At 30.7% G+C, this 72,089-nt stretch overlaps 4 protein-coding genes and 1 long non-coding RNA gene across 6 annotated transcripts; 1 reads left to right on the top strand and 4 right to left on the bottom strand.

Moving 5' to 3' along the window:
• Nucleotides 1-19,632: 19,632 nt before the first annotated feature.
• On the top strand, nucleotides 19,633-24,380 carry LOC114423188. Of its 2 annotated transcripts, XM_028389841.1 has the most exons (8): nucleotides 19,633-20,161; nucleotides 20,430-20,516; nucleotides 20,619-20,840; nucleotides 21,550-21,714; nucleotides 22,107-22,160; nucleotides 22,309-22,455; nucleotides 23,658-24,061; nucleotides 24,218-24,380. In XM_028389841.1, the coding sequence occupies exons 1-7, from the start codon at nucleotides 19,817-19,819 to the stop codon at nucleotides 24,033-24,035; spliced, it is 1,398 nt and encodes a 465-aa protein (XP_028245642.1). In that variant the 5' UTR covers nucleotides 19,633-19,816; the 3' UTR covers nucleotides 24,036-24,061; nucleotides 24,218-24,380. The 2 variants fall into 2 exon arrangements, with proteins under 2 accessions (XP_028245642.1, XP_028245641.1); XM_028389840.1 differs by having other exon boundaries at nucleotides 23,658-24,380.
• A 6,855-nt stretch (nucleotides 24,381-31,235) lies between these two features.
• LOC114423119 (pentatricopeptide repeat-containing protein At1g60770-like) lies at nucleotides 31,236-34,328 on the bottom strand. Its single transcript, XM_028389742.1, has 2 exons — nucleotides 33,947-34,328; nucleotides 31,236-32,849 (listed from the first exon to the last, which is right to left on the bottom strand). Exons 1-2 carry the CDS (start codon nucleotides 34,172-34,174, stop codon nucleotides 31,605-31,607), a joined length of 1,473 nt encoding a protein of 490 aa, XP_028245543.1. The 5' UTR covers nucleotides 34,175-34,328; the 3' UTR covers nucleotides 31,236-31,604.
• A 1,171-nt stretch (nucleotides 34,329-35,499) lies between these two features.
• On the bottom strand, nucleotides 35,500-46,478 carry LOC114423118 (AP-1 complex subunit mu-2). The gene is made up of 11 exons (XM_028389741.1): nucleotides 46,078-46,478; nucleotides 45,722-45,868; nucleotides 45,570-45,632; nucleotides 45,303-45,479; nucleotides 45,115-45,218; nucleotides 38,046-38,153; nucleotides 37,811-37,907; nucleotides 37,593-37,690; nucleotides 37,299-37,440; nucleotides 37,084-37,206; nucleotides 35,500-36,059 (listed from the first exon to the last, which is right to left on the bottom strand). The coding sequence occupies exons 1-11, from the start codon at nucleotides 46,204-46,206 to the stop codon at nucleotides 35,961-35,963; spliced, it is 1,287 nt and encodes a 428-aa protein (XP_028245542.1). The 5' UTR covers nucleotides 46,207-46,478; the 3' UTR covers nucleotides 35,500-35,960.
• Nucleotides 46,479-57,490: 11,012 nt separating this feature from the next.
• On the bottom strand, nucleotides 57,491-63,566 carry LOC114424685 (lysM domain receptor-like kinase 3). The gene is made up of 10 exons (XM_028391542.1): nucleotides 62,776-63,566; nucleotides 62,165-62,371; nucleotides 61,898-62,037; nucleotides 61,710-61,799; nucleotides 60,746-60,851; nucleotides 59,686-59,837; nucleotides 59,263-59,360; nucleotides 58,526-58,664; nucleotides 58,342-58,440; nucleotides 57,491-57,759 (listed from the first exon to the last, which is right to left on the bottom strand). The coding sequence occupies exons 1-10, from the start codon at nucleotides 63,488-63,490 to the stop codon at nucleotides 57,595-57,597; spliced, it is 1,911 nt and encodes a 636-aa protein (XP_028247343.1). The 5' UTR covers nucleotides 63,491-63,566; the 3' UTR covers nucleotides 57,491-57,594.
• Nucleotides 63,567-65,587: 2,021 nt separating this feature from the next.
• LOC114422028 lies at nucleotides 65,588-67,288 on the bottom strand. The gene is made up of 3 exons (XR_003668607.1): nucleotides 67,200-67,288; nucleotides 66,303-67,083; nucleotides 65,588-65,963 (listed from the first exon to the last, which is right to left on the bottom strand). It is a non-coding gene; the product is annotated as an uncharacterized LOC114422028 (long non-coding RNA).
• Nucleotides 67,289-72,089: the final 4,801 nt, after the last annotated feature.

Raw genomic sequence — 72,089 nt, 5'->3', positions numbered from 1 at the left:
TACTAAAATCATCAATGATGTGCTTTATGTACCTAAAATTAATCAAAATTTGTTGAATGTTGGAAAATTAATTGAAAAGGGATACAAATTATTGTTTGAAGACAAAATATGTCTAATTCAAGATGAAAAAGGACAAGATCTATTTAAGGTCAAAATGAAGGGGACAAGCTTCTCTTTGGATCTTATGGAAAAGGTGTAGGCTACTATTTCAAGTACAATTAATGTCACCGAGCTTTGGCACAAGGGATTGGGTCATTTCAACCATGCTTCACTGTTGTACATGAAAAACAGAATATGATGGAAGGCTTTCCATCATTAGAAGATCATGTGAGCAGTTGTAGCGCGTGCCAGAATGGGAAGCAATCTAGGCAACCATTTCCATAGTCAAAATGGAAAGCATCACAGAAGTTGTAGTTGATTCATACAGACCTTGGAGGACCGCAACTTGAATTATCTTTAAAGGGAAATCGATATCACATTGCCTTTATTGATGATTATACAAGAATGTTCTGGATTTATTTCTTGAGATTCAAATATGAAGTTTCAGGAGTTTTGTGGAGGTTTAAAGCTTGGATTGAAAATCAATCTAATTGTAAAACCCAGGTTTTAAGGTCTGATAATGGGAAAGAATATGTCTCAGATCAATTTAATTCTTTATGTGAAAAGGCTAGGATTGAGCACCAACTTACTACCCCTTACACTCCACAATAAAATGGAGTGAGTGATCAGAAGAATAGAACAATAATGGAGAAGGCTAGATGTATGATGCATGAGAAAGAACTTCCAAAGAAATTTTAGGCTGAAGCTGCTAATACAATTGTGTTTCTGTTAAACAGACTTCCTACAAAGGTAGTACAAGTGAAAATTCCTTTTGAAGCAAGGTATGGCCATAAATCTTTTGTTCAAAACTTCAAAGTTTTTGGCTGTATTTGTTTTACTTATGTGCCTAAGGTGAAAAGGGACAAGTTAGATAAAAAAAGGCAGAGGTTAGAATCTTCATTAGCTATAACACAACATCAAAGGCTTATAGAGTCTTCCAACCACAATTTAGTAAGATTCTAATAAGCAGATATGTTCATTTTGCTGAAGATAAACAATGGAATTGGGAGAAAGATGAATGGAAGAAAGTTTCTAATTTTTCTTTAATGAAAGATAAAAATGTTGATGATTCTCCTGTTAGAGGAACTAGATTGCTTTTTGATATTTATGAAAGATGTAATGTTGTTGTGTTAGAGACTGAAAATTTTACAGAAGCAAAGAAGGATCCAAAGTGGATAGATGCAATGAAGGAGGAATTAAATATGATCAAGAAGAACCAAACTTGGGAATTAGTTTCTAAAACCCAATACAAAAATGTTGTTAGTGTTAAATGGGTGTTTAGAACCAAACTCAATGCAGATGGTTCCATTAATAAACACAAGGCAAAACTTGTAGTGAAGGGGTATGCCTAAGTACTTGGAGTTGATTTTTCTGAAACATTTTCTCTGATGGCTCATCTTGATACAATTAGATTGGTCCTTGCATTAGCAACACAAAAAGATTGGAAGGTGGTTTAGCTAGATGTGAAGTTTACTTTTCTCAATGGTTATTTGTAGGAGGAGATATATGTTGAACAACCTCAGGGTTTTGCAATTAAAGGGAAAAAGGAGAAGGTTTATTTGCTGAAAAAAGCCTTGTATTGTTTGAAGCAAGCTCCAAGGGCTTGGTACAACATAATTGATGAGCACTTGTTGAGTATTGGCTTCATAAAGAGTCTCAGCGAGTCAACTCTTTATGTGAAATGCTTGAATTATGATATTTTATTTGTTTCTATGTATGTGGATGATACATTGGTAACAAGAAGCAATATTGTGTTTGTTGAGAAGTTCAAGATATGATGAAGGTCTTTGAAATGACAAATTATGGAGAAATGGATTTCTTTCTTAGAGTGGAAGTCAAACATAATGAAAAAGGAATTTTTATTAGCCAAAAAAATATGCAAAAGAGATTTTGAAGAAGTTCTTGATGGAGAATTGTAAAATTGTAAGTACTCCAATGCTTCACAAGTTGAAGCTATGCAAGGATGATGGCATAGAAAAGGTGGATGAGACTAATTTCAGAAGTCTTGTTGGTTTTGTCATGTATCTTACACCAAGATTTGATATTTTGCATGTTGTAAGTGTTATCTTAAGGTTCTTACATTGTGCAAGTGAAGTGCATCTTCAAGTAGCTAAAAATGTGCTTAAATATATAAAAGAAACTCTTGATTATGATGTCCTATTTTATTTTAATCAAGAATTTAATTTCCATGGGTTCTTTGACTGTGATTGGGGAGGATCATTAGATGATATGAAAAACACTTCAAGCTATTGTTTTGCATTTGGTTTTGGAGTTTTTTCTTGGACTTCAAAGAAATAAGATAATGTGGCACAATGAACTACAAAAGCAGAGTTCATTGTTGCTATTGCAGCTGTCAATCAAGCTTTGTGGGTGAGGAAAATTCTTGCTGATATGCAAATAATTCAAACAGATTCAACTAAGTGTTTGTAGATAATCAAGTTGCAATTAAAATGTCAAATAATTTTGTTTTTTTTTATGGTAAGACAGAGCACTTTAATATTTCCTTAGAGAAGTGCAAAAGGAAGGGCAGGTTCTCTTACATTATTGTAAGACAGAAAAACAATTGATAGATATCTTTACAAAGCCTCTTTTGAAAGGAAGGTTCGAGAACCTAAGAGAGAAACTTGGAGTTAATAGCTACTGATGCAAAGAGGAGTATTGAGAATGTGAATCAATGCCTATTTTATTATAATTTATTAGAGTTTATGGTAGAATTTCTATTATGTCTATTACAGTTTCCTATTTTTATGTGAGTTTATGGGTTGTTACAAATTGATAGGTAGCTTTATTTGCCATTATTTTTTGTTATGAATCTTTTGTATTTAAAGATCGAAAAGTATGAAGTAAAGTATGAGTTTCAGCCTTTACTTTACTATGTCTTTGTTGAAATTTCTTTCTTATTTCCAACAATTATGTTCTTGAAAACCAAACAATTAGTCATAGTGTGGCTGCATGCATTGTGCCATTTAATTTGCACTACCTCTTATTTTTCACTTCCTTAGGTGGAAGACTCTTTTTTTCATCATGTTGTCTGATTTGTTGGTCTTTGACTAGACAGTCAAATAACTTACCAACCTTCGAAATGTCAAAATAAAGCTCTTATCCTTAGACTTTCTTCCTTAGATCAAGGCCTTAAGGCTGGACAAGAGTATTGTTTGCCTTTGAGTAATTTGGATTTCATATGCCCGACTCTCTTTTGTCGGCTACTATTAAAATTGCTAAAGTCTCGTCTTCACATGAGAATGTTGCAAAAGTCTTCAACCCTTGTGGCAATAGTGTTGCCTTATCAATACACTCAGGGCAAGGTTTCTTGTAAATATGTTTGTCTTTGAGTAATTTGGACAAGAGTATTGTTTGCCTTTGAGTAATTTGGACAAGAGTATTGTTTGCCTTTGTTCATTGTCAATTTCTCGTCTTCACATGAGAATGTTGCAAAAGTCTTCAACCCTTGTGGCAATAGTGTTGCCTTATAAATACACTCAGGGCAAGGTTTCTTGTAAATATGTTTGTCAATTGGTTTTATTTGTACCTCAAAGTGTTTACGTGATGGCCATCTAGGCGACAGTCTGGATTAGGATTCCTTGGGATAGTACGGTTGTTTGTTGGTCATCTAGGCGACAGTTTGGATGCCTTGTGACTTATAGGAAGGTGGGTTGCCAGAATGCCCCCCAACTAGTGGATGATAACTAGCTTGGTCGTATTGATCCATTTTCCCCATTATGTTACCCATTACTCCTGTCACCTGGTGAACAAACATAGGGGTTAAAGAATTGGGGTAAATACAAAGCAATCCTATTGTCCCTATTGCATTGGGTGACCGCCTAGCCATTTGCACTATTCCAAATTAGAATGAAGATGATCCAATTGTAATAAAAAAAAAAGGTGTTCAAAAAACACACATTGTGAAATAAAAGGATCTATTTTGTATTTAAATTATATTATAAATAGATGACATATTAAAAAGTGTACCTGTTGATGAGCTCTTGAAGCATAAAAATTCTTCAATAGTGTGAAGACTCTACGTGTATCCACACCGAGACTGACCTTTATTCGTCAACAACATTGACAAGTGGAAAAATAAGAATAGAGAAGTGATATTGGAATGGTTTCAACATGCAGCCTAAGGCTCTATTTATAGCACGTTAAGGATACCAAATTTTTTATCAAATCAAAATCATTATTGATAGTATCCTTTTTTAAGCTATATTATTTCTTGTTACCTTTTATTGCTAACCATTTAACAATTAAAATTGAAATAATAATTGACCAAATCAAACTTGTATCTAGCCGCCTTTTCAACCCAAATTTCAAATACAAAATCATACATGTTTGTTTCTTTTCTTTCACCAAATCTTTTATATTATTTATATTTTCAGTACTAGCAAAAATATAATAATATTCCACCTTTTTGAAATCAATTAATCATTTGATCATATTAAATTCTCTAATTTAATTAATCAAATATTAAAATAATTTCTTTAACAGAGATTAGAACACTCGTTTGTGTGTGACCCCAAAGATTCAATACTAAGCCGGTAATATATTAATCAAATTAATATACTAATCAAGGTAGGTGTCTAGCAACACTCCTTAACGTCCGAATAATATGAAATAGCATTTTACTTTCAAGAATCATTAGAAGAGTAGTATAATAGTTTCTTCCATCTTTACAGCTCTGAGTTAACTCTAGAGTATGGTATTATTGTCAAACTCTTTTGAGTTAACTCATAATGACTTAAGAAACTTATTTCTTCTTTCATTTAATTTTCCTAGTCAGGATATAATTTTATTCATAGAGCTCAAACTCATTACCAAGAGTTGATGAATTTCCTCTTGATTAATCATTAATTCTATAAGTATTTAATCATATTCAATATTCATTCAACAAGTGCTCTAAAGCATTAAGTGTCTAGAATCAAAATACAACAAATAACCTGTTAATTACTATGATAATCTCAGGTCAAAGAAAGCTATTATACCTCTTCTTGAGAATTTTCTATTGACAGTTTATAGTAAATTTTAACCATTAGAAAATTTCAATTGAGTCAGTTCAATGATCACATCAACATGTGACTCATCTATATATGCAAATTAATAAATGAGATCTATTAATATTTATTCAATAAATACTATCACATATATATTAATCTATCTGGATTATTGATATGTTATTTACAATAATCCTATGATCAAGAACCATTTAAATTAAAATTAGAACAAACTTGTTTCTCATTATTATAATCTCTATTATAATAACAAGTCTTTCATTTTAATCAAAGACATTATCAAATGGATCATTTAATTAAATAGTGAAATATGATAATGAAAATAAAATAATACTTTATTATTAAAATTAGAATTGATTACATGATGACTTGGATCGTGGGTATATAAATTTATTCTCAACACCAATAACATCTATAGCTTGCACATGATAAATGCTGAGATGTTGGGTTGATCGATTTCTCTAGATAAAGGTAGCCAAGCCCTCTTGCTGGTCATACTGGCGTCGTTCTTCTTCCTTAGCCTTCTGAAATTCAAGACTATTGGTTTGACAATATCATCCAACTGCTTAGAAATCTGGAGCATGATGTCATTGACACCATTTCAATCTGTTGTCGAATGACTAAAGGAATGGGTTGTGCCATTTCTAAAACTGGGGTAAAAAGTTGATCAATTGTTGTGATGGGTAACACTAGTTGATTCCCAAATGCACAATTGACTCTAGGACGGAAATTTTTTCCTTGTCGGAGCTCCTAATCAATTCCCAAATACACAACGGGCACCATGGCAAACATTTTTTGTAATATGCACTGAGTTTGTGAGAGAGAATTTAGATTTGATTATTATAGAATATACTCTTGAAAAGGGTGAAGAACTTTAAGTGTAACTAAGTATTAAATTAAGGATTAGTCTTATAATCACTCCAAATGATCGAAACTTGTAAGGATACAACAAAATCTTGTTAGAGAGCAAAAAATCTTAACTACGATGGTTTAAAAAAAATGTCAATTGTATTACCTAATTTGGATTAATATATATATATATATATATATATATATATATATATATATATTAATAAAATGAATGCTACTTTTACCGCTTTCCTTTTGAGGAAGCGTAGCAAATAATAACTAGGAAGAAGATATGAAAATTAGCTTATTTTGGCTCGGTATACAAAAATATGCCTTCTACCATGATGCTAGCATCAAATGTTGAAGTTGGTATAGGTTTTGAATTTAGCTAACTTTTGGTCATCTGCTCAAACGGTTAAACAGAGTTTGGGTTAGGACTATTAGATTTAAAAAAATATTATTCGATTAAAAGTTAAAATACATAATAATTGTCAAAGTTATATATATATATATATATATATATATATATATATATATATTCCTTTACAGTATGATTTTTTTGTCTCCCACTTCTTTAAAGTGACACTTTATAATGTTGTTGTGTTGATCATCTTAGCTCCATTAGCATTAATTGTACCAACAAAAACATCATGTGGGGGCAATACCTCTGATTTATGGGCACTGGTCGATGTCACTGGCTAAAGTCCAATAACAAATCTTCATTGATATTTATAAATAATATAATTTTATTTTAGTGATAAAATATGTTTTGAGGTAATTATAACTTTAATTTTTTATTGATTTTAAAATGTTGTAATTTTTATGTGTAGATTAATTATTTTAATTATATTTTTTTAGTTTTAATTTTTTTATATTATGCATTTTACTATAAATATTATATTATGTTTTAAAATATTGGCAACCAAGTTTTAAAACAAATAAATTAACAAACACTTAAATATATGTCATACTTTTAATATGTTGATGAATGTAATAATTAAAATATGGTGAAGTATAATATTTAGATAACATAACAAATAATGTAAATAGTGTGATGGTTAAAATAAACAGTGTAAGAAGAAGATAAACAAAAGAAAATAAAATCCCAACTTATGTAAAAATTAAGGCCATAAGGAAATTTAATGAATACTTTAAAGGTAAAAGAAAAATAAAATGTTAAGAGTGTTTTTTTTTTTTACGGAAAAATGTTAAGCGTTAAAAGTGAGAAGTTAGCATTTAAACATACTATTTAAAGGAGCTTTTCAAAAATTGATACAAGCTATTTAAAAAAATTGTTTACGAAAACACTGCTGATAAGATTGAACAAGCTTTCCGATTACTAATAAAAATTTAGAAATTAGCTAAAAAATACTTGCTAAACATAAGCTAAAAGTGCTTTCTAAACATAATTTAGGACTATCAAGAAATTTTTTAGAGAGCAATTGTAGCCTCCGGGTCATGGGCCGTGTAGAGCAGTTGGCAACTGAGGCAATGACCATAGGCCCCTAGTTTTTTAGGGCCTCAATTTTTCATTCCTTTTTTAATAAGTTATTTTGTTATTTTAATTTGTTAGGTGATAAATATATTTTAGGGAAGGTGATAAATTTTGGTATGATACGATATAATTTACTACTATTTTTATTAGTAAGATATAAATATAAGTGTTATTATAAATCATTTAAGTGTAATTTTATTATTTATTTAAAGAAATTAAGAAAATTATTTTACATCTATTTTCGATCTTATCTATCTTTTGCATAAAATTTTTTTATTGAAATTAATTTTAAAAAATATTATATTACTCTTAATTTATTTTTTATAAATAAAGATATTTCAAGAAGTGCATAAAAAAATTACAATCTACTTAAAGTATTATATTATATCAAAAAAATATTTTTATTTTTCAAATTCTTGAGTTCTTTTTTAAAAAATACTATTGATAATACTCACAACTATTATTGTTGCTAAAAATATTTTTTTAAAAGTGAAATTATTCAAATCTTATATAAGACTACCTATGTCAAAGAATAAACTGAATGAATTTGTCATATTATATATTAAGATTGAAATACTATAAATATCTAATTATTAAATTATGATAAATAATTTTGTGACTAAAATATGTTTTTCTTCTCTGCAAAAATTTTTTGTTCTTTTTTTGTCATCACAAAATTTTAATGTGTGTGCAATACCTGGTGTGAGCCATACTATTTAACAAAAACTTTTTGGTGAAAAGGAGGGGAAAAGCAAGCGTTGAGGGAGAAGAGAAGAGGGGAGGGGTTGGAGAGGAAATGGAGTAGGTATGAGGGATTTTTTTTTATTTTTTATGATTGGGGTATGTTTAAGGAAAGCTATGGCTAGGGCAAGAAGTAAGGGCAGCTAATATATGCGGGTGGGTGCCAAGAGCAACTATCGCTGGTGCCAATAACAACCCTGTTACGTGATAAGTAGTTTATTGGGCTAACAAATTTTCATACTAGCTTTAGACCATATACGGTCAACAGTAATAAAATAAAGGGACTTGAATCTTGTGCTTCCCTATATGTATTCTGCACCTCCCATTATTTAGTAAAAATACAGTAATACCCTTAATGAAATTTTCACCTCCCTTCTCCTTTCTCTCAACACGCAACGGCACACCCCCATGACGACATCCATTCTTCGACAACACACCAACAACGATTACACCCCTCCCTCTCGTGGTGACTCCTCCTTCCCCCACGCCCCCTCATTCTCACACTCTCTCATTGTCCTTCCTCCTTCTGTGAAGGTAAGTGGCTCCTTCACCCTTCTCTTCTTTTTTTCTTTTCTTTCTCCTCCTTCTTCCTTTATCAAATCTAATTAACTATAAAAAAAAAGCTTCCAGAATGGCCTTTTTGTAAGAAAAAATGTTTCTAGAATGACCTTTTGATAAATAAAAAATGCTTCTAAAATGGTCTTTTCATAAGCAAAAATTACTTACGGAATGACTATTCTGGAAGCATTTTTGCTTACGAAAACCCATTCTAGAAGCAACTTTTTTAAACTTAAGCAACCTTTTTCGGAAGTGTATTTTGTATATTCTAAAAAGGGGTTCCAAAAATCATTATTGTGCCTACGGAAAGGCCATTCTGGAAGCAACAACTGCAACCAAGAGTAGCCTTTCCGAAAGTGTATTTTGTATCTTATGGAAATGACATTCCATAAAGCACTATTTTAGCTTATTGAAGAATCATTTTGCAAGCAAAAATTGCAATGTAGAATAGCCTTTCTAGAAGTACATTTTGTATCTTCTAGAATGGTCATTTTGGAAGCAATATTTTTGCTTACGAAAAATGTGTTTCGTAAGATTTTTCCTTCCAGAAAGATCATTTTGTTAGAGTATTTATACCCTTATAGAATACCTTGTTTTGGAAACCGATCCAAAATTCAAAATAGGAACACCAATTTCAAGAAGAAGAGTTGAATTGAGTCGAGAAGAAGAGAAGAACATGAAAAGAGAGGATCTGGACTTGCGTTGTCTGCAAGAGAAAGAAGAGAAAGAAGGAAAGTAGAGAATTGGAAGAAGATAGAAGGGATATGGTGGGGTTTTTAAAAAACTGGGAGGTGCAAAATTCAATTGCCCAAAACAAATTTAAGATGTGCATTGGCAGTAAAAACAAAAAGGATTTGCATTAAGTTATAGATCAAACCTTTAATAATTCGTTGGGGCTTTCAAAGTAAGCCCAAGGTTATAATTTAAAATAGAAGGATGTTTTTATTTTTAAAAAAATTATAAGAATTTAGAAATTAAATTTCCATTTTTTCAGTTTTTCTCATAAAAAATCACTTTAGAAATAATTTAAAATATTTTTATTATATCAGTTTAAGCTTTTAAAAAGAATAGAATAAAATCTCATTTTTAATTATTTGATAAACTATAAAAATAAAATTATAGTTTTAAATACCTTTTTTATGAAAATGTAATTTTTTTATAATTATAACTAAATAAAAAATAAATTTCTTTCACATTTTCTAAGTGAACATTGTTAGATTTAAATGAGTCAAGTTGGTCATCATATAATGTACACTATTTTTTTTTACACTACACAATAAACGTTGTTCATCATTCATTTATAATTGTTTTATCAATATGAAAGTAGTTGTATAAAAAGATAAATGGTCTAAGCACATCATTTTCTGCGCAGATATGATTAGGAAAGTTTAATTACTTCTGTAAGTTACATATTTTTAATATATCTGTTTCAATCAAAACCTTTCTATATGGTAGGAAACCTAGGCAAGAATTGCACGAAATCTTGTTTTCTATATTTTTTTAGATGATTACTACTACTAATTAAAAAAATGTTAAAAAATCTGAGAATTCACAACACGTCATTTTGTGTGTAATTTGTTCATGCTGTTTGACACGAAACCAACATTTCTCTTCAATCAATTTGCTTTATCGCCACCATCTTGGAAGTCAGAAGAGCTTTTTATTCAAGGAGCAGTTTCACATCCATGCGTATGATTGATCATCATTGTTTGTCCCCTTAACTGTAACAACATAAAGACATTCCCATTTAAACAATGTAATATGGTTGGAGCAACATCATGTTGAATTGTTGATGCATTAGACTAGAGGAGAATGGCCCAAGAGATGATGCTAGCATGCAGTGCACCATAAGTGAAGAAATGGGCAGCTTTAAAACATTGTTTTTAACAATCCCACTATCCCAAATTATGTTTTATGCAAACAATCTTTTGGACCAATGAGACGGTTGGTGGCATCTTTTAATCACTGGCTCGTCACAAACTAGTTTGGGATTTATTGGTATGAACACTTTGAACTTGGAAAGTAGGTCATTGCTCTTAGGCTCTAAATACAAAATTATTGCTTAGCATCACTGTTAAATGCTTGGAATGTAATTATTTAATATTCTTCCTTCCGATAAATGATCGTATACTTTAGTCTTTGTCGTATCTTTGCTCCAAAGTATTCTATATTAGTATTCATTCATTAATACAATCTTTCAAAAGATGAAATACATGCAAAAGACACATTAATCTTCAAGTTATATTTTGACTAAATAATGAATTTTGATAATAAATGAGTGAATAGTATTTTTACCACAAGACTCCATCCATCTTTAACCGTAATCATGTATTTTTATTACTTTATTATGTGAGCTGACATGGCATAGTTCTTGCTATAGCTGGTAGGACAGCCGAATACCTCAAAAATCTATTATACATAAATATATTTTTGTATGACTACTTTTTCAAAATCTTTTAGAATTTAAATATTATACCATACACATATATAGGACAAAGTATCGATCGAATTATATAACCTCATTTTATAAGGGGAGGCAGTATAATCTAATATATGATATTAGAAAAAAAGGATACTCCAGTTTTATGTTCATCATTTAAACCGCAAGTACCTACCACTCTTTCTCATGATTCTATTCTCTACTTTTCATATGGCCACACTTTCCCGATATTATTCCACTTTTTACACACAAAAAATTCTGCTAGGTAGGTACCTTATCCCAGCGTAGAATATAATTCGCTAGAAAAAGGGTGAGAGACATAGAATAGAATCTGGAGTTACCTGTATGACCAATCTTTAAGACATGTTGTCCTCTATTTTAGGCTTCGTGATTTGTGATTGACTTAGAATATGGAGAAAAATGCTGAGATTTCTTGCCAGTCATTGTACCACTTCCAATTAAAACTAATTAAGGAGCTGATTATGGTCATATCTTGACGGCCAAGTGAAGATTGAATAAATTTTTTCATTGAAATATATGATACCTTATTCAAAAGTCTTGTTCTCTTAACCTATATTATATACCCTTAATATCATCAAGCCCGTAAATTAATTAAAGTCAGGTTAATCAAGTTTAATCAGAATTAAATTTGAGTACGTCCTGAATATATAATTGTATTAAATATTTGAAGAAAAAACTTTGTTCATAGTAATTCTATCCAACTTAAATAAAATTATCTTTTAATAAATAATATATGTAATTTAGAAGAAAAAAAATATTATATACCCTTAGGACATTTTCCTTTTCAAGTGGGATCGGATACAATCATGCAGAACAATGTGGAAGTTGATCGTTTGACTTGGAATCTTTTGGTTTTGACTTGGAATGAAGAAGAATGTGGACTTTTATATTGGTAATAATTTCAGTTGGTATATGCGGATTTAACGTTATTTTTATCAATGATAATAATAAAGATAGAATATAAGTCTTTATCTATCTATTTCAACTCAAATTTGTTTACGTACCGGAATTTAAGTTTAGGTTATCATCATATTGATGTAAAGTATGTATGAAATTGAATTTGTTCGATAACTAATTTTTATTAAAAAAATTAGTTGGTCTTTTCTAGTAAAATTTCTCTTTTAAATATGTTTTTTATTCATAAAACTTAAATCTAGTATTTTACTTAAGAAATCCAAACACAATTTCACTTTGATAAATTAGTCATGTGAATTTATTTTACATCTTTCTTTCTATTCTCTTTATATATTGTCTTTTTTATAATAGTTTTATCAATTTAGTCCCTAAAATTATGTAGAGAAAAAGTAACTAATTAAATTATACTAGAGAATAGGAAAAAAGATGTAGAAAAAAATCAAATAAGATAGAACTTTTCTTCTCTTTTCTTTTTCTGTACGTCTTCCTTTCTATTCTCTTTACATATTGCATTTTTTTTTATCAATTTAGTTTCTAAATTTATACTCCCATTTGATCCTATTACAAGGCACTTTGGACATAATCACACAGAACAATAAAAAGAGTTATGCATCAATTTTATTAATGCTTGATTTTATTAATTTTTAAATTTTTTTTACTATTGTATCAATTTTACCCTTATTAATATTAAATTCTAAAAATATTATGCACCACTATCAATAAAAAAAACACAAATGCTTAAGTATTTAATAAGGAGAACCGGTGGAAAAAAAAATTAAATATTACATAAGAATTGCATTATGCATTATAAAAAAAACACCATCAATTCCTTTAAAAGTTTGCCTTTTAATAAGGACCAAGGGAGTACTAGAGAGTCCAATTTATTCCTAAGAATAGTAAAAAAGATAAATTACATGTTGAAGATTAATATTATTATATATGCCTTTGACAGAAAAAATACAATTAGATCTCAATGTAAACAAATTCACTTATAATAGAGAGAGTGCATATAATTTTTTGAGTTAATGTGATATTGAAATAGAATATTCATCAGTTTTATTTATGATTATTCTTTGCCGAAAAATCTGACTCCAAGATTTAACTTAAGAGAATTGAGTCTAATGCTATTTGAATCAACGCTTGTTGATGATTAAAATAATTTATAATTAAAATATTATCCATGTTTTAAAAAGACATTTTTTAAGATTAAAATAATTAGTTTATATAGTATAATCCAGTTTAAATAGTAGTAATTGGTTTAAAATATGACATATTTTAGTATCACTATATTGTTATTATATTATAACATATAAATAATATCCAATATTATAAACAATAATTTTACAAATATAAAAAAAATCAATGTATGATACTCTCTTTCTAATATTTTATTTGTGATCGATTGAAATTTGTTAAAAATCATTAATTTTAGCATATTTCACTTCTCATTTAATGAAGGTAAAAATAATTTTTATTCTTAAATGACTAAAAAAAATTTGTTTAATATTTAATTCTTTTCACAATATCACTATATATCTCATATTACTAAAAAAATGATAAAAAAAATAAACAATAAATATGAACAATTTACAGCAAAATTATTAAATTAGAATAGAATTTATAATGTTTTTTAGCCAATAAAATGAGAGAAAAATTTTCTCTTATTTATTAAGAAATGAAGCTATGTAATGGTTCTTGTCATATATATAAATAATATATAATAAAAAAAACAATCATAAATAAATTTAATGACAAATGCAAAGAAGTAAAAACATAAAAGTAAAATCTAAAGAAAAAACGTATAAAAAGAAAAAAAAAAAGAGAAAAAGAATCTAAAGAACACATTATCTGATTTAAAAAAACATGAAAAACAAAAAGAGGAGAAAATGTAAGAGAACCACATAGGAAGAAAGAGAAAGGTAACTTCTCTTTGCTCAAAATGTGACACATGTCCTTCTAATGGTTTTCAAATTTATAAGTTATGGATTCAAAAAATACCCTTTTGACAAAAATATGATTTCGCTGGACCATAATACAATGAAATCATATTTTTGTTATGGTAAACAAGGTAAAAATAATTAACCAACAAAAACATAATTTTGTTGCATAATAGTTTAATAAAATCATATTCTCAATGTTTAATTTTTTACCTCCATATAGTACAATGGAAATATGATTATGTTGAACTATTATGCAATGGAATTATGTTTTCATTGGTTAATTAATTTTTGACCTCATATATTACAACATAAATATGATTCTCTTCAATAAAAAAAATTATTCTCTTGTATTATTCCTCTACAAAATAATATTTCTAGTGTTTTTAAGACAACACCACACAATTAATATATAAGAAATGCAAAAAATGTGAACAATTAACAACCTTTCCAACCAATATTAGAGGACTAAAATCAATACACATAGCATGGAACTAGAAAGCAATAACAATATTTAATAAAGTGTAAATAATTAAAACAAGTCCCCGGTAATATACACTACATATTGAAATCCTCTAGTTGAATGAAACGATATTAAATTTAATTTTTGTTTGCATTTCAGGTACATCTTTACCATAAACGAGTTTCTTCAATGAAACTACTCCATTGTGGTGCAATAGGAGGTAGGAGACAACTATCTTTGGAAAAACAAAAATTAAATTCATGATACAATAGGGTAAAGTCAATGAACAAATTTATATGCTTACAATTCTAAATTGTCTCTTAAGTAGATTATGTATACGTTCATAAAGTGATATCTATTAACAAGTCCAATAGCAATAACTCGTTGAGTAACAGATAATGTTCAACTCCTAAGTAAAAAGAAAGTCCAACTTCTAGCAATCGCATAACCCATATCGCAGATCACTTTCAAGTTTCAACATAAAAAGAGGTGATTAGTTCAACCAATCTTTCTTTTGTGCCAAAGAGCTTAGCATAAAGAAGGTGTCATGTATGAAGTTCTTAAATCAACTCTTATTGAGCTAGAGCCTAGGATTCCTCACCCATACCTAGAAAAGTTGAACTCAATATCGATTTAGATGAAAGTCACATTCAACTCAGTTGTGAAAACAATTTGTTAAGCATGGACATACATAACTTTTTATGAAGGATAGACCTCAGTTTAAATTACTAACCGATAGTTTCATGGTCATTTTAAAAAATTCAAACTTATTGTATAGCTCAAATTCCAAAAAAGATTAAAGATTCTAATTATGATAAATGAAATGAAAGTGATAAATATTTATAAGGGACAAAATTATTTGTTAAGTTTTCTTTGTGAAGAAAAGCAAATAAATATTTATAAGTTAATGATTAATAATATTGAACTTATTTACATATTGAAACTTTTACATACCGTCTGTCTTTGTAAAATTTTGCATTTGAGAGACTATGATAACATTTCTTTTCACTTTATGGGATGTTTGTTTCACAGGTAAATTTTAATCACAAAAATATAGGAGGAGAAAAAATAATCTCGTGTTTGTTATGAAATAATAAATTAATTAATTATGACTATATTTTTAACTTAGGTAAACAATAATCTCACCCTCAACCAATATTTAATTATGGGAGAGGGATAGAGAATATTTATTTCCATGAAACAAAAATTCCCTTAAAAAATACACATATCATCTTTCTACCCACCATCATATTGTCATCTTAATGATCTATTCATTTACGTTCATTAATTTTTTTCATTTCTAAAATTTTTGTTCATGTGCCAATTTTTATTTATCATCAATCTCATGAATTTTACCCACAATAATTTTTTGTTTTCCCTCTAATTGTTCTTTATTCATGTCTGATGTAGTGCATATGGGTATGTTTATATTTTGGGTCATACTCTAATGAATAGTAAAAGAGTAGTGAGAGAGGTTTCATCATGAGAAAATGGAATGTATAACATTTTGACTACAATTTGCTTGTCGTTTGTTGGTTTTATAATAAAAATATTTGTATTAAGAAAAAAATAACATCTTTAACATAATAAGAATATTTTAGTAATTATAATTTATATTTCTAGAAAAAATAATTTAACCAAACATATGTGTTAATTATTTTTGGGAATATAAAAAATATTCTCAATTAATTTTGTAGTTAACCAAACACATTTTTCATTAAATACCCGGAAATAACATGACTTTATTTGTATAACAAAGCAGAAAAGACATCCAAAACAAAGAAAAAAATTATTAAAATATGTTTAATTATTTGTAATACGTTGCTTTATTATTATTTAAAACTAATATATAAATTTTAAAAGAGAACCAAATTATTACTATATTAAAAAAATATTCAAATATGTAAGTTTATTTTAAAACTAGCTTTCATTGAAGTTTGATATCAAACATAAAAAAGTATTTGATCATATTAAATGAAGAATTTTAAAGATAGTCTCATTAAATAAATAAAAATAGTTAACCTTTTTTTATATTTAGATTTAAAAAGTAATATTTTACAATTTTAATTTATAAAAAATATTATTTCATAAAAATTACAAAATCTTATTCCTATAATCTTAGCCCATAATTTTAAGATTCATAATAATGAATTTTAATTTTGAGATTATATATTTTTTATGATTTTTAAATATATTTATGAGAAAAAAGGTTATATGTAAAAGTTTTACACAATCGTCCAATCACAACTTAACATATATAATAAATTTGTTAACTTTTAAAATAATTATTTTAAAATAAGTCAAACGGTGAATTATGATTAAATAACAATACATAATCATTAAACTCTATTTTTATTCAACATTTGATATTAAAACTTTACTTCTTAACCTTTTTTTCAATTTACACATTTGGAAATGATACGAAAAGCTTAGAATTTTTTTAAAATAGAACAGGAACTCTATCATTTTTATAAACAACCTTACTCAATTTCTAAATCCTAAACCATGCATTATTACTATATTCAATCATTTTTTCTAAAAAAGCCACTATTTATTGTAAAAAAAATAATTTTTACTAATAAATTAATATCATGTGAAAAATTGATGAATAATTTTTTTTATTAATAAGTTAATATGAATTCAAGTTAAATTTTTTACCCTTTTTTTTCTTTGTACCGATTTAATTTAAGATTTTCATTGATATATTAAATTAAATATTAACTTGAATCAATATATAAATTAATAGTTATATAATTAATAATTGCTTAAATCAAATTACATCATACCATATTTTTTTATTGTTGTAAGGAGATTTTTTATATTTATATTTAAATTCAATGTATACAAGCTTTACATGATGTTTATATTTGTTTTTATATCAAATCATGCATCCTTCATTTTATTTAATTTGAAAGTATCAAAATTTAATTTTATAAAAATATTATATATTTTATTTATGTTATGCTAATTTATATTAACATTCATATGTAACACAAGTAATCATACTAGGACAAATCTTTTGGGTAGAATAACTTTATTTATAATCATTATTTTTTTATGTTAAAAAACTCTTAATTATATTTAAATTTAATATATACAACTTTTATATATATGGTGCTTAAATTTCTTTTATATCAAAATATTCTCTATTTTTTTAAAATTGAAAGTATAAAATTATATTGTTTAACTATTATATATATTATTTATATTCCGCTAATCCATAATTATATCCATTTGACACACAAGTATCCATACTAGGATAAATTTATATTTGGGTGATTTTTAATTATTTTTTATGTTAAAAGACTCTTAGATATTTATATTTAATTTTCACTTATTCAACTTTTATATGAATGATGTTTAAATTTATTTTTATATCAAATCATCCTTCTTCTTTTTTTAATTTGAATGTATAGGAAATTATATTTATAAAAATTATATATTTTATTTATATTGTGCTAATCTATATTTATACTCATTTGTCATATGAGTAATCATACTAGCTAATTTTTTTTTATCATTGTTTTTTTTATGTCAAGAAATTTTGAGATATTTATATTTAAATTTAATATATACAACTTTTATATAAATGATGTTTATATTTTTTATATCAAAACATCTTTATAATTTATATAATTGAGATTCAGAAACTTGGACTTACATATGCACCCATATATTATAAAGAAGTTTTTTAGAATTTGATTAGGGTACTTTTACAAGTTATTCAACATTTATTTTTTTCATATATTATTGACATATAAGTATATAAATATTATTTGATAACCTTGTTGTTTATTATTTACATAATAATGAAAGATATATAATGATTGAATTGAAAATAAAACTTTGACATCATTAATGAAGACTTCATGTTATAAACAATCATGATCATTGTTTCCATTTTGATACATCAACCACTATGACCAACATCAAAATTTCAATTTCTTATATAAATAAATATTCAATTCAATCGTACCTATTATGGATTTACGTAAACATTATCTTCATTTATTTCTTTTATCATTTTTATTTTAGATAAGTTAGAGAAGGCAACCATCATGTGTATTATATTAAGATCAACTATATGAGATATTTTTTTATCGTATTTACCCAATATTTATGTATACAATATTAATGATTATGATATTTTTCATATATAATATCATATCAATATATAATATAACATCATTATTTTTTTATTTAACCTCCATACAAAAATGGATTTTATTACAAATAAATAAACATATTCAAAATGTTGGTAAAAAAACTAGTTGAATATAATATAAAGGGGTAATAAATCTTCTTCAAGCATATAATGAAGTTTCTTTAATTGGGTTTGTAATTTGTCTAAAGTCAAGGCAATCAACAGTATTCTATATAATAATAATTTTTTAATCTGCAAGTCAACTCTTTTACAAATTAAAACTCTTAAAAAAGACGCGTGTTTTCATTAAAAAAAACACAATATTTTATATTTATATTTTAAATAAATTTATACAACTAAAAAAAAATTATACATGTATTTACATAGATTAGAATATCTATCTTAAATGAAAGATTATTTAGCTGTCATTATTTAATGATTTTAGTTTTTTTTCCTGAAAGCTTGTTTAAGAATTTTTTAACATCCTATCTCTTTTAATCTATTATTTTTAATACTTTTAATTTTAACTTGAATTTTAATATTTTTTAAAAATTATTAATGATTTAAAATAACATGATATCACAATACAAATTATTGTTCACAAATCTAACATATAATTTATATTAATTATATAAAATAACATTTTATTCTTGGCAATGCAAAAACTAAAGGAAATTGCTGAATAGTACGAATGTTATCTCACAGGAAATGTAGGAAAGTTTAAATCAACCATTGTCCCATGTTCCATGATTTCCGCTAACTATATTTTTATTTTATCTTTCTTTTCATTCAATCTTTAACCAATACAAATAAGATACCTGTATCTCGATTTCGTACTATTTCTTGCATGGACTATTTCATACCATTTAGTAAAACTAAAATACTAATTTTCATTAAGAAAAAAAGCATTTTCCTTAGCATATATATATATAGTACTCGAAAGGTCCTAAACGCGCATGGTCAAAACATGAAGAGAACCCGACCCCTTGTGTGTGTAATTTAGTTGTTTATTGTTTATAGCACCACACGCACAAAGTGAGATAGAAAGAGAGTAAAAAGAGGTTGTTCTGTTCATCCAACTCTTAAAAAAAAAACAGTGAAAGAGTGTAACTAAAGTTTCTTAGAGTATCACTCGTCATATATGTTACATGGACATGGCTTTGGCTGTGTTTCCAAGTTCAAAATCAAAACTCAGAAAGACACAAACTCGTTCTCTTGGTGAAACAAGACAACACAAATGTGGACAAAAACACACAGGGAAACGAAGTTTCATAAACATGAATTTTAGTCTATGTTTGCGCTCCCCAATCGCTTCCCTCCTTGTACATTTTCTCTTTGTCTTTTCTACCCTTTGTTCTGTTCATTCTTCACAATTTGGTGACCACCACCTTGTTGCAAATCAAACTTTTCGGCCGAAGGAAGAGTTGCGCAAGTTGAACGCCATCAGAAATCGGCTTCAGCGAATCAACAAGCCTCCTGTTAAGACAATTCAGGTTTGTGCAAATTACTATTAGTTTTCTATTCACTTTGTTTTTGGTTTTTAGACCATGTTATGTAATTGATACGAGGGCGAATGTGTAAAGTTGTGCCTTGGTGACCGACGGATTCGGAAACAGCCTCTTTGCATATGCAAAGGCTGAGTACAATGACCCTCTCTCATGCCTTCAAGTAGCGAGGATCCTTCTGCCACCGGTGTACATTAGTCTTATTATATAATTAATATATATGCTTGTGTTGTGATGTGTGTTTATTTTTTTGTAGAGTCCTGATGGAGATATAATAGACTGTGTTGTGTCTCATATGCAACATGCTTTTGATCATCCTCTACTAAAAGGACAAAAACCATTGGTATTTATATATTTATTTTTTTTCATTGCTATTTGTGTGTGTTAGAAAAAAAAAGTTGGTAATTTTTAATTTTTTATGCATGTTTGTGTGTGTGTTGTGCAGGATCCTCCAGAAAGACCAAGAGGGCATAACCAAATGGATGATGGTGATTTGAGTGAGAATTTTCAGTTATGGAGTTTCTCTGGAGAGTCATGTCCTGAAGGAACGATTCCAATTAGAAGAACAACGGAACAAGACATGTTGAGAGCAACCTCTGTTCGCAGATTTGGAAGGAAAAAAATAATAAACCGTGTCAGAAGGGACACCAGCGGCAATGGACATGAGGTATACACACACTTGAGAGCAATCATAGAAAGCAACACAAAATTATCAGATATTCTTTTCTCTCTTTCCCTTTTCTCTTTTTTTCTCATACGAAGTAAAGTAAAGAAATAAACAAACAACAGAAACCGATAAGAGTAATTGGTAAAGCATGCATATGGCAGTGGAATGCTTTTTTTTTTTTTTTTATCATATTGGCTTTTGAAAGTTGATTAAATTATAGCACATTTTACCAGTTATTAGTTCTCTTACTCTTGACTATGAAACTGAACATAGTGATGAACTTCTCCATATCCTTTAAAAAAGCAACTAAAAGCTAAGATTCTAAATAAAAGCACAAAAAATGCCTGTCTTTTATCATTAATATATAAGTAAAAGGGTCTCAAGTATTTATTTTTATTTTTCTCAAAAAAAAAGTTTTTTTTTTTAATTTGATCGTGAAACATCATCTTTTTCTATTTATACTTCTACAGTGATCACAGAATTCCATGTTTTTATTCACAGCCAGTTAAACATTTGTTTCACTTGCTCCAAAGCAAAAGGATCTTTTTAAGTTAATTTTTCCATTCATATATTTGCTCCCACAATCTCTATCTTCTATACAAACTTGACAAACACAATCCAACATTGAAGTTAATTTCTTCCATGAACCTTAATTATGCTATCTTGAAATTGGTCTAACAAAATGTTCTTGATGCTGCACACTGCACAGCATGCAATTGGGTATGTGACAGGAGATCAGTACTACGGATCAAAGGCTAGCATAAACGTGTGGGCACCCCTTGTGGAAAACCCATATGAATTCAGCTTGTCTCAAATGTGGGTCATTTCTGGTTCATTTGGGGATGATCTCAACACCATTGAGGCTGGTTGGCAGGCATGTTGTTACCATCATTACTTCGTCTTAATTAATTCCTCATTTACTTTGTACTATTTATTTCCTTTAGTAAAAAAAAAAAATTATACACTGAAACTATGTGAAATAATTTTATACTATATTATTATATTAACATTTAATCACAAATTATCGTGCATCATAAACCATTTAATTTTCTTTATAATAGAGATTTATAATAATATGACAGTTATTAGAGCAAGAACATTAAAACATTTTCTTTATCTTTCAATTTTTTTTTCTTAAATGCATTCCATTTGGTTACGCATTCAAAAGGCAGTTAGCATGTTCAACTACCTACCTCTCATTTTCGTCCTTGTATTTAATTTTGTACTTTAGCCATTCAAGCTAATTTCAGGTAATTTTCTATGCAGGTCAGCCCGGAGCTATATGGGGACAGCTACCCTAGATTCTTTACTTATTGGACGGTAAGTAAATTTATTGAAGGAAAGGAGGTGGAAAAGTATACTACGTATAATTATTTTTGCTTCAAGTGTAAGATACATAGTAAAAAAAGTTTTATTCATAAGCATTAACAATGATGATGATATTAATAATAATTGTCATTATTTGCAGACTGATGCATATCAAGCAACTGGGTGTTACAATTTACTATGCTCAGGCTTTGTTCAAACAAACAGTAAAATTGCAATTGGAGCAGCAATCTCTCCAACTTCTTCATATAGTGGTGGACAATTTGATATTAGCTTACTCATTTGGAAGGTAATTTTCTGATCAGATGACCAAATTGACCTTGGAATTTACTTATGTACAATTTCGTAGATGTCAATCCAATCCATGTTCCTATTGTTTTTCTATAAAAAAAAAAATGGTTACTCCTGTTTTTATTTTAGGGTACGGTCATTTACTGTTGAGGAAGAAAGTTAAACTTTGTCTCACTGGTCATATGAAACTATTTTAAGTCTTAGTGTACAGTTAATCTTGTCAGGTAATGGATAATTTACACAAGATCAACTTATGGGTCCCATCTATAAAATAAAACATTTGATTTTGATTATAGAACGCACTGAAGTCTACCATTGGATCTCGGTACTTTTTTCAAGTCCAGCAAAATATGCAAATCTCATAGTCGATCTCTTAATTAAAGGAGCAAAAAACAAAAAGAAAAATCTAAACCGAAAAGATGGTCAATGTGGGGCTCTCCACAATTTCGGAAGTTTCTTATTGCCTTTGAATTTTGTTTGTATACAGATAGATGGATTATAAAAGAATTTATTTTATATAAAATATCAGTATTTAATAAGACTTTACCGCTTCACCACATCACATTACTCATAAGATACATCATATTACTCAATAAGATTTTTTTATGACGTGATACAATAGTTAAGTTTTATTAATTGTATACATTTTTTATAATTATGATGTATATAAATTAAACTCTTATTAACGCAAGGTCAAGGTCATTATAAAATTTTTCACTTGGTAATAGTTTATTTTTTTTAAAAATGAAACATTGAAGGACGAAAAGGGTTATGGGGCACAAACATTTCTAAAGTGTCCCGTCTTAATTAATATGTGCACCACTTTACCCACTTTATTACCACTTTGGAACATCACACGCGTGCACTGAGTGCATACGAATAATGTACTGTAACACTCCCATATGCTTTACTCACTTCATTAAGATTCTTTTTCCTTTTCCAATATATATTTCTGAGCACCTCACTTTTCTTCTCTTTTTATTTCAGTTTTCTATTATTTTAACAAAATCCCATAACATTTTGCATATAGTTCATTCACCACCTTTCATGCTCCTCTTTTTGACCCATTTCACTTCTCATGCTGGCCAACATGTTGCTATTAATGATTATGTCTATGTTTGAGTAGTAGCTTTGCTTTGTCACAAAACCAAAGGGTGTGATTGAAAGTTTCCTTATTAATTTGCTTCTTTTTTTGAGCAGGATCCAAAGCATGGTAATTGGTGGCTTGAATTTGGATCAGGGATCCTAGTTGGATACTGGCCATCCTTCTTGTTCACCCACTTAGGGGATCATGCAAGCATGATTCAATTTGGTGGAGAAATAGTGAATTCAGGGTCATCAGGGTCTCACACTTCCACCCAAATGGGTAGTGGACATTTTGCTGAAGAGGGTTTTGCAAAAGCTTCATATTTTAGGAACATGCAAGTTGTGGATTGGGATAACAACTTGATTCCCTTGTCAAATTTAAAGGTTCTAGCTGATCACCCCAATTGCTATGACATACAAGGAGGGGTTAATAATGCGTGGGGGAATTATTTTTACTATGGTGGACCCGGCAGAAATGTAAAGTGTCCCTAAGGGAATCAATGATATAGAATTTATAGGTAAAGGTGAACCCTTTTTTTTGTATCTTTAATTCCTTTTGGGCATTTTAGGGGGATAGGGTTTTGTTCTCAAGCTCAATCAATGAACTTGGGTCATTTATTTTTTATATTAAATTAAGGTTCTTAATAATTTATTTATTTTATTTTGACTAACAGGTTATAAACACACCATTACCACCTGGACTCTTTTTGTATATCTTGGAAGAGAAATAGTAAATATACTGCCTCTATTAATGGCATCCCTTCCCCTGCCCAAATTCCAGCAGTGTTCCTTCTATATTTCTTTCTCATCTTCAAATACTTATAAATTATAATAATACTTGCAATGGACTTCATAACTGATCAAAAAAGGAATTCATATATATAAACACCTGGCGCAAATCAAAACCATATTAATCTTGTTTTCATTGATGAATCTTGAAAGCCATAGCGTCAAGGACAAAGGAAATGTTGGAATATGGGGTCTGTTTTTTATTTTTAGAAAAATGTCATACATACAACAACATCTTAGAACTAAATAGAGAGAAAAAAAAGAGAAATATAAGATGTAATAAAATGTGATAAACAGAGACAGACACAAAAAATATTGGTATATAATTGTATATGAGTTATTATATGAATTTTACATGCATGTCTTTCTGATATCTCTTTCACAAACTGACGTGATAAATTTAAAAGTATTACTGTTTGGTATATCAATAACTTGTGAAAACTGCTATTAATAACTTTAAATTTTAACCTTGTGGAATTTTATGAGATTGTAAATTTAATTTAAAATGAATTTTGGATCATCATTATATTTATGTGAAGTATTTATTATATTTATTAGTTTCCGTGATGCAAGTTGACAATCTTTAATAAGATCTCTCTTCTCTTCTTTTAATAACTTTTTTTATCCATCTAAAAAATTTGAACAAAAAATCTTGTTTAATAGGATCGAGTTTCTAGTACACTCAAATGAACGATTTGTTGGTGAATAAGTTTAATTTTATAAAATTAATATTAATTAAAATAAATTTAAAAATAAATAACTTTTGTGTTGAAATATTCATGATTAAACTAAATTTATAAAAAAAATCTCAACTTCTCAACTTAATACAAGTTTTTTGTTTTTTACTTTTTAGTTGCATAGGCTCCTCCGCCAAAAATAAACATGTTTAAGCCGAGTATAATCATTATGAGTGATAAATTTCTCTAAATATTGAACATAATTATATATCTAAGATTCAAACTCGAGATTAGCGGATTTAATTAAATAGACTTTTATAAATAACCTTAATTATAAAATATTACTACCACACCTGATTTTCTGTTTTTTGTAAATTAAATCACAAACGTGAATTTGGACAGCATTTAAATATATGCTGGTAATTACCATCCAGCACGTGTTTCAGTTGGCGACCAGGCTGATTTATCTTATAGCCAAGGGTATTAAGTTAAAGTTTATCATCAAAATACTGTTATATTAAAAATTTAGAGGGAAACTCATACTATTTTTGTCAGTTCGATTCATATGTACAACGTGGTATCTAAATACTGATATTCCTGTAAAAATAAAAACTGAGATGTTAGTAAGTATGCTAGCAGTTGGCAGATCCTAGATCCTTAAAGTATCTGACAATCTAGCTATGCATTAATATGAATTTCATTAATGTATGCTGACTTATTTGTGATAGCAGAACACGTACGTATATATACACTATGCAGAGAGCTATTACTTACCGTGATTGATAATTCAACAACAACCTAAAAAGTTTTCAAATTAATGTATTAATTACTAGCAAAAGTTTCTTTAGCCAAGAAATTATTAAATTCAAAATTTCTATAGGAAAAATTTATAGATAAATAGACAGATCGATCATAACATACAAACACAATAAACGTTGTTGTACTGTCACAAAGCAAAGCCATAATTAGTAGAATAATACTTGGGCCAGGCCATTTTAGTAATCAGTATGAGTACATTCATATTTCGGAGTAGAATTATAATGCTTGCACGTGAACATGTCCAACCTCATATTTATGTTTGCTCGCATTTAATTTACCAACTATCTTCTGCTTAAAGCTTACGTTACTATAGGAGCAGCTATCATTCAAGCAATGTAGCCTATCATTCATATCAATCGATGGAAAAAGACTTTTTGTACGCGTTCATACAACTGGGATTTTACTGATCGAACATAATGACTCTGATCGATGAGGCCCTCTATCTCTACACACAAGCAATCATATTGTTTCTGTTCAAAACTCAAACAAACTAAAATATTTAAAAATGAGTATCCCATTAATTTAATATTGTGTGTAATTATATCGTTAATCCTAGCACTGTTGCTTCCATTGTCTTCCATTCAAGGTTTAGCATGTAACATGCTTTACATGCATCATATAGCATTAACTATGATGGATATTTTTTTATCTACAGAAATCAAAGATAGTATTAAAAATTTATAATAATTCATGTATCATGTTTAACCAATTAAATTAAACTCTTTTAATATCTTATGATGGATATATTAGTGCTATATGATAATGAATGAAGAAAAAAAAATCACCGACGATTGATTTAGCTAGAATGAGTAAAGAAAATATTGACTTCGGCGGGCAATTATAAGTTAGGGGGGCAGTGGCACAGATCATCTACAGAAATTCAATGACTTGTATATATGGCACGTCGTTCTCTATCTTTCGCTTTCAGAGAGTGCTGCATAAAGGACATGGACAGCAAACGAATGTGCAGGATATGAACGGAAATAAGTTAGCCTGATAAGTTATCTGTTGTAGTCTTTTATTTTAGGGTTGGTTATGGAAATAACTTAGTCTATTAATTTACTTAAAACCCTATTTTATATTTTAAAAAATTATAAGTCTGACCTATTTTTGAATAGGGTAATCGTATAATAGGCTAAATAAAGAAAAACTTTATATAAAACAAAATTACAATTAATTATAACTCTCTTCACTTAAGAGACGTGGGTATTATAATATTTTCATCTCCTCTTATGTTAAACAATTCCAACACTTTATTTAATTTTTAATTTTTCTACGTTAAAGTTCCATAAGAGGATAGAATTTTACTATATTATCCTCTTATGTTAAAATATACTCTCCTCAACACATTTCATTTTTAAATTTTTGGTTAAAGTTTCGTTAACTTCCATTAAAAAAAACTATTATATCAAAATGTTTACACTAACATCCCTTGAAAAATATAAGTATTGCACCACTTATTCCTTTTTCTATTAATATATATAAGATAAAATATGTTTTTAATTTATCAAAATATTTTGAGATGTTATTTTTGTTCCTATAAAATTTTAATACATTTTTAGTCTCTAAATTTACTAAAATAAGTGGGTTTTGTCTTTCACCAAGGACTAAAAGTAGTGTTTCTTGTGAGTTTAGGGATAGAAAACACATTAAAATTTTATATAGAGTAAAATAACATTTCAAAATATGTTGAGGGATAAAAATATTATTTTGTCCAAATATAAATTTTCCTCTCTTGCATTATGCAAATATATTACAATTTACCCCAATTTTTTATTTTTTATTAAAAATAATTTTATGACTAAACTAGTTTTTAGGCTTCCCTACCATGAAAGATTTAAATATTACATTTTTTTTCTTATTTTTAAATCTATAAAATTATCTTTTAATAGATGAAAATATATCGCACTTTTTGCCATTTTTATATTTTCTATAAAAAAAAACTAATAATTTATATTAAAGAAAAGAATTTGACTAGAAAATCATATATTGATATATTTAATAATTTTTACAAACGAAAATTTTATATTATTAAGTTATAATAGTATTTTTTTTTTAACTATTTCTTCATTGAACTTCATTTGTAGTCTTTTATACTATCAACAAGTTTGGTTTGATAATTTGTGACTTCTAAAACATATTTACTTATGAAGAGAAACAATGTTGATGTATAAATAAGAACCAGTTGGGACATTGAGTAAGTGAAGGATAATTTAGTAAATTATTTTTTACCACCTCCGTTTTTAAATATTATACTTTGTTTTAATTTTATTTATCCAATTTTATAAAAAAAATTCAAGATGCATTTTGCATTAATTATTTTTTTACCCAAATATCCTTAGTTACTTTACAATAAATATTATGTATTAAAAATATAATGTATCATCTCTCTTGTAAGGATTAGATAAGAATATTAATAAACATTAATTAATTAGGTGAGAAAGTAATTAAATGAAAAGAGAAAAAATGTGTCCCAATATTTTTAAAATGATTTTGGCAAAATAATACAAATTTTTAACAAATTTCATGCAACTAACTATATTAAATAATTTTCTTAGAGGGTGTAAATTAGTTAATTAAAAGAGTCTTATATTTAGGAATAGGAGTAATAACATGTATTTTGATAGACAAAATATAAGTATTATATGTTAAATATATATTAAAGTATATGTTTTATTAAAAATTATAAAAATAAATTTTGGAGTAAAGTTCAATATAATTTTTTTTACCTAATGCAAAAACTGTTCAAAATTGTATTAACTCAATTAACCGAAAGCTTATAAGTTACAAGCTAGGAGCTCTAAAAACAAAATGTTAGTTAAAAGCTTATAAGTCAGTTGGTTTAACTGAAAGTGTTTAGCAAGGTTAATTGATAAATTAATTTATAAATATTAAATTATATATTTAGTATTTCTAATATTTTAATTTTATTTCTAATAACTTGTCTATCATCTTAAAAAGTAGGATAATAAATTTTTTAATATTCTATTATAAAAAAGGGTAAAATAATTTTTTTCGATTTTTTGGAAAAGTGAAATTAAATTAACTTTATTAGAATTATATTGTTTAAAATCATTTTTTAACATTTAAATGCCTTAATAATATTATTTTAGAAAAAAAATAAAAAACTATTTTTTATTCATAATTTTTCTTAAACATTCATTTTTTATTTGTATAATAAGAATTTTGATATATATGTCTCTCTCCCACTTTACTCATTACGAAATAATTATAAGAGTTGATATGATTTAAAGAATTTTTAAGCATAAGGAGCAATATAATGATGACAATTGACGGGATTAAAGTAATTTGTCTCATTTATGTGTAAGAATATAAAATTAAATATAAGAATTTTTTCAAACAACGAACAAAAAAGATAAGAAGATTTTTAAATTAAATAAAAAGGTAAAAAAAATAGAATTTCAAATAAAATAATAAGAATAAAAAAAAATAATAGTAACTATAAGCTAACTTATTTTCCTTAAATTAATTTAAGTCACTTATCAAAATAAGTTCATTTACCAAATAAATTTACTTTGATCAAAGAAACTTAGAAGCTAATCAAAAGAGCTTATAAACTCCTAAAAAAAATTACCAAATATAACCTAAAATTTATTTAAAATCAATTTTAGACTCAAAATCAATTTTTCAACCTAAAACCAAACTCATTATATCCGTGTCTTAGATACCACCATGACTGAGGCAAGTTGCTCTTCTGCAGCTTCCTCTTGCTGGTGACAATGATGGAAACGTGGAAACACAAGTTGTTGACTTCTGCGGGCCTTCATTAGGACTGAACTTGTATCTGGTCCAACACCACCATCATACTAGCTAGGATTTTTCTTCGTGAATCTAGTCTTTTTCTTCTATACCCAACAGATTTACGAATTATCCCTGTTAATAAACAGATTTATAATCTCTAAGAGACTTATAGATTCATAATCCATAAAAATAAATTTATGGATTCGTAATCCATAAGAGGCTTACTTATAATCCATATATGGATTGACAATCCGTATGATTCATACGGATTGCTAATTCATATAACTTAAACTTTAAAAAAAATTTAAAAAATATTTTTAATGTATTTTAATAAATTTAGTTATAACTTTTTATAATATTTGTGTAAATATTATTACATTAAGTAAATTTCTATTTTTGGTTTTATTACAATTAATTCTGATTTAATAATATATTTTTTACATATATAAATTTTAAATAAAAATCATAGGTTTAATAAAAATTTATATATAAAAAAATTAATTATTAGATCAAAATTAACTGTCATAGAATTTATTATGTAAACTTGTGTATTAAATATATATTATAAATTTTAGTGTTATATTTAGTGACATTAATGATTTTATAATATAATTGACCTATTAACTTAATTGATTAGAGCGTCGTGTTAATAACACGCAAATCACATGTTCGAGTCTTGCATGAGTCATTATTGGGCATACAGATTGCCAATCCAGACCGCGAATCCATATACGGATTGCAAATCTATTTATAGATTCACAATCCGTTTGAGCCTTACAGAATGGTATTTTTGGAATTTTTCTCTTCCTGTTAGATGCACAAGAAAAATGTTAGGTGTGCAAAGCAATTCCGTACCAGCTAGTGTCCTGCCCAAAGTCGAAATTTCTATTCTTGGACTTAGACATGCGTAAAAAAAAAACGTACATAAATATTTTATATTATCAATTTGTCTTTTATGTTTGCCTATGGGAACTGCCTTCTTTTGTACGATGACGTAATTTTACTTTGCAATTCTAATTTTGTAGTATATAAGAAGGTTCACTATTCCAAAGCCCTAGAAATCCTTTTGAACTAAAAAAATATATCCACAATTTAAACATCACTTATTTGAAGTTGTAGTTAAAAACATGTTGAAATCTCGCATTCATATATCAGGACTTGCTTGATGTACGTTGAGAAATAAAACAAGCAGAATAACATGATTCAAGAAGTTAGTCACAATACAATTTTTTTGTATATTATTTTATGGTTGATGTATAATAAGCAAATTTGGAAGTATACAGCAAGGGATTGTTGTCGGTATCAACCCAATGACTTGTTAATTGTTCTTTTTTTATCATATTAACAATTATTTTTTTAAAAGCATTGTCAATGAAATAAGTTTTTTTTTTTTTCTTTAAATGAAAAATATTAAGACTTTTGTCAAATATATATTGGGTTTTTGCAAATTAAGATTGCAATACATTTAAATTAAATCAATTATCGGATTCGACTGCAATTTTTGAAATTCAACCTACATAAAATAGAAAAAAAATAAAAATTCAATGTGTGCGTGCATGTTCATTTAGATACCAAAATATCATGTAACAATACAATATTGAAACTCTTACGCATTTCAAGTAATGTAATGTCCTTTTCTTTTCACTTTTCATTTTACCCAGAGAGAATAATTATCTTCAATAACCAAATTAATGTCGTCAGAAGAACTGATATGAACTCACCTTTCACTGACTGAAATGATTCATGCTTAGAAGGCGTTCCATGATTAGATCCCATTTGTGAAGCACTTTTTTTTTACCAGCACACAGGATTCAGGGACATATGTATGCACCGAGCACCCCCAGTATTTTATTAGTTCAGTAATCAAATAAGAGGCCCTCAATGTTCTACAGCATGCGCCATTCCAAAATGTTTAAATCTAAATACCAAATTTTATCACCAAAACAAAATGTGTAGAATGATCACATCTCAGTTTACAACAATCAAATCTTGAAGAATGAAAGCATCGAGAGTGTCACTCCACAGAAATTGCCTCAAGCAACTTCTGGGTGCCTTCACTCACCTCCACATTCTCCATCTTCAATCGCCGTTGCATAGCCGAACTGATCCTACCAGCAGCTGCATAAGTTCTGATCAAGGATTCAAACACCTCCACCCCTGGAGATTCCACAGATTTCTTCAAGATCTCTAGAAATTCTTCTGCACCATCAACATCCTTCTCTTGCTCAAAATGCCTCATCATGATACTGATGATCCTTGACGATGGAACCCACTTCTCACCATTCCCTCTACCCATTGATATTGCTTCGTTTAGATAATCCACTGCCAACTTAAAGTCTCCTTTCAGCAAATAGTAATCCATAAAGATTTCCAAGGTTTTGGCATTAGGCTTGGCACCCCTCCTCCGAGCGCGCTCCTTGAGCTCTTCAGCCTTCTCCAGCATATCTAATTTTACATATGCCCGTATCAAAACATTCGCAACTCGAATATCATAAGTGGGGCAGCCACATTCCCACTCCCGGAAACATTTTTCTGCTCCTGGGAGATCTTTCAAGTTAACTAACACCTGAATCATGTTCAGGTAGCTTATGTTTGCAGTTTTAGGAAATGCCAGCCTAAGTGAACGCCACACCCTATAAACCTCGTATAAGTTACCCGTTCGCCCATACAATGTAATTAGAAACTGGTAAGCAGTAAGATCTTTGAAAGCATTTCTCTTCTCCAATTCCTTGAGCGCCACTTCTGCCTTGTCAAACAAGCCAGCATCAACAAAAATAGATGCTAAGTTGCTATATGTAGTCCAATCTCCAGTGACTTGACCACCCCTCTTCATCTCATCATGGACCCTTTCAACACCAGAGATATCATTAACAGCAGCAAGAGCTCTCATCCAGACATTGTATGTATATGAATCCAGCATGACATTACTAGCCTTCATTTCTTGGATGAGGGATGGAATCTTTTCAGGTTGCCCTACTTTTGTATAAAGCGTCATAAGACTGTTGTATGGCATGGAACTTAAAGGAAGGCTAAGCTCCTTCATCTTTTCCATAAGACCTTCCGACTTTTCAGTCATTAATTCCTTGCAGTAACAATTCAGAAGGGCACCATAACAAAGATGATTCTTAGAAGGTTCTGGGAGACTAACAAAATAATTTTCAGCAGCAGTAATTCCTCGAGCCTTTGCAAGAAGGTCAAGATGTATCGCATGGTCACTGACGGTCTTGATCATGTTCCTCTTAGCCATGGTTTCTGATAGCTGTAACATAAAAAAAGAACATTTCTCCATGAATACAAGTTATGAAAACTATAGCCTGCTAACACAATATCTCTAGATTTAGTGCTTGCATAGTTTTGTAATCGACTTGATACAATACATCATAGAATGTAAATCACACAAGACAATTCATTATTAAAATTTGAAAGAATTGATACAAAGAGAAACATTAATTTCTTTTCTTTAAAAAAAAAAAATTGGATACTCTCATTTTCTTTAAAAATAAGATGCAAATTTTCCTAGTTTTTTATGCATCAGTATTGTGAATAAGAGTGTGTTTGGACTGAACACCAATCCATCCCTCCCCTTCCCTCTACATTTGCTGCTTTGGAAAGTGGGGTTTTACATTTACAAGGCTCCAAATGAGTTTACACACACCCTTAGTAGCCAGAAAATGCTATCAATAATTCACTACTACCCCTTTAATAGCCTTTGGTTCATCCACATCCATAAACCATAACAAGTGTTAATTCAAAATCCTAGGCTTAATAATAATTTGAAGAGCAACAATAATAATAATTCCTACTACATTGCAAACCAGATCCTAAGTCATACATTAGGAAATAAAAAAAGATTAAATGTTTGTATTCCATTCAAATAGCACAATGTTAGCTTTTCCCTCAAAATATAATTATCTTTTTTCCAGTTTTATATTTATGGAAATGTGTTATGAGTAATTCCCAAGGTTTCAAATTGTGCTTGTGGTTTCATCCATAATCCTAGATCTTGCCAGAAATTGCAGTCAAATGCAGCCAATGCGGCCACAATTGCGCAGATGGCGATGCAGTCGCGAAACCTAGTAACAGCCGAAACCACAATCACGGACCATTTTTTAAAACCTTGGTGATCCCCATTTTCATAAATCAGACAATACTTTGTGAAGGACAGAGACTACACCCAGTAAATTTTCACAACACCAAGGCATTAGAAAGAGACAATTTCAGTATTTATTTATACGAACCAGAAACATATTTAACCCAAAAAAAAACAGTTTAATAGGAAAAACAAATAAAAGTTAAAATGAGTAAAAACTTCTAAACAGTGAAATGTGAACAGAAGGTAGAAATGATGTGTGTGACCTTAAGAGCGGGTTGATAGAGCTTGCGATCGCGAAGCTTCTTGAGCGTGTCGCCTACCTCCCATTTGTAAACGCGCTTTCGGCTCTTGACGAAGTTGTTGAGGCTCTGGCGAACGATGAGCTGGGAGCTTCCATCTTTGAAGAGCTTCATGTAAAGCGCTTCTTCCAAGTACTTCTTCGACCGCTTCACCACGCTCTTGCTGCGCCCGTAAAGTTGCATAATCGACATTTTTTTTCCTCAGATTCGTGTTACTCACCAAGATGGGAAGCGTTCAAGGTCGGAGAAACCAAAACCAAAACCCTAACAGCTCCAGGCATGATGAACAAGAAGAATAGATTGGGCTCGCGGGCTCAAAATTGGTGGGCTCTACTTATTGGCTTCATAATCTCGTCTCAATAATTTTAACTACTTTAAAAACTAAAAGTGTGAATACACACCTAATTTGGTTCCCAAAGAATATCACATTACTCGCTTATTTTTTTTTTTTACCAAATAGTATCACAAGATTACAAATGTAAGATGATAAACCATCAATCTGATCCATCTCCTAAATAGTTCCTAAAGTAATGAAACTATATAAATTAAATTTCTTAAATATTAAATATCTATCAATTTAATCTCTAAATTGATAATATTTTACTATTGTTTGAAGACCATTTTGAAAACAAAAATTCAACAGTTACAGGACTATTTACCATAATTTTTTGTGCTAAGTAATTATTTATCTAGTTTTGTTTTGTTTTTACTTTAGAAACTATATAAGAGAAAGTGAGAGAAATAATCAGGAAAAAAAAGTGAGGGAAATACTTTAAAGACATAATCCTGTACTTGTTACACATTTAATAACTAAATTAAAATTTTTGTTCTTTCAAGAATTAAAATTGTAACTGATTTACATATTTAAGGACTAATGATTATTTACCCGATTTAAAATATTTCTACCTATTTACCAACGCATTGAGTAAATCCATATCCAGTGACCAGTACGCTATAAAAATGTCACGAGAGCTATTGCTACGAGTGAGTTTAGGCACCCAATCTAAAGGTTACATGGCATCAATTTCGACAAATTTTTATACAAATACTTATATAAAATAAATAGAGCAAAAGAATCAAATTGTATCATTTTGTGTTTTGTAACTGCATTAGTTTTTACATTTTCTAGATCAAACGTGAATTGTTGGATTAAGAATCGATTCATTAACCAGAAATATATAATCATTTAAGTGTAATACATAATCTTTTGATAAATTGTGTTCTTAATCTGAAAGAAAAAAAATCAAACATCGGGTTGGCTTCAACGAAACAAGTTCAAACTCCAATTGAAAATCTTTTCTTCAGTGAGAGAAACAGAACTCCACTTTCTCCCAAACATGGTACTTTTGTTAGGAGATCAAAATCACAATCTTTCCCCTCTTCCCTTCTCCGTTAACAATTCAACTGACCTTATTTCTCCCTATATGCAGCTCATGTATCCAGGTATGGAACCCCACAAACACTATAGAATTACCATCTCAACTCTCATGTTACACTGCAATCTTATACACCCAAAAGACAGAACACAACCGCGCTTTTCTGCAATATATCTGTAAAACTGTGAATAGATATTTGAAAAATACATGTATATTTTATCGTGCATACATGGTTGAGGGACAATTATTTCCCTATCTATAATTGATCAGACTACAATTTGACCAATTATACAAAACCCTAGAATTCTCTGTAAAATGAAGATCAGACTACAATTTGAAGACGATAGAAAAAGATGGACAGATTGTGATTACAAAAAAGGCCTGAGAATGAAGAGGAAGAACCAATCATTTTTCCTATCAAAACAGATTTGACCAAAGGGACTTGCAAGAGTTTCTAGCTTAGATTTAGCTGACAACTTTCTAGACAATGAGTAACTTATAATTTGATGCGGTCAGCCAAAAATCGATTAAAGACTCCCTCTTCCATCCACGATCGTTAAATGAGACAATTATTTTGTGAATACCAACCAAAGACACAAATCTCAAATGAGCCTCAGTTCATACTCTCCAGCCATTGTTATGTATCTCACCCATGGAAGAGCCTGATAACCACTTTTCTCAATAATCTTCAAATATCTTACCTACAAATCAAAAACATTTACATGGTTGATTAGCACCTTGATTAATTAATAAAAACCTCATTTAACTGAACTAAAACATCACAGTATATGGTAAACTTAACAATAATTTCAACATTATATCATGTGGATGTTGATGTTTCATTCAGATTACCTAGTCACGCAATTCATATTACTACTACACAAAACTATTAACCATAGAAAAGTTATAAAATTATGTATATTAGTTTCTCATCCATTTATGATGTCAAGTTCTTTCTTCTCATTAGTAATTAGTAATTATTTTACAATTTAATATCTATAAACACTCTTTGTGAACTGAATATCAATTCGCCCATGAAAACAAATGAATTTCAAAAGATTCATCGAGTTCACTAATTACTTCATGCCTCAATAAATAATAAAACTGACAAGTGAGACACCAAGGCAACAAGCAAGTAAAGACACCTCTCTTGTTTGAAGTGTTACAGTGTTGAACATGCTTCTGACACTGACACCTGTCTTATACAGGTCAGACATTCCTCATTAAGTGTTCAATTAAAAAAAAGTCTATTGTCAGCTTGAACACTTGTGCCATACCCCTATGAAATATGAATGAACATGCACTCTAGTGTTATAAAAAAATATATATTCATTTGTTGGAATTTTTTGTAAAGAAACCAAGTACTTTATTGTAAAACAATTCTTCTTAATATTTATTGGTGATGCTCACTAGCATAGGAAAAAGATGAACTTGATGATATGAAAATATTGATTATTAATAAGATCATATGTTATGTTCATATTCATTTCATTTTAGTTTTTTTTGTCTCTCCTATATATAGAGAGGTGTTCTAGTATCCTATATTTTTTATATTAGCCGTGTTGAATTATCCATGTCCTTGTTGTATCTGGTACAGTATTAGAGTCTTTGCTTCAGGATAGGAGATATATAATACTGGAAATATTCATCTTTTAATCAGATAGCGATGCATAGAGGCATAACAATATTCAGAATATAAGAAAAATATTGTATATGTAGCAATACCTGTATCCCAGACACAGTAAAATATGGTATCTCAAATTTTACACGTATAGGAGCTTTTCTCTCAGGAGTTGCTTCCTCATCTACTATACTGGGAAGATGAAACTCTGCCCTTAACATGTACTCCTGAAGTATCAAATAAGACAACCAAATCCATCAATCAATCAAACTATAGCATCAATATCGGTGTACAATGCACTTTCCTAGTGAATTAATACCTTTCCTCCAGGAAATGATCTTATTTTCCAGATTAATGCATCTTTTTCAGGTGCATATGATGCAGATCCCATTGAAGTCCGAACATTTGGATTGGTTGCATCAGCAGGAACAGGCAACTCAATCTCAACATTTGTGGCAGTACTGTAAAATAAATTCTCTTGAGTAGTTTGGAGAAGTAAATACATATAGAGTGGTCTAAAATTTAAAGCAGACCACTAGTCAGTACATAAATTTAAGGTAAGCAGTTCTCTCCCAGGAACAGATTTAAAGGGGAAAAGGAAAAATATCAGCACCTGCGTTCCTTAAATTGACTCCTAGCTTTTACCATAATCTCGATCCGGCTTTTTGAATGTTTTTCAACTTGTGCTTCCACCCAAACTAAAGGCTTAACCTGGAAACAAAGATCAAAGAATCGACAGACATGGAATAGTTATTTTTTAGTATGAGTGTAATTATGTAATTATTATGTCACCACTCAAACAAATATATTTCATATACAGAGAAGATGTACCTGTGTACTGAGCCTATATGTCATTAAATCAAATGATCCATCAGGAGGGATAAATGAAATCGTTCGATCATTCTCAAATCGGGCCAAACGCACACACCTTTGTCAAGTTCCAGCACATAATTTGAGAATTAGTCAAGAATCAAGCATAAATTTAAATTTGTAGAAAGTATATATTTAAATTTGCACAAATAATTATCAATCAGTGAATACAAGGAAGAGAATCAAGCATACATACTGATGAAATTTGATGTCTTCCAAGTCAATTGATTTTCCCTTGGTTGTTCTACCTTGTGCCTCTAATAATACTCTATCATTTAATCCAAGTTTACACTCAGGCATACCACTGCAACACTCAAGCACAGAATTTGATTAGATTAATATATATTTCAAAATGAACGTACAGAGTTCCTAAATCCAAACCACTATCAACTGTAAAAGTAGAATCTAAAATGAGCCAAGTAGTTGAACTTATCTGCAATATAACTATTCTCTAATCATGTATCGTTTAGCACCAGCTCCTAAAATTTTTAACAGTAGTGAATATGAACAAATCAATCTGAGCATGTCTAATCAGTAACAGAAAACAAAATACTTCAAAATCCTATTTTCATTAGCATTTCTCAAATTTTAGCTGGACAAAATACAACAACAGTTTCAGAAATATTGGACACACACACACACACACAAGTAGATATAAATAGACCCAAAATAGTAACCAGAAAGCCAAGAGCAGCTGGTACTAGCCCATAAACCAACATGTCACATAGGAGCAATCAATTTATATAATCTAGCTGTAAGATTACTTGAAACTGAACTGTTTTTCAGAAATGGAATGAGTCGTATTGAAATCTCAGAGCAACCGAATATAATAACAATAGAATTACTGGAATGGAAATTACAACTTGAATTAATCATTTGTATTGCTGAAATGAACTAGCACAATTACCGTGCCCATCAAATAGGGAAAGGAATAGTAGGAAACTACGAGAGAAGAGAATCAGAACCAATAGGAAGAAAGAACATCCAGATTCATCACACCCTCATACTGGCAATAGCACCACTAAAATCTCCTCCCTGAATGCATATGCATGTGGCCAGTCCAATTTCTTTAAACTCTCAGCCAATGGGAAAATTGCAGCACCAATAGTCTATGTGAATGTTCATATATTAATGGATTATTATGAAGCTGAACTTACAGCCCTTAAGAAGAAGCTAGGAGGTCTATTTGAAACTAAGGATTTGGATCCACTGGAACATTTTGAGGAAATAATTTGCTAGATTTAAAGGAGCTATATTCATAAACCAGAAAAATATGTTCTAGACAAATGGATAATGGGTTAAGGTGTAAAGCAGTAGAAACTCCTACTTGAAACGGAGACAAGAATGAAGGAACAAATAATGGACTGAAAATTTGCTTAGGAAAGAGAGTCTCTTGACCCTTTCATATATATAGAAACTCTATGCAAGAGGTTTCCTATAAATAGGGAAAATTAGAAAAGGATAATCGAAAAGAGAAAGAAAGAGAGAATTTGTGAGATTTATGAATTCTGATATTATTCCCAACTGTTTTCAGTTACTTTGTAGTTTATATAGAGCTGTGAGACTGGCAGAGCAAGTGACAAACTTCTATAGGAAGATTCTAAGGCTTGCACAGAAAGCTTCTAGTTGGTTATGTGCCAGCTGTCAAGGACAGCTGGATAACTAACTTACATATTCTGAACCGAGTACAATAGTACAATACTCACATAACCCCCCCCCCCCCCCAAACTTAAGGTGGGTGAGCTTCAGAGAGCTCAAACACCTTGAGTTTGTCCCTGATAAACTGAAATCTGGTGGATGAGGGGGGCTTTGTGAGAAGATCCGCCCACTGATCCTGAGCAGGTATGTGAACTACAGCAAGCTTGTTGCTGAGAACCTTCTCTCTGACAAAAAAGAGATCAATCTCCATATGTTTGGTCCGGGCATGAAGAACAGGATTATGTGCTAGTGCAACAGCTCTTTGATTATCACAGAGAGAGAGGTTTGGAAGAGGGCATGCCAAGTTCTTGAAGTAAGGTTTGAAGCCACAGAATGTCAGCTTAAGTCTGAGCTAAACTTTTGTACTCTGCCTTGGTGCTAGAGCAAGCTACCACTTGTTGTTTTCGTGACCACCAGGAGATCAGATTTGGACCTAAGAAGATGGCTGCACCTGAGGTGGATCTTCGGTCATCAGGGTCAGCTGCCCAGTCAGCATCGCAGTAAGCCTGCAGACTGAGAAGCTGAGGAAGAGAGGCTGGTCCAAATCTGAATCCAAAGTGCAGAGTACCTTTCAGATATCTGAGGATTTGCTTTACCACAGTCCAGTGAGATTCCAAGGGCTTGGACATGAACTGACAGACTTTGTTTGCAGCAAAGCTAATTTCAGGTCTGGTGATAGTGGGATATTGAAGGGCCCCCACCACTGACCTGTACATAGTGGGATCTGAGAGAAGATCATCACCATTTTTAGAGAGCCTCAAGTTAGTCACCATAGGAGAAGAAATGGGTTTTGCCTCAGCCATGTCAGTTTTGTGCAGTAGATCACAAATGTATTTGCTTTGAGTGAGTAACACAGAACCAGTAGGTGTATGGTGAACTTCAATGCCAAGAAAGTAATCTAGTTGACCAAGTTGCTTTAGAGAAAAGTTGGAATTTAGGTGATGAACCAGAGACTGGATGAGATAATTGGAGCGGCCAGTTATGATGATATCATCAACATACACCAAAAGATACACCAAATTTCTGTCCTTTTTGTAGATAAATAGAGAGGGGTCACATTTACTGGTGTGAAAACCATATTGCAGTAAGGTGCTTTGAAGCCTTTCAAACATTACCTGGGGGCCTGTTTGAGCCCATAAAGTGCCTTGTCCAGTTTGCAAACAAGAGATTTATCTTGGGAGTAAAAGCCAGGAGGCTGTTGCATGTAGATGGTTTCTTGAAGGAGCCCAATGAGGAAGGCATTGTAAACATCCAGCTAATGTAGTTTCCAGTGATGACTGAGTGCCAAGGTGAGAATCAGACGAATGGTAGTAGGTTTGACCACTGGAGAAAAGGTTTCATTGAAGTCATACCCCTGTACTTGATGAAAGCCTATAGCCACCAACCTGGCTTTGTACCTGTTAATGGAGCCATCAGGATTCTCCTTGATCCGAAATATCCATTTACAGCCTATGGCTTGACGACCAGGAAGAGGAACCAGGGTACATGTCTTGTTACTAACTAAAGCATCAAACTCAGCTTGCATAGCACTCTGCCAGTTTGGATCTTGAAGGGCATGTTTGGCAGACTTGGGCTCAGTGTGTGAGAGAAATAAAGACGGATGTAGACAAGTTTGCACAATTCCAGACTTGGCTCTTGTTTGCATGGGGTGAGAATTCTGAGGAATGGGATATTGGGAGGCTGACTCAGAGGAAGTTGGACTAGACACAGTGGCAGTGGAAGAGGAATCAATAGGAGAAGAGTAAGTGGGAACTGACTGAGTGTCAGAACCAGAATCAAGAACAGGAGTTTGGGAATTTTGAGGAATAGGAGAAGTGGGAACTGACTGAATGTCAGAACCAGAATCAAGAACATGAGTTTGGGAAGTTTGAGGAGGAGGGGAAGGGGAGTTGGGTACAGTGTTTGGTAAGGGAGTGACAAGTGGAGGACCAACAAGGGGAATGTTTGCTAAAAAGGAGGACAAGGATGTTGGGGTAGAGGAGGATATGGATTTAGAAAACAGATCAGTATATGGAAACCTGGTTTCATTGAACACCACATCCTTGGAGATGAATATTTTGCCAGTAGGAGACAGGCACTTATAGCCTTTATGGTTTGTAGAGTATCCTAGAAAAAGACACTAATAAGACCTAAAATCCAGTTTGTGAGAATGATAGGGCCTGAGAAAAGGAAAAGAGGCACACCCAAAAGCTTTAAGGTGCTGATATGTGGGATTTTGACCAGTTAAGAATGTAAGGAACAGAAAACCGCAAAGAGGCAGTGGGTAGTCTATTTATAAGATGAACAGCTGTGATAAAGGCATGATCCCAAAACTTTAGAGGCATAGACGCATGACTAAGAAGTGCAAGACCTAACTCCACAATGCGATCCTCTCCACTACACCATTTTGGTGATGAGTGTGAGGACAAGCAAGTTGGTGAATAACCCCTAAATCTGTGAGAAATTTGTTGATAGGTCTGAACTCCCCCCCCCCCCCCCCCCCAAAATCAGTTTGCAAGGCTTTAAGAGGGTGATTATATTGCAGCTCAACCACGGTTTTAAACTGTTTGAAGGTGAAAGTGTCAGCTTTAGACGTTAAGGGATATATCCAAGTAAACCTTGAGTGGGCATCAACAAAGTACAAGTAATAGTGAACGCCACCAAAGGAAATCATAGGGGAAGGTCCCCACAAATCGCTGTAAACAAGTTCCAAAGGCTTATTATACGTGGCGTTAGACGAGGGAGCATGCAATCCGTGAGATTTGCCAATAGCACAAGCAGAACAAAAGAAAGTAGCCTCTTTATTTGATGCAGGTATATTACAATTGTTCAATACAAGTTTGAGGGTGTGATCATTTGGATGTCCTAAGCAAACATGCCACAAATTTAGAGCTAGGAGAAACAGCAGTGGTTACACATGAAGTTTGTGAACTAGAATTAGTTACAACTGGTGTTTGTAAACTAGAATTAGAGACTAAACAATGTGCTGGAAAAAACAGCTTGGACTGAGGCTGCAAGTGGAGGCTTGGAAACTAGTATAAGCCATCAGGACCCACTGTGCCTCAAAGAAGAACCTCTTTAGTTGCCTGAGATTTCACAAGACAGAAGTCAGAATGAAACTCAAAGAAAACTGAATTATCCTTGGCAAAACGACTGACACTGATCAGATTTTTGGTGATACAAGGAACATGAAGTAAATTGTGTAGAGACAAAGAGACATTTGACTTAATAGGTGATTGAAAGGAAGATGAACCAGAGGATGAAATGTGCAAACCTTGTCCATTACCAATGTAAATTTAGTCTGGACCTTCAAAAGAGCCAAGTTGGCAAATATTGTTCTGATCAGCTGTTACATGATACGAGGCTCCTGAATCTGGGAACCAAGTACTATTAGTTGTAGGACATGGACCTAGTATTCCAGAGTTGGTAATCATAGCACTGGGCAGATTTTGTGCTTGTTGAGGCTGATATTGCTGAAACTGCTGAGGAAATTGCCCTTGCTTTGGCATTACTCCCCATGAGTTGACAGAGAAGAAATTGTTAGGCTGATAAGCTCCATAATTTTGTGGTACAAAATTCCAATTGCTAGGGTTCGAAGAAGGCTGAAACCCTTGGAAGTAGGGAGGCACTTGAGGTTGATAGTTTTGATCATATCAATGATAGCAGTCGGAGGCAGGATGTCCAAGTTTGTAACAAACTTGACATTGCACATTGGGATAACGACCACTGCGACCGCGGCCCACCACCATTCCAACCGCCGCAACCGTGTCCAGAGCCGTGATACCCAGAATATGAGTAGTAGTTCGAATTCACATTTTCAGATGCAACATTCACCTGAGCAGAAGACGACTGTTGCTGTTGCGAGTTCAAGGAGGGAATTTCTGTGAGATTGAGTGAAGCGGTTTCAGAGGCAAGCTTCTTCTGCGATTTTTCCAGTCGCATCTCATGAGCAAGAAGAAGATCTTCTTCTTCCTCAATTTGCATCAGTTGAAATTTGTTCTCAATAACGGAAATCACAGAATTGTAGTCAGAAGGCAAACCTTCGAGGATGACATCAACATGTTGCTCTGGTGTAATTGGATCTCTGATAGAAGCTAGCGCATCAGCTAGGGCTTTGATGCGCAAGAGGAATTATGAAACAGTTTTGCTATCAAGAGTAGTGGACCACAATTCTGCATGAAGTTAATGAGCTCTTGCTTGAGTTAGCTTCTGAAAGTGATCATGAATCTTTTCCCAGACTTGAAAGGAGTGAACAGATCCTAGAATACACGATAGAATCGAGCTGGAGAGAATTGATTGTAGCCATGTCAGGAGCATCTGGTCTTGTATTTCCCACGCAGTGTACACCGGATTCACAGTGCCAAAGTTCTGATCAGCTTCATTTGCATACCGAAGAGGAATCGTACACACCAAGTAACGGTGTAGTTGATGCGCTTTGATCACTGGTTCTACTTGTTGCTTTCACAGCAAGAAGTTCAAATCAGTGAGCTTCTCAGAAATCAAGTGCGAGAACGCTGACGATGAAGAGAAAGGAGTAGCAGAAGGAGGAGGAGGAGATTCTGCCATCGAAGGATCTTTTTGGCTCTGGATACCAAATTAGAAAAGGATAATCAAAAAGAGAAAGAAAGAGAGAGAGAGAATTTGTGAGATTTATGAATTCTGATATTATTCCCAACTGTTTTCAGTTACACTGTAGTTTATATAGAGCTGTGAGACTTGCAGAGCAAGTTACACAAACTTCTAGAGGAAGATTCTAAGACTTTCACAGCAAGCTTCTAGTTAGTTATGTGCCAGCTGTCAAGGACAGCTGGATAACTAACTTACAAAGAACTAAAAACACATCAAATCTTGCAAAGAGATAACATATCAGATCTTAGTATAAATGGAAAAATGCAGCCGACAGGAACCAAACAGAATCAGAGAATTCGATAACAAATGTAGAAATAAGATCAAATACACCAGACACATGTCCACACATCTGGAGTTGACACAACACATAAAATGGGGAGGCAGTTGGAGATTGACACAAACTGAGAAATTATGAAAGAAGAGATCACATAAGAGGTAATGGGGAATAACTTCTCTGAAGAAGTTCAACGGAACTTGAAGGATGTCAAAAAAGATAGTCAAAAGTTTGCCAGAAGTTGCTGGAAAAGTAACAGAGTTGAAGCTTGCGTGAAATATTGTCAGAAAAAAATTCTGGAAGTTTGGCAAAAAGTTCACTGGCAGTGACAACTTGCTAAAAGAAATTGCCATAAAAGTCACTGGAGAGTTTGCCAGTGGTGACAACTTGCTTGAAGAGATTGCCATAAAAGCTACCAGAAAGCTTGCCACTGGAAACTTCAGCACCATTGAATCTTCTTTCAAACCAATAGTCTTCCCTGCTTACATGTTGGTTCATATGTGTGGTTTTTTAAGGGAGTTCCTTTGTGAGATATTCAGAGTGCTCTTTTTAATTCATTTATTTTTTTCCATTTTTGACTGGTTGAAGGAATTCCTGATCCTCCTATGCTGCATTCTTCTTCAATTTTCACTCTTCATAAAATATGTCCCCCAGATATGTTCTCAGAGAAAGTATAAAAGCAAACCTCAGATATGTTCTCATCTTCAATGCCCCAACAACATCAGACCTAATTATTTGTCCATTGCTATTGACAAGTATGTTAACACTCTCCACCACATCCAAGAAAACCTGAAAAGGGAAAAAGAAGAGAAGAATATTAATTGGTAGCTTAGACCATGAAACTATAAGTCAAGATGATATTCTAATGCCCACCTCATTTTTCTTGTAGTTTATCCCTTCACTGCGCCAGGATACAGCATTTGTCACAGCCATGGGAGGTCTCTGTGTAACTTCCATTCTATAGGCATCCGTCTTGATAAACTCACTAAGAATCTTTGCCTCAGTGTATTGCGGGTAGCCAAAGTCCATTATTTCATCAAGTAATTCATACTGCCAAGGACATATCTAATCAGCATTTTACCTAGTACAATCAATTCAACTCATAAAGAAATTGTGTTCAAAGGCACACTAGTATTTTACCACAACAACAAAGTTATCCCTAAGAGACTCCTCTTCCAATTCTTCAAAATAATGCTTAAACACCTGCCTCAAAGACACGAAAACCATTCCAAGCAATCGTTATTGCGCCAAAAGTTTTTCAATTTGAAACCATAACTACCAATAACGCTTACGTCAACGATACGGTGTAGGAAGAAAAGGAGGCTAGCAGCATTGCAGTTTTGTCTGGTAGCCATCATGAGGAAAACATTGCTATGCTGTATAAACAAGTAGGTCACACCATTATCATACACAACCGGATCTTGAGACTGCGGATCCCCCTGCAACAATTTCAAAACAAACTTCACTATACAACAATCCATATTCTCAATCCTAATTGCACCACTGTTAACATAAACATCAATAATGCATAAAAAAAACAGCAGAAACAAATTGTTCAAAACAGCACCGGAAACAAAGTGCACACAATTGGAGCTGCAGAAGCATAGATAAATGAATAATCATATAATGGTAGAAAGAAGGAATGAACCTCTTTTTCGATGAGTTTGGTGAAGAAGCGTTCAGCTTCGACGGCGGTGACGTCACCGCGGTAGTCGCGCCAGATGAGGACGCGGCCTTTGATGTCAAGGAGGAACAGAGCAGAGGCTGCCCCAGCCATTGGATTGGATCGGATCGGATCGGAATCAGAAACAGATCGGGATCGGATCAGCGTTGTTGGCGAAGAGGGAGAAACGCTAGGGTTCAGGGAGCCATGTTTGAAGCCAAACCATGGCTAGGTGGGTCATTGGGTTTCGGTTACTGCACTTAGGAGGAATTTTGGAGCTTCGGATTTTGTTTTGTCTATCTATCGTTGGAAACGTATGTTGGAGGATTCGATTCGGTCTGCGGGGTTGAAACTCCGGAGCGCGAGTGCGAGGTGTGTGACCATACGACGACGTACCAGCAATAATCAATAAAATAAAGGCTAAATTATTAATTTTGTTTCGTCTATTTATTTAATTTAATTTAATTCAATTCTCTTTTTTTTAATAAGAGATCTAATTTATTCTCTTATTCTTAAAAAATATTTCAATGTTTCCCTTCTCATACCCAATTTAGTCCCTTATTATTTAAAAATATCATAAATTAGTCCCTTTTTTTTAAAAAATGTTTCAGTGTGTCAATCTCATTATTTTTTTTTTAAAATAAAAACAAGAAACTATACTAGATAAATATCCAACCAATCAAGAGGATGGATATTTGGAAATCCTATACACCACAATTATCATATGAACTCCATATTCAATCACTTGAGTACCATTTTGGTTAAAGCAAAAACATCTAGTATAAAAAAAGGCATCCTAATAAAGATTAAAGAGGTGATTAAACACTATAATCTCGCTTAAAACAAGATTACCTAAAATGGTAATCATGCACAAAATCTTACAAGATCAAGACCCATTAAAGTTAGTATAAATAGATATGAGAATCTCAAGGTAAGAACATTATCCATTCATTTATTACTCATATTTATTTCTTTGAGTTGAAGTCTTATTCAAGCGCTAAAATGTCTCTTGTAGATTCTCTTACTTCCAAGGCCTTCAGCTTTGTAGATTCATTGGGGCAAAGTGGTGTGGCGAATCTTTACCATTTCCAATTAATCAAGGGTCATGTTTGGCTGAGGCAAAAGCTTATCTTTGCAATTCCTCATTGTTTTATGACCCAAATTTGTTCTTGTAGCATCCAAATTTATACAAAACATTTTAAAAAAACTCTTTTATTTTTTAAAACCAATTTATACAATTTATTGACAAAAACCACAATTATCAACAAAAATCTTAAATAAAAGATAAAATAATTGTCTTGGGGTTTCATGGTCTATAATTTTTTATAAAAATATATAAAAGATCATAAGCGGAAAGTAAACTCAATCTCATGGACCACACATTACACAAGAATCACTAAGGGATTAGAACATACATTTGTAACATACTTTCAAAGAATAGGTTGCTCTTGATCACCAAGCAATCGAAAGTATGATGTCTCTACTTAGTCCATGTGAAAAATGATCGGGGTAGGATGCTAGCCGAGGATAGATGCGTAGGAATTTGCTGTGACACACTTTTTCTCTCAATAGTGAATAAGGAATTTCATGTAATGCGTCAGGTTCACCTCTTTCATATATATGAAAGTGATTTTATCCAAATTTAAATTAAATCTTATCTTTATCAACTCTTATTTGATACAAATAGTTATCTTATCAAATCTTATTTTATTTAAATCTATAATCTTATAAGATATATACATACATACATATATATATATATATATATATATATATATATATATATATATCATCAGATTGCATCTTATTTAATTAAATCTTATTTTATTAATTAACTATGAACTAAATTAAATCTCATTTAATTTATTCATTTGCTCCAATTGATTACTCTATGCATGTGACCTATAGGCTCCCACTAGAATGCTATAATATTATCTTATAATATTATAGATAGTTATTGACATCTAGCAATGCACCACTGCAACCTAGCTCATGAGAAAAATCAATGATTCGATTTCAACCTTAAAGCAACCATTTCCACTGTGTAGCCTTTTTCCTTTCGTTCAAATGTCTTAGTTGAACACTAGGCATAAGAGTATCATCCTCGTTAAGCTTGATCATTGATTTCTTGATACCCTAGTGGAGGAGTAAACACAAATGGATCCAATATCTCATATTAGCCCATTTTCGTGTGGCCACGCATATAATGCGTCTCACTTTATCGAGAGGTTCATAGACATAACTCCTATTATGTGTGACACCCTCTACCTCGACATATATATAAATAAGAAAAACATATAAAAATGCGAAATTTAATTTTATTCAAATCACGTAAACAAATTCATGTGGCTAAAAGGGTCTCATTCGCTTCACTATCACCAAATACAACTTATTAAAAACATATTCGGCTCAGAACAAGGTCGTCCAAGTTTACAAAAGAACTCAAGTTAAGCAACACAATAAAATAAAGTAAAATAACATGTTCAGAACATCATGCAATTGAAATAAAACTCATGTCCCAATGTCACATCCTATCAGAGCATTGTGTCCTAGCGCTCTCTAACACGGGGTTCTTTAAAGTCGTCCACCTAACCATCTACTCCTACGAACACAAGGTTTGAGATCATCACAGGATCCAAACACAAACAACACACTTGGAGTGAGTTATCACATTCCTAAACAAGTAGATATAAACAAAAGCACACACACACATATAATATAATATGTATAACAAGCTCAACTTAACACAATTCATATCATTTTACCACTCATTGCATAACATCACTTGTCTTGAGGATTTAATCACAAAAGCACATTCCACACCTTCACATTAATCACATGTTCAAAACAACACATCTCAAACATAACACATCTCACACTCACACAATTCATTACACATCATCACGTAACAAGTGTCAATGATCATTACACAAGCGTTATGCAACAAATATATTAAGACTCAATCCTATATGCAATGTGGTACCATGTCAGTGAAAAATCTCGTTAGGCACCTAGGAGTACATGACAAGACAGATCATACACTCGTAAGTCAGGTCACTCTCACTAGGTAAAATCATAGGGAGACCAAATAGGGTCACATTGTTTTGCGAGAATGCTTCAACCATGTGGGATCGGCACAAGTTTAAAGGAGCACTCAAATCGGGTGTATTTACCCCAAGGCTTAGACTCCGCAGAGTCCATCAAGGTCTCTCCCTCCTGATTCAGGTCCAACCCAAAAAACATTTTAGCACATAGACTCTATCGATGAACTGTACAAACACACGACTCCTCAATTATTCTTAAAATAATTTTAACTCGCCGCACCTCAAAGTGATCAAACTTGTTAGGTTCCCACAATGGATCTCATCACAATAGTCGTCACGCATTAACTTGTCGCCCTTAAAGGATCTTACAGTCGTGTGATTGTACGATTCATAGCTCACAACTTAATGCATACAATATCTCAATACGCATGTATCTTACAATTCAACATATACTCAATTTATCTAATACACTCAATCTCAATCACAATGCAATAATCTCAAAGCAACATGTTATCACACCTCATGAATTATATACACATCACACAATATTAATATATGTGGCACAAATACAGACTTTACTTATGAACTAGGCAATACACACAACTACTCAATTGTTTTCAAAATCATTTTAACTCATCGCGCCTCAAAGTGATTCAATTCATTGGGTTCCCACAATGGATCTCATCACAATATTCATCGCCCTTAAAGTGTCTTACAATTGTGTGTTTGTACAGTTCATAGCTCACAACTCAATACATACAATATCTCAATACACTTGTATCTCACAATTTATCACATATTCAATTTATCCCTTACACACAATTTCATGATCCCAATATAACAATTTATCACGCTAATCCAATAAATCTTGTCCAAAATACAAACAAATCATACAATAATGTTTCTCACAACACAGGGAGTAAAACCCCTTAAACAATTTCACATAATCATATCAAAATCAAAGGAATCAAAATCATAGGTAAAAAACAAGAAAACACCAAGAACATTTAATATTACCAACCAATTCACATCAGGGCATCAATTGGTTCATCAAACACAACAATCTCATAATTATAATCGTAAAAGAAGAATTAGAATACAATAAATATCCCAAAATAAACCCTGATTTGATCATCTAAGGAGGATCCCTACACAAATTCATTTGAACCCCAATTGTTATAAACTCATCTCGTACCTCTAAGTGGGCTCACATGCATAGTCCGGTAGTGATAGTGGTGTCTCTAGTGGTTCCTTAAGATTTCTTAAGCTTTTCCTCTGGTTGCTTTGTTAGGGTTTCCAAGCATTAGAGAGAAGGAGAAAAGATTGAAGTCTCAATTTTACTGTCTCCGTGAGAGTGGTGTTTCTCTCTATAGATGTTATTTAAAAAATCCCAACGGTGAGAATGTGAGAAAATAAGTTCCTAACCTTGTGTCCCAACTTTAGGATGATCCAACGGTTAATGAGTTCAGAATTATAGTTTTACTGGGACATATTTGAGTGTATGCAAGGAAAAGAGAGGGTTTTGGGAGAGAAAAAAGGGAGAACGAATTTGAGAGAAAGAGATGTGAATCATGCAGGTTTTGATGATGTCAGAAAGAATTTGGTTGATAATGATTATCATCATCAAAAAAAGGGAGAATGTGACTGTATGAATACAGGGTTTTGATGATGTCAAAGTATATTCAAACAAGATTGCTTTAACAAACATTTAAGGTTAAGCAAACAGAGATTGCTTTAAGATTAATTCAAGGTAAAGCAAGCAAGATCAAGAAAAAAGATAAGGCCTTAGATTACTTGTTAAAAGAATCTCACTGGTTGATCAGTTTTTGCCTCAAACAAAGGGTTTCCAACAATTCAAAGGCACTGGTAATCGATTACCAAGCAGTGTAATCGATTACCAAAGACAAGATTTCAAATGAGCTTTTCAAAAGGGTTTTGAAAATTGAATTTTAAATCTTGTAATTGATTACCAGATGTTTATAATCGATTACTAGTAACGACACTTCAGAAAATACTTTGGAAAGTCAGGACCCTTCAAAATATAACTGTGTAATCAATTACCAGAATCTTGTAATCGATTACTAGTGAGAAAATTTCAGAAAAGCTTTTTGAAAAGACACATCTCTTCAAACCATTTTGAAAAGGCACAATGGACCTATATATATGTGTGTCTAACTTCGAAAAGAAAAAGGGAGAGATGTTCTAAGAGAACTTAATTGTCAAATGCTCTCTCAACAACTATTGTACAAACACTTGTAAATCTATTGAGAATTCTTCTAGGATCTTCAATTTGTATCATCTACTCTAAAGGAGAAAAATATTTCTATTCATCTTATAAACTCTGTTGTAATTAAGAGACTGGTTGTCTCTTAGATTGTACGGATATTGAACACAAAGGTGAGAGATCTCAAGGTGCGTTCAAAGTCTATAAAGGATTTACAAAGATAGTGGAAAATCTCAAGTGGGTTGCTTGAGGACTGGACGTAGGCATGGGAAGTGGCCGAACCAGTATAAATTGAGTTTGCATTTCTCTCTTCCCTTATCTTAGATATTATACTGCAGTTTACTTTGTCTTGCGCATTTAAAAGAACATTGTTAAATTGATTGCTTGTTCTTCTTCTGCATTTTGAGCCTATCATATATCATTTAAAAGGGGGTTAAAATTTGTTAGTGGGAAAATTTTGAAACTTAATTCACCCTCTTCTTAAGTTATTGAGGCCACTTGTCCAACAAGTGGTATCAAAGCAGGATTTTTGTCTAAAGTTTAAAAACTTCAAGAATAATTATGGTCTCATCTAACTTTCCATTTCCTAAGGAAAATTCTATTAATAAGCCTCTTGTTTTCAATGGTGAGGGTTATCACTATTGGAAAAATTATATGCAGATCTTTATAGAAGCCATAAATTTAAATATATGGGAAGCCATTGAAATTGTTCCCTTCATTCCTACAATGGTAATGGGAAATGCAACTATAGAAAAACCTAGAGAACAATGGGATGAAGATGAAAGAAGAATGGTTCAATATAATTTAAAAGCCAATAATATAATTACTTCTGCATTGGACATGGATGAGTATTTTAGAGTTTCAAATTGTAAAAATGCAAAAGAAATGTGGGATACATTACAAGTTACACATGAAGGCACAACTAATATTAAGAGATCTAGAATAAACACTCTCACACATGAATATGATTTGTTTAGAATGAATCAAAATGAGACCATACAAGATATGCAAAAGAGATTTACACATATAGTTAATCATCTTGCATCATTGGGAAAAATATTTCCTAATGAAGATCTCATTAACAAAGTGTTGAAATGTTTAAGTAGACAATGACAACCAAAAGTAACAGCAATTGTAGAATCAAAAGATCTCACCAACATGTCTCTTGCCACTCTCTTTGGGAAACTTCAAGAACATGAAATGGAATTTATGAGACTCTATCAACACGAAGAGAATGAAAAAAAGAGGAAAGGAATTGCACTCAAAACTTCATCTTCTTCTATTCATGAGGAAAATATCAAAAAAGACTCAAATGAAAAGAACTTAGAAGAAGATGATGATTTCAATCTCTTTGTGAAGAGATTCAATAAATTTCTGAAAAACAAAGGAAATCAAAAGAGATCAAACTTCAATCCAAAAAGGAAAGGATAAGATTCTTCCTTAGTTCCAAAATGCTATGAATGCGATCAACCTGGGCACTTGAGATTTGATTGTCCTATCTTTAAAAGAAGAATGAGAAAATCCGACAAGAAAAATTTCAAAGAGAAGAAAGCATACATCACTTGGGAAGATAATGATATGGATTCATCAAGTGATTCAGAAAATGAAATCATAAATCTAGGCCTCATGGCCAAAGACTATGAAAGCGAAAAAGAGGTAACGTCTTCTAACTATGACTTATCTATTTCTTTTGATGAACTCTAAGATGCATTCAATGACTTGCATAAAGAATCTGTCAAACTTGCCAAATTAGTTTCATATTCTAAGAAAACTATTTTAAGTTTAGAAAAGGAAATTTTGAAATTAAATGTAGAGTTAGAAAATCATAAATTTGAAGTTAAAGTTTTAAAATCAGTAGATAAAAATCAATCTTCTACAAAATGCTTAATACAAGAAAACAATAAAGCATCTCATTCATGTGAATGTTGTGATAAATTCAAAGAGGAAATTGTAGATTTAAAAATTGCTCTTGCCAAATTTACTCTTGGTAAAAATAATTTAGATATTATATTAGGCAAACAAAGATGTGTTTTTGATAAGGCTAGATTAGGACATAATCCTGAAAATCAACAAAAGATGTATAAAAATTTATTTGCCTCCACTCAAAAGAATAGTTCTCCCTTCTTAAAATGTTTTTACTGTGGTAAGAAAGGTCATAGTGCATCAACATGTTATATTAGAAAGAATGGTAGTAGCATTGGAAAAATGGTATGGGTTCCAAAAGGATCCTTACTCAAAACTAACATTCAAAGACCTAAGAAAATTTGGGTACCAAAATCAAAATATGATTATATGAATTATGGACTCCTTGAAGCAAAGTTGGTACATTGATAGTGGTTGCTCGAAACACATGACGGGATATGCATCAAAGCTTATTCATATTTCTCCCAAAAATAGTGAACATGTGACCTATGGAGACAACAACAAAGGTAAAATTGTTGGAGTTGGAAAAATAGGTAAGAAATCCTCTACCTCCATAGAAAATGTTTTACTTATTGATGGTCCTAAGCATAATTTATTAAATATTCATCAATTATGTGATAAAGGTATTTTGGTATCATTTGATTCTCATATTTGCTTTTGATGAGACTAAATCTATTAGGCCACTTGTCCAACAAGAGAGAGCATAGAGACGTAGTAAAAACTGACTTAATTGTCTTTATTTATAGTTAGGATACTCTCAACCTATTATTTACTCTATTTTTATTTATTTTATTATTTTATACAAATGAACTCTATTTTACTCCCTATCAAATGAATAAATAAAATATCATTTTTATTTTTTAAGAACATATATTTATTTTATTTACCGTAAAACCATTATTTTAATTAATAAAATTATTTCTCCTTATTTATTTAATTACAAAAACTTCATTATTTTCCTAAAACTCAATTTATTTTTAAATAAAATCCTTTTTAATTTATTTTACGAAAAATAGGGTGTTACACTGTGTACGAGGGGCGAATCCTATCTACATCTCTCACATCCATCAGCATGATTCATTACAGGCCCAGTTACTAACTTTATGATCACCCTGTTACGGATAACGTTTGATAGCATTAAAGCCTACAACTCCCACATGTAGGAATCATAGTGACTGCAAGTCGAAGGACAATTATCACCTTATGGTAATCATGAGAAGCACTTATGACACTTACATAACTGAAGCCTTCTCATAATAGGTCTATCCAGTATAAATATTACTCCTAATATTTATACATATGTGTCGACTAGATATCTCATATCTATGGCCTATGAGATTTTGTCATCATTCTACTCACGCAATAGCCTTGATGCATTATTATCCTCTCAATCAACAATAATACTTGATTACAGATGCTTTTAGAACGTTTCATTGTTCAATGAATCTCATAATCAAATCTCACTTGATCTGTCATTGAACGAATCACTTATTCTAAGGACATTATTATTCTATACAATTAATTAATAACATAATAATTGACATGTCTCATGTATATACAAAAATATATAAACCAAAGTTAGGATACAAATGTAGTATGAAATGGATTAGCCGTTAGGGCTAACTCTAAAAAATTGCTCACAAAATAAGGTGTGAAAAGTAATTACCATGCAACCTACATGGGGGACCATCCATGATAAACCTACATATGAGTTTCAAAACCTTTTCATAGAGCATCAAAACCCTCCAAACTGAAACCCGACCATCATGACACCCACAACAATTATCACAAGTCTAATAACACTAAACACTCAAAATATATGTCATCCCATAAGATTACATGAAGACAAACAGAATATCAAACAATTTTTTTCACATAGATCTATTCATAACCCAACCCAAGAACCAACCAAATCCTACAAACACAATACAAACATTCCACAACAAAACACGACCTGTAGATGTCTTCACGACACCAAAGATATAGCCTTTTGTAGTAACAACAACAAATTGCTCAGCCAAAATGTAGATCTAAGTTTAGTGTTGCAGACACAATCACAAGTGAAACTTCAAAAACTTGGCCTAAATGCAGGACGAAACAAGATCTCAAGCATGAACACCCCTTTTCTTTCACTCGTTCACAAACTGTTAAGAATTTTCCAAAAATGGGTAAAAGAGACATTTCACACTTAAATAAAATATTCATTAAAAGAAAATAAATAAAAAATGGCTACTTGCACAACCTAGTATAACACGTTCTATTGCATAAGGCAATTTGGACCATTTGAGTAAGTGGTCAAATGGTGCTTTGCCTATTTATTAGTCCCTAAAATTGTAATAGACGGTTAAATTGGTACTTAAATTAACTAAAATGGTAAAATGGTCCTTAAAATTGTAAATCATCAATTATTTCACTTATAGACATTGTAATGGCTAGACAAATTTGTTAGATCAAAGCTTGAAGCCCTTAGTTTTTAGTTTTGGTTTGATAATTTTGCAATGTCTAACATGTTTAATAGATGAGGCATTTGCATTGAATGTTTTAGACTAGACATGTGTGTGATATAGTCTTAATCTTTTTCATGCTTAGTGATTGATCAAATATGAAATGGATGAAATATTCTTATTCTCTAAGTTTCTTAAGAACTTACTTCTACTTGAAATTTGGCTAGCAACATCGAATTAATCGATTGCCTCGTTTGGTAATCGAATGCCCAAGCAAATTTCAGAAGAAGGAAGGATCTATAGCTTAGGATAATCAATTATCTCATTTGATAATCGATTATCCGACTTGTGGAAATAAAGAGAAGTTCTTTGTGTGATTCTATAATTGATTATCACACATGATAATCGATTATCTAGTCAGCCCAGAATGAACATACATTCTTAAATTGAAACAATTAATTGATTACCCATTTTGATAATCGATTAACCAGTTTATGGAAATGCATAACAAAGGAAATTTTGACTAATTAATCGATAACGTGGTTTTATAATCAACTAGATTTGTTTTAATTGTCAAAATTTATAAATACCTCTATGTGTTTTCTTTAAGAAAGACTCTTGATTTGTTCAGTTTTAGAAGAAAAACATTTCAAGAGAGTCTTATAAAAGAATAGCACTGCAATTAGTTTGAAGATTGAAGTTGATCAAAGAATCATTCGTTTTAACATCACAAATTAATTATCTTGTGAAGAAATATTGAAGATTAAAAATCTACGCATTTCAAGCGCATTCAATCCTTTATCTTATTCCTTTAGATTGTAGTTCTTGGTTAAGGTTACCAAGGATGTTAGAGAATTGATAGAGTTTCAATTTTGGATCTTTTCTTGTAGGGTTCAAGAGAAAGATTTGATTTCTATTAAAGAATTGTGTGTGCATAGTGTTTGTACTTATGTTCTCTATATAGTGAAAATTCTAAGAGGAGTTAGAACAACTAAATGTAGGTCCGGATTGGACTGAACCAGTATAAACTCTTGTGTGATTTTTTTATTCTCTATAACTTTGAGTTTTGTAATCAACTTGGTAGTGGAATTGATCTCAAGGGTTATCATAATAGTTTTTGTTTTTTAAATTTTTTAAAGAAAATTTGATTGATTTAAAGGGGTGTTTTTAATCGGTGTTAAAAATAATTGAGTAAAGTTTTTGAAAGAATCTATTCAATCCCTTCTTCTAGATTCTTGGCCGAATCCAACAAAATTGGTCCCTAAAAAAAACTTAATTGCATTTTTTTCCTAACTTTAAAAATTGTGAGTTTTGTTTATGAAGCACTATTTTATGCATCTTGATCATAACTTATATAATTTCATGAATTTTGAACTAAAAAACCATGTTGTTAGTGGACTTTGATGTGGCAATGTTAGTAACTGATATGATGATATGATGAGGGGATATATGTTTAAAAAGGTTTAAGTACATTTTTTATTCTTTGTATTCTCAAAATTTTGTGCATTTTGTAGAAAATCTCGTTAATGAATTTGATGGATATTTCACACCATTATCATGGTGAACCAAGAAAAAAAAAATACATACAAGGATGCTTACACATGTTTTTTTGAGGAGGAAAGTTAAAATAGCTTAATTTTGATGATTCTTTGTTTTCTTGTCTCCCTTCTTCATTTTTTTTTAGTTGTATTTGTTATAAAACTTTGAAAGCCCAGTGGTTATTTTTGGGTAAAGTTATTTCTTTTATATTTTTTATGTTAATATAGCAAAAAACATGGGACTCAAATTATCATGTAATCAGTTAACAATGTACATGGAATGGTTTACTTTACTAATGACTTTAAGCAATTAATACAAACTAGGATCTTCATCTTCCACTAAATAACCCACTAAAGACCTGGCTGTTTCCACATAGGGATGCTTCCCACTCTGTCGAGGACATCACAATCTGTGACAATGCCCCAATGATATCCCTCATTTCAGGCCTTTCCATTGGATCTTCTTGCAAGCACCACTCAGCTATTTCTGTCATCTGAAAGATTTATATATATATATATTATGACAAAAGAAAGGCATATTTAATTGAATAAGAAGCGAGAAGAACTACTAGAATAATTCTTCTTATTTTTTTATAAAAAAAATAAGTTATAGTGGATAGAATAATGTAAGATACACTATAACTTGTTTCTAAAAAAAATTGGATGTAGTAATATTTTGTGGACATTAAATACTAGTTTTACATCATGAGATAGAAAGAAAAAGAAGGACCAATAATATACCAAGTGATTCCATATTTTTTTGATGCGTTAAGCGATGCCACTTGATAAAAAGAGAAAGATGATAAATGCAGTTAAATACTTATACTCACATTCTGACTTGTGCCTTTCTCATATGATTTTGCTCTTCTTCCTACCATTTACATCACTTTAAGGCATAAAATGTTTTCATTGGTCCTCCCTAGTGGTCTTCCCAATTACTATATGCCAATTATATCAATTTCTAAACTAATCTTTTGCCCTTTTGATATTGACTCTATATAATAAAATTAAAGGGAAAGAATTAATGGATACTCCACATTCCAGACAAAAATATAATAATCATAGATGAATTTAACCTTGTAGACATCTTCCATCGGATAGCTAGCTTCAAGATTCTTATCTATGGCATCTTCTATAGCAGTCTCTGGGTCATCATCTTGGAATATTTCATTAACCTGAATGTGATAAAGAAATTTGAATGTCATTTAAATATCATTTCAAACTTGAATCCAATCATCTTCTTACTTTCTCAACACTTACAACAGTAATAAGTGATTTCATTTTGATGTCTTCGTGGCTTTCTCGAAAAAGTGCACGTTTTCCTGTTAACAGCTCTGAAAGCACCACTCCAAATGCAAACACATCGGTTTTCGGGGTCACTTGAAGCTCCTTCAGAGATCTTAAAGGTCAAGAAGAAAGAATGTCAGCGTTATAATAAAATAGGAAGAATAATTTTTCTTTCCTTAAGCAAATTATTGATAGCATGAAAATTGTTTATCCATCACAGGAGAGCAAAGTACTAACCATTGTTACACATGTGCCCTTTAACATTTTTTTTCAAACACTTTGTAAAAATGTTGTTAATTTTTTTTATAACATTTTAAAAATATCATTAAATATGAATAAATGTTATTGGTATATTTTAGTATTATTTTATCAAATGTTATATATAATTCATATCGTTGTTTAAAATATTGTAAAAAAATTTTAGCAATATTTTTAATAAGTGTTAGATAAAAAAATATTATTAAAAATCACATGTGTAATAATAAACATACTCTTTCTAACACACCTTTTATTATTGATTAAAATTTGTTAGAAATTATAAATGATGAGTGACACTGATTAAATAAAAAGTAAGACATACAAAATTATATAATTTTTAACTAATTTCAGTCAATTTAAAAAAAATATGTTCAAAAGAACATCAATAACATTTTTACTGTCCATTGAATGCACTAAAATTCTAGTCATGATTGAAATGCATAAAACCTTACTCTGGTGGAAGGTAGCCTGGTGTTCCTACAAGCCTAGTTGCTATAAAATTTTCATCATCTGTTCTATCTACCAGCTTTGCAAGTCCAAAATCTCCCACCTTTGAATCAAATGTGTCAAGTTAATGATAAGAACTATGTAGTGTAAATAATTGATTGATGTAATGTAATTTGACAAATAACTGAACTTACTCCTTAGGCAAGTTAATCCTGAAATCTATGGTTAGCTTTATTTCTTATGATAAGAGATGATAGTATATTACTATTATTTAGAAATATGAGCTTGATAATTTGAGAGCAAGTTCTGTTAAACATTTGTTTATGGTCAGGTCCATAATTTTTTTCCTTAAAAAAAGAATTAATGAGAGGCATTTTGAGCCAGAACTGAGTAAAAAGAAGTTAAAAGGATTCACAAGTGATAAGTACCTTTGCTCTGAACTTGTTATCAAGTAGAATATTGCTAGTCTTTATATCACGATGCACATATCGTGCTTTTGTATAATCATGTATATATTCAAGACCTTTTGCAGCATCCAGTGCAATTTGAACCCTAGCACTCCAAGAAAGAGGCTGGTTCCCTGTTCCAGTATCATGCTTCAGATTTCTTGATATATATCTAAAAATGTATAATTACTTATTTGGTGTCTATATATGCACAATCTTTACATTAAGTACATATATTTAGAAATTGTTCATTTAATCCCTATACATATATATTTTTTAATTTGTTTTAATCTTCGTAATTTTAGATGATTGAGACTAATACATATTGAGTATATGCAGGAATTAAAACAAATAATTTTTAGGTATAGTAACTAAAATGTAAAATTTGTGTAAGTATAAACCTATCTAAAAATATTTGACTTTTTCCTAAACTAATAGTTTTCTCAAGGACCAACTCTGTTAAAAGATGCTGTTAAAGCTGTGATTGGTTTATAGTTTAATTGCTGGCGTTTTGGAATCGAACTAACAAGCGATAGTTATAGATTTGATGTCAGTTCTGTTTAATACCCCATTCCTAATTTTTTTTATTTTTATGTTAGTTTTCATTTTTTATATATTATGAGTAAAATATCGGCATTATGATGCTGAAATTACCATAATAGAAGATCACAAAATAATCCCTACTATCTGCGTTTTAGGACCGTGTTGTGGGCTTTATGGAAGAGACTAAATATATCCTCTATAGAAAACAATTCTATTTAAACTTAGTAGAACTACTAAAATTCTCAATATAAATATTTAACACAGTTGTATTGTATATTTTAAACTCAAATATGAAACTATTAATTAATTTAAAAAAATCTTATTACGTCAATCCATGACTCCACGCGCTTTTTGGTCTGACCTTGTAGCCTTTTGTGGCGATACTTTTAATTATACAAATTCTTTTGTTTCTATGGCCTTTTTTTAAAACAATTTTTGCATTTAGTTTTTCCAGGAAAAGTAAAAAAAAAAAAAAAAAAAGCCTGATTATCCAAAATACCTTTCAGTAATGGATTATGAAGATGATCACTGAGAGATCCATTTGGAACATACTCATACACTAAATAGAGATAATCTTCTCCGTTGGCATATCCCAACAGCTCCACCTGTAATAATGATTATGAAAAAAATAGTTTTATTTTTTCAAAACAAATAAGCTACCACAAATTTTTATAAAAGAATAGGTTAGAAGTGACAGAAAAAAAATGTATGATGAGTATTATTATTAAATAAAATTATTACTTATTCTCACTTGGTTTTCAATGTATATTTTTATTCTCTAGATAAATTAATTCCATTTATAATTTTATTGGTTATAATTTAACTCTACAATTATGAACTTCTTGTGCATTATTTTGTTTCTCCTTAGTCATTATGGTTATTATACTCTCATCGAGTTTATAATTTTTGTTAGAGAACTAAATCTAAGTCTATAATTATGAACTAGATTATCATGATTTTTATTTATCTCCATATGACACATAATTAGTATTTATTGTTGTACATCTGTCACATAAAGGTTGATGTGCATCATAGACATATAGTAATCTTGGATTATCTAATCATTTCTCATTACAAGAAATAGGATACTTAGTACTTAATAGACCTCTATTGTTTGGTGGCACTTTTTCTTCTTCTTTATATTGTACTTTTCACACTATGTAGCTTTTGGAAGTTAGTATTATTATTTTGGCCATGTACCAGATACATGGCATTAAAATATGGGAGATTTTGCCCAAATTTCCATAGATTTGAAGCATAATTTGGTTTTTTAAAAAACATTTTACTAACAATGTTTTTGTGTTGATTGTTTACTAGGGTAAATGGTATTTTCCCTCGGACGACTTTACTCATCTATCAATATTTGTTTTACACCTTAATCCAACTTATAGGTAATTCTTTCGATGACCCAACTAAAAACACCAATTGTTTGGACTTAAACATAGAAGGAGAGGTATACTTACAATGTTGATATGGTGGATTTTACACAAGACCTTGAGTTCAGCATAGAACTCTTTAGATTTATTAGACCTCATCTTCTTCACAGCAACCTCCTGAAGTTAAACAATCTCCAAATTTTTTAGTCAACACAATTAAAGGATGTGCTTGCATTGTTGAGGATCAATAAAGAATGTAACTAGTATTTGCATACCTTGTTCCCTAAGATTCCAAAATAAACACTTCCATATCCACCACTTCCTATTTTACGACTTTCATCAAAGTTATTTGTAGCCTCTTCAATGTCCTCAAGGTTATATATCAATGGTCTTTCTGATTCAAATGAAATTAAATCTGCACCAGTATTTTAGCATGAATAACCTAGAGTCTTTCTCTTGTTGTCTACTAAAAGAGATAATGACTAAAAATATATATTTGAATCATATGTTGCATTTGTTACGAAAGCTGCATTTTAAGTTACCTTCCACAAATTCCTTATGAAGACTATACTTTGAGGAAATAGTTTTATTGGCAATTGATCTTCCAGAAATAAGGCGTGAATCTTCTATGCTGATTTTGTCGACTTTATTTCTCCTGAGAATGAGAATGATCGTTGTAACAATTGAAAGCAATGTCATGCCCCCTAAGATGCCAATGATTATTGTTGTCCACTTATTATGTTTCTTTTCTGCCAACAAGGTAGAAACCAAAGGAAGAGAAATTGACATCAGGAGTGACTGTTAAGTGTTAACACAAAAATGCATCTGTTTAATTTATTAGGACCAAAACTATCTTGCCAAACTTTGCTTGGTCAGTGTCAGTGAACATCATTTGGTGAAAAATAGAAGTGCATTTCCCCCACTTAAACCACTTTCTAGGATTAAATTTAAATTAAGAGAAACATTATCAAAATGATCTAGCATGCTTAATGTTTTGACTTTTGAAGTTATGAATCATGATGTGGTAATTTCTAATTTCTGACAAACAGCATCATACGTCTAAATGATAATTTCTTGCACAAACTTTACACAAATTCAATAAGTAAAATATCATGCATAATGTTATCATTTTTTATTAAGGCAGAGAATCCACCTTCAATATTAGTACTAGTAGCACTAGGTAGTAGTAGTAGCCCTTTGGATTCCTTAGGGACAAATAGCACCCAACCAACATCGATGAATTCGATGTTCGGAGCCAGAACCTTGTTCATGTTCTGCATGTCAGCCAGTGTAGAATTTAGCAGATTAGCAATCATCATCGGTGTATCGTTCGGCTGGACCGTGTAGGTAACAACTACTTGAGACTTACTTTCTGAACATCCACATGGAATGTGTATTGCTAAAGTCTCATTTGGTTGCAATGTATGATTAACCGGCCAAACTTGGCCACTGAAAATCAGGTTTGAAATATTTGCAAAAGTGTCATTTGGCCTCACTTTGTAGGTTGTGTCATAAAAGTATCCGCTAAGGCCACTTGTGTTTTTGCATGAACAAGGTACCCTGATGAGGTAGTCTTGTTTGATGCCATGCATTATAGGTGTGATTTGGGAAGAAATAACTGAGTAAAAGGAGGCTATTTGTTCAATTGTGAGATTTTGGGATATGTGGTAGAGTGAGGCATTACATGTTCTGATCTTGGAAGAGCAATTTAAAGGTGACAAATTTGTTGTTTTGATTGAGACCTCAGAGGCAAAAACTCTAACAAAAGAAGTTGTGAACAAAGGGAAAAGAAGAGAAAGAAGATTAGTGAATGAAATCATAGTTGTGAAGTAGAAACTCCCCTGGTGAAGGAGGGAAGTGGAATACATAGAATAGAACTAGTTTTAAAGTGCATCCCTTGACTTTGTCTTCATCACTTGGTTGTTGATTATTTCAAGAAACAAACACTTTTAGTCCTCTAGATTGATATAATCTGAGACCCTTTTTTCTATAGGTATAAATAGGTGTCAAACATTATCATATGGTAGAGTCAACCATTTGTTCTCATTGTCCTGAACTGTATTAAGATGTTACCGTGGACTTGGAGCTAAAAATTACTGCTCGATGTTTACAAGTTTTTGCTGGCTATAATACCTGTATGTGAATTACGAGGATCATGGGAGGAGAATGTTTTGTGGAATCACCAATTGCAATACAAGCCAAATAAAAGACAGTTGAAACTAACAGCTATAGGTTATAATATTCCTTCATATATGTCAATATGATGCCATCACTGGTCAAACCAAACCAACTATTCTTTTACCATTCAACTTGTTTTTGGTATCCACCAACTTTGTATTCGACAATTTTTTTTTGAAAAAATTTGACTGACCATGTTTAGTAGGGTTCTCTCTTTTTAATTACTTTTTTTAATCCATGAGATTTAAATTTGAAATCTTATTTAAAGAGACCAAGTGTAATACTATTCGAACCAATGATTTATTTGTTATCATTTACACGCTTAGCATAATGATAACACTGATCTTATTGTGGAAGGTCAAATTGAATTTTAACCAAATAATAAAAATATTAAGTTGAGGTGTTTACAATTCAGACTACATAGTTCTCAAGAATTTTGCTTTTTCCATTTAAAAAAAATCATGAACTGTCATTTCTTCAGGAATATTTCAACTGCATAAGCTGGGACCTGGTTGTCAGGTGCCCAAGCCTTTGTTTTCCCCGTCTGCTTCTCGTCCAAGTCACGACGTGTATTGTAACTAGTGTAACGTAAGAGTTTTAGTAAAATCATAAGAAACTTTTGTTCACTTTTTTCTTTTCCTTTAAGCAAGTTCGAGCTAATTAAAACAAGGCTTCACATTTTTGGACTACCTCAAACTTTGCAATGCCAATTTGTTACTAGGCTGCTAGCTGGTTGACAGTTTTTTAGACTTAAATATGTTTTTTTATATATGTAATATAGTTTATTTTGATTTTACTACATAAATTTCACTTCGTTTTTACTATTTAAAAAATTTTATGTTTGATTTTAGTGTTTATCATTCATCAGGGTCCATTAAGTACTGTAAGTATCCCTTAACGGACTCTTAATAACAAGTACTAAAATCATACATCTAAAAACTCTAGGTAAAAAAAAGGTAAAGTTTAAATATTAAAACCAAAATGAAATATATTACACCTATATGAAAAACAGATTAAACTTATTTTTTAATGCTAAACGGGACAAAAGCAGAAGAAAACAAAACAAACAAATTATAAAATGAGGAATACGGATGAACCTGAGTGTAATGACTTTTATAATTATATAGCATGTAGCAACACATGCCGTTTCTGAAAAGCCACGCTAGGTAAGACACATACTATGCGGAAACATCTTGCTGCAATTAATGAACTAATTAGCCGTTTTGCTTTGTTGGGTGTATCTGCACATGCATATTTTTTGTTGGCATTTTTTTTAGCTCTTATCTTTTGGTCGGGGGTCATTTGCGGGATCTGATTTGTCCTATTGCTGATGAAAGTTTAGAGTCAGCTGTTACATTCATTGAACAAATCGCCTTATGAAAGAGCTAAAGTAAATTTGATTGAAATTTGAAACATTAAAAATGAGATGTGTACCTCGTTTGTATAATCTTTTAGTTCTTAAAAATTTTCACGCGTCTTTGTTTTCTTTCGTTGTCCAATTTATTTTTCATCATCTCAATTCTCTTCCAAAGCATGAAAATATATTTATTGTGAAATTGTGATCATCGAGATTTAAAAACATTTATTTAAGAAATGTTTATAATGATGAAGGATATTTTAGAGCTAAACTTTGAAAAACATTTCAAGAAAATAAATCTAGCCCATAATTGGAAACAGGGGTGTAATGCCTAGATTTTGCAAGACACTATGCCATCAGATTCCATAGTGGAGAAAAGTTCAATGTTAATATTTTTGTACTATATTAGATTTAGATTACAATTAATCTTAGATCACTGTTTTAACTAGGATTTCTTAAAACAGAAACCACTTGATATGTTTTCACTAGCTAAACACTGATCATCATCATACATTGCCTTTCTTCTGACAGCTATTTGCTGAACAATAAAAGATGCTAAGACAAAATTTAGCCTTGAATCAGTAACTCAGTTGCATAGTGCATAGTAAAGAAAGAATGGAAGGAGAGAAAGAAATTCACTGTACATTTTTTGGGCAATATGAGGTGAAGGTCATCATGCTTTAGTATTCAGTAAGCAGGAAGACTTGCTAAGCTGCTCGTTATGCCATTTTCAATGCCCTGGAAAACTAGAAGGACATATCACCCCCCCAATTCGCTGATAACTTTCTCCACCTTAACCAACATATCTAATTAACAAGAAAATGGATCATGAGTCTCTTGGACACAGTATGGCAGACCGTATAATACTAACAAAAGAATGGATGTAGCACAAGACCTCTACTAATACATAAGCTTAAATAGCATAACTAAAAACTACCGGTGATAAGGGGTGGGTACATAAAGCCATGGGGTACATAAAATGATTCATATTCAAACCAAAGAAATACAAGAAACTTTCAGAATTTTCCATTCATGTTCTACACTAGGACGGAGAAGGGGGAAAAAAGGAACTAAATAAATAAAATGGCACATCATAGTTAACCAATGTAAGAGACTGATAAGCAATAAGAAAGAGGGATTGCTACCTTGGAAGGAAGAATCTTCCATGTACCTCAGCATCAAAGGGAAAGAAATATCATGGAACAACAAATGAGTAGTAGAGAAGTTGCACTCTCCAAATATTTGCATCTTAGAGAAAATTTATATTATAATGAGCATCATATCAATATAATTACGTTAATCAAGCATCAACAAGTAATATCTTAGCAAAAATTCAAAAATATGTACCACAATTTGCGATTTGAGCTCAATTTCCTCTGAAACAATTGGTTGAGCTGCAACATATGATTTTATTTAAATGAAATAGGTTGCGATAGAAATCAGAACAAATATTAGGTTAGAACAAAAGAACTAGTGTGGAAAAACTGGGTGGCAAGGCAGGGAGAATGTCTTCAAATTTGTGACCAGGTGGTGTTGCCGTTTCTTGAGATCCTGAAGGTCTACCCACCTCATTATTCACATATAGTGGCAATTGTGGAATGTAATTATCATCTGGAGTCATAAAACTCAATTCCAGGCAAGCTCTACAAATACAGCAAGTCTCAGTATAAATTGCCACCAAAACAATTAAGTCAACTAAAACTTTTATATAGGTAAGGAGAAGCATATATCTACTCTAGACAAATGCGGGAAAACAGAAAACAGATCAGTGAAAGGTTATTTAACAATCTATCAAGGCCTAAGATTAAGAACTTAGTTGTATCCTCCCATTCCTCCAATTGTTGACATGAACTCTGACTGCGACAAAATTTCAGAACCAAAGTCGGTATTCAAAGGTTCTGGATCCTTGTCACCTTTCAGAATCTCCTGCAAAGCAACACAATCATCAAGAATTGACAAGGGAAGAATATGGTTATAGAATTGCAGCCCCAAGTTTCACGTATTTTTTTGTGAATAGTGATATTATGATAAGAAACCATTACCTTCAAAGCATTGATAAATGACTCTGCTTCATAGATTGATGGAAACCGCATAGCAAACTTTTGAATCTGCCAGAGAAAAATGAGTTGTGTCAAACGTGCATCTATTGATCAATTTAGCCAGGAAAAGTTCCATATAATAGTGCCAACACACACCCTACCAACCCAACCATCACCACAAGACGTTACAATTAGAAAAGCAAGAATCAACACTGTATATTTTCAGTTTGTTAGCGATGTTAAATAAATCACAAGTGAACAATATTAAATGAGTAATCATAGAGTTATGTTATCTCCAAAGTTTACACAATTCATAGAGGGAAACTAACAAATCTACTGCTGTGCAATCCAACGAAAACGAATTCTATTTCCATCAAGCGAGAATAATTTAATCAAGCGCATGTTTAGTTTCAAAATTGAGTTATTCAAAATCACGTTGAAAACACCAACTAATGTGGTTTCAGGCAAATGTTTTCACATGTTTGGTCTCAAATTAAACATTAATTTTGAATACAAAATTGATTTCCAATTCTTTAGGTAACTTTAACTTTTGCAGTGAATAAAAAATCTGTACTACGTTTCATAACTTAATTTTAGAATAAAAACACCAGGCATAAACAGGTTCAATCCAAAACCAATTTCAACTCAACTCAAATCTGTACATTCAATTTCATTTCAAATCAATTTTCCCCTAAACTAATTTTGCAAAATTCAGATCGAAACACACACACTAAAGATCACTTTGAATATTAAGTGCGTGAAGAAGAAGAAGAACAAGAATCTTGCCTCGCCTAGGGAATCTCTGCAGCTAACAAGCACAGTTCTGATGCTCCTGGGAGGGTATCCAGAGACGCAAGACACCTGAGGCCACGTGAAATGCAGCTTGGTGACGTAGTGCTCCTCCTACCACAATATTTTGCAAGCACATCAACTTCACAATTCAAATTCAACGCGTAATCGTCGGAACGAAACAATTAGTATTGAAAGGAATTAAGTTACTGAGGATGAAGAACAAGGGATGAAGCGAGCCAAAGCATATCTCCCACTGCTCTCTATGCAGCCTCGCCGGGTTCTTGTTGTTGGAGTGCTCAATAACTGCCATATTTCCCGCCATTTTCGCCTTTCAATTCAAACACTCTCTATTTTTAAATTTGTGGTTATTCATATATAAGCCAGCCCCGATGTGTTATTACCAAAATACCCGCGCGCCGGATCCTCCTCCTAGCCCGCCATCGCACTGCCGGTGTTCACATGCGCATTCACGTCAAGGGCGGCAACCACACCTTCCACACTACGCCATTGCGGAGGCACTGTTAGTGCGCGCGTGCGATGAATGAGAAAGTGTCGTCACTTGAAAAAGGGTATTTTTGGAAAGATAACAAATTTTAAAATGTTAAATTAAATTAAAATTTGATGGTAAAATCAGTTGACAGATGTCCACATTTCAATGGCCTGCGAGATAATTCGGCTTATATATATCGCAGGATATAGCATTTCTCATTCTTTTTTTTCTTCTTCTTCTAAAACATAGTATAACTTTAGTTTTCTTCCATAATTTTCATCTCTTTTTTTAAAGGCTTAAAAATATAAATTCTATCATTAAACTTTTATTATTTTATGAATTACTTTTACAAATTTTATTATTCAATTTTTATAATTTCTAAATTTTAAAAAATGAAGAGACTAAATGTCTCAATCTTTAAATAGATGAACTAAATTACGAATTTTAAAAAAATAGGAAAATAAAAGTACATTTTAACCTAAATGTTATATATCCTGAATATCTTTTCTCTTCAAATTTCATTAACTGTGATCCATTTTGGTGCATACTTTATTCTACATTGTTCTAAACATTTCTTGACATGTATAATTAAGCTTTGCAAAGCTTGTTTTCTCGTCTTGGTCTTAGACCTAGTTATGACACCTCCATTGTCATACAAAGCATCTTTTTGTTGGTTTGTTGGATCTCTATCACCTAATTACCAGTAAAAAAATTAATCATATTAAATGGCATTTAATGATATTAAAATAAAGAATAAAATCATTTTCAAATCAAATACTAGTTATAGCCATTAATTAAAATTAATATGATATTATTATTTATAAATTTTAGCAATTGAACTAAGATTGTATTTTCTATATAAAGTTGAGCAAATAAAGTATAGCAATTTTAATCATTTTAAATTAACATTTAATGATATTAAAAAAATTAATAATCATTAATGACACAAGTGTAATTTTTAATTAAAATCATTTTAAATAATACATTAATGACATAAATGGTTTTAAATTTATAAAGAATAACTATATGAAATACATCACTTGATAGCACTATTCTTGATTAATTACGTGAAGATTTTTATCTATAAGATTAAACATATACATTTTTTAGCTAATAATCTATAATGCTATGCAAACATGTTTAATTACGTAGATATGATGCAATTTTTCATTAATAAAATTTAATATTATATTTTATAAGACCCTACTAGAAAAATACATTTTAGCGACCGAAATACAGACCGACTAGTTTCTATCACCTCTTTGACCGAATTTGCAACCGAACTAAATAGTGGTGGCTAATTTGCGTCAGCAACCAAATTAGCGACCAAATTGAAGGGTGGCGACCTCTTAGGTCGTTATTTCGGTCGCTATATATCTAAATACAAACATACTGTACCGACTGAAATGGACGAAGATAACGACTGAATTATATTCAGTTGCTATGTTATGAGATAATGACAAAAAATGTTTCGGTCGCTATAAGACTAAATACTAGTTGAGATTAGCAACCAAATTCATTTTTTTTTAAAGTTAAGAAACTAAAATATTAATTTATTATAAATCATAATAAATATATAATATACTTCAATACATTTTATACTTGAAAGTTTTGAAATTAATATATTAGTAATATTTTTTAATTAACAAACCAATATTTACATTATTTGATTAAGATAAATAAATCATGCTTATCACTAGTCTTTTAATTTGTGTTTTTTTTTTAATAATAGTTTATTTTATATAATTATTTAAAAAAAATAATAAATAAATACCCTTTATATTGTGAAAATATGTTATAATCAAATTTTATAAAATTAAGTATTTTAAAATATAAGATATAAGTCCAACATTAATGATTCATTAAAGTTCAATTTGGTGAAGATTCAATTTGATTTTATTACAACATGTGCACTAAGCAAGCCTAGTAGGATGCAATGTGTAACTTGTATATCCACTAAAATTTTAATTTGACTTTAATTTAAGGCTTATGATAAATAAATCATGCTTATCACTAGTCTTTTAATTTGTATTTTTTAAAAATAATTATTTGTTTTATATAATTATTTAAAAACTATAATAAATAAATACCCTTTATATTATGAAAATATGTCATAATCAAATTTTATAAAATTAAGTATTTTAAAATATAAGATATAAGTCCAACATTAATGATTCATTAAAGTTCAATTTGGTGAAGATTCAATTTGATTTTATTACAACATGTGCACTAAGCATGCCTAACCGGATGTAATGTGTAACTTATGTATTCACTAAAATTTCAATTTGACTTTAATTTAAGGCTTAATTACAAAATAGAGTGAGGAACACACTCCTTTACTACTACACCCAAGTGTTTGTTTGAATATTTTGTGTAAAATATAATATTAATATAAATTTTATGTGAAAGTAATTCAAAATTTATTATATTTTTAAAATCTTATATATTATATTTTAAAATATTATATATATGATTAAATTTTATTTTCACATAAATTAGAATGTGAATATTTATATGTTTTATTTTTATTTTATATATTATATTTATCTTTTAAAATAATTTTGTGATTTAATGATAACATTTTTTTATCTATATTAAGATATTCATGTTATTTATTATAATACAGATATAAAAAAATATTGTCAATAAATCACATAAATAAATATTTTAAAAAATACATAATATTGTCATTTTATTTAATTATGTATCTTTACTATATAATTTAATTATTTAAAAAAATTACATACCTGATTAAATAAAATTAAATATAAATAAAAGATAATATTATTAAAAAATAACAAGAATATCTTAATATAAGTAAAAAAAATATTGTCATTAAATCAAATATATAAATATTTTAAAATATAATAAATTAAAAAAGAATAAAGTTTACATATTCTAATTTATGTGAAGATATAATTTAATCTTATATATTATATTTTAAAAGATAGTATATAAGATTATAAAAATATAATAAATTAAAAAAGAATAAAGTTTAAATTTTGAACTATTTTCGCATAAAACTTATGTTAATAATATATTTTATCCCAAATATCCAAATGGGTACATGGTGTAATGGTAAAGGAGAGTGTCACTTATTTCAAGAACCATGATTCTATTGACCAACTTTATAGTCTAGTCAAAATAGGATAATAGATTTTGCAAAAGCCTTAATTTAACATATTCAGTAACCCAAGTCCAATAATGATTTATGAATGTTCATTTATGCATTCACCACTTTTCAATGACTTACTTTAGTGTAACATATACTAATGATTTATTCAAAGCCAATAAGGCCCAATATATTACTATATTGTAACATATGCACTAATGATTAATTGAAATTCAATAAGATCCGATCAAAGTCCAATACGACTTTAATGTAACAAATGCACATTAAAATTACTAGTGTGTTCCCGTGTAATGCACTTGTTGATACATTAATAATTTTTTTCATTTTATAAAAATTAATTCAAGATTAAATATATTTTTAAAAAATAGTAAAATTAATTATATTATGAGAAAAAAGTCATGCACTAACATATATAAATGTGTACTATACTCTCACTTATTTTTAAGATACCACTTGTTTTTTTTTTTTTTTTTGCGAT

This window comes from Glycine soja, chromosome 8 (genome assembly GCF_004193775.1).
Source record: "Glycine soja cultivar W05 chromosome 8, ASM419377v2, whole genome shotgun sequence".
In the NCBI taxonomy this organism is placed as follows: domain Eukaryota; kingdom Viridiplantae; phylum Streptophyta; class Magnoliopsida; order Fabales; family Fabaceae; genus Glycine; species Glycine soja.
Note: the sequence above shows the minus strand (reverse complement) of the source record. Positions and strands in the feature narration are given on the sequence as shown.

What these genes read in the sequence shown, in the direction of transcription:
- LOC114424685 (XM_028391542.1), bottom strand. Translation starts at nt 63,490, where the DNA reads ATGTATTCCACTTCCCTCCTTCACCAGGGGAGTTTCTACTTCACAACT. An exon ending in TCATAAGGAATTTGTGGAAG is followed by an intron (nt 62,038 to 62,164) that starts GTAACTTAAAAT and finishes ATACTGGTGCAG; the next exon opens with ATTTAATTTCATTTGAATCA. An exon ending in ATAACAAGTTCAGAGCAAAG is followed by an intron (nt 59,361 to 59,685) that starts GTACTTATCACT and finishes TTTGATTCAAAG; the next exon opens with GTGGGAGATTTTGGACTTGC.
- LOC114423118 (XM_028389741.1), bottom strand. Translation starts at nt 46,206, where the DNA reads ATGGCTGGGGCAGCCTCTGCTCTGTTCCTCCTTGACATCAAAGGCCGC. An exon ending in AGTCAATTTAAGGAACGCAG is followed by an intron (nt 37,441 to 37,592) that starts GTGCTGATATTT and finishes TTTATTTTACAG; the next exon opens with TACTGCCACAAATGTTGAGA. An exon ending in GATCATTTCCTGGAGGAAAG is followed by an intron (nt 37,207 to 37,298) that starts GTATTAATTCAC and finishes TTGATACTTCAG; the next exon opens with GAGTACATGTTAAGGGCAGA.
- LOC114423188 (XM_028389841.1), top strand. Translation starts at nt 19,817, where the DNA reads ATGGACATGGCTTTGGCTGTGTTTCCAAGTTCAAAATCAAAACTCAGA. An exon ending in CTCCTGTTAAGACAATTCAG is followed by an intron (nt 20,162 to 20,429) that starts GTTTGTGCAAAT and finishes ATTTTTTTGTAG; the next exon opens with AGTCCTGATGGAGATATAAT. An exon ending in CCATTGAGGCTGGTTGGCAG is followed by an intron (nt 21,715 to 22,106) that starts GCATGTTGTTAC and finishes TTTTCTATGCAG; the next exon opens with GTCAGCCCGGAGCTATATGG.
- LOC114423119 (XM_028389742.1), bottom strand. Translation starts at nt 34,174, where the DNA reads ATGTCGATTATGCAACTTTACGGGCGCAGCAAGAGCGTGGTGAAGCGG. An exon ending in TCTATCAACCCGCTCTTAAG is followed by an intron (nt 32,850 to 33,946) that starts GTCACACACATC and finishes TTTATGTTACAG; the next exon opens with CTATCAGAAACCATGGCTAA.